Raw genomic sequence first — 72,089 nt, forward strand, 5'->3', positions numbered from 1 at the left:
ATTGTCCGCATCTGTCATATTCTTTACCATGACCTTATGATGCTTAATAAGGGCATTGTCCCAGTCACTTTTTAGGTTCACATGTAGAGCTTGGATGCTCAGAGCCAGGAGTAGCAGTGCAAGGATCTCCATCCTCAGGGTTTGGCACTTTCTTGCATCGTGAGGCGTAAATCCAGTTAGGCTTTCCTTCCACCTTTTATGGAGGTTGCAGTTTTCAACAGGACTTGGAAGGGACCATCAAATCTGGGCTCAAATGTTTTCCTCACATGCCTCTTTATCACCACCCAATCTCCAGGCTCAAGACTGTGTGTACCTTCTACTGAGTCGGGATCTGGAATGGAAGCAAATACTTGTTTATGAGTTTATCTAATCTTTCAGTGAGGGCCTTCATGTAACTGACCATACTGTCAGCCTGCAACTCCAACTGTTGAGGGAAATATAATCCTAGCCTTGGGGCACTACCAAACAATACCTCAAAGGGGGACAAGCCTGTCTTCTTGTTTGCTGTGGTTCTTATTGAGTACAAGGCTAGAGGCAAACACTCTGTCCATGGTCTACCAGTTTCCTGCATGGCTTTCTGAATTTTCAGTTTTATTGTCCCGTTCAAGCGTTCAACATGGCCGCTGCTTTGTGGGTGGTACACCGTATGGAAGGCTTGGGTCACCCCTAAAGCTTGCATAACCTCTCTCATCACTTCACCTGTAAAGTGGGAACCTCTATCTGACTCAATAACTTCAGGAACACCATACCTGCATAGCAATTCACTGACCAGTTTCTTTGCATTTGCCTTAGACATGGGATAAGCTTCTGACCACCCTTAAAAGAGATCAACACACACAAGAACAAACTCATATACTCCTACCTTAGGCAGTTGTATATAGTCTATCTGCAGTCTCTGGAACGGGTAAAATGGCCTTGGAGTGTGCTTGCTTGGAGTCTTCACCACTTTACCTGGATTATTCAAAGGACGAATCATGCAACTTTGTACAAACCTGCTTGCCATAGTGGAGAACCCTGAAGCGATCCACCTTTTGGCCACAGTGTTGATCATAGGACCTTTTGCCTGGTGGGTCACCCCATGGGCTTCTTGGGCCATCATCGGATACAGGGCTCTGGGTAGGCAGATCTTACCTTGAACTTCCCATAGTCCCTGCTCATTTAGAGTAGCGCCTCTCATAGTCCAAGATTCTTTTTCTTCTTCATCTGCTTGAGCAGTTTTACCAAAACCTCCACAGACCTCTCCTGAGGCTCAAAGGCATTCACCAGTACAGTCTCTGGGCTTGAGGGTGGCTTGTTTAGCAGCTCTGTCATTTCCTTTTGATTCATCAGTCACTTGTTTTATGTGGGCTTTTTACTTTATGACAGTCACTTCTTCAGGTAACAATAGAGAGTTCATTAGTTCTTTGTGCAAGAAAGATCAGCAATGACAGAGTGGCTTTCCTGCAGTTTTTCCAGTTTTCTGCACACAAAAGTAAATCATCAACATATTGCAATAGTATAATGTCATCAGGAATTTGCCATCCAGATAATACTGACTGTAAAGCTTGTATGTACATGGTAGGTGAATTCTGTGCTCCTTGGGGTAAAACTGTCCATGCATATTGATTACCTTTAAATGTAAATACAAACAGGTATTGACAGTCTGGGTGTAGACGAACACTGAAAAATGCATTTGTCAGGTCTATCACAGTGAAGTGTGTACCAGTTGGTGGTACCTGTGATAACAAAGTGTGTGGGTTTGGTACAATGGGAGTCTGCAGCATCGTGACCTTATTGACCTCCCTAAGATCATGAACCATCCTGTATGTTACTGGTTGTCCCTTTACTGGTTTCTTCTTAACTGGGAACAGGGGTTTATTTGCTGGTGAACTGGTCCTTACTAAGACCCTCTTTCTCTCATATTGTTTCACTTGTTAGGCTACTGATTGTTCTTGGGCATGACTTAAGGGGTACTGCTTAACACGGGGTGGTTGGCAACCTGGTTTGAGATAAACCATGGGAGACCTCCATAAGGATGGGAGACAAAGTCCACTTAGCTCTGTTGGTCCCCCTTCCTACTTACAACGCCACCTGGAGATCATCGACCATAGGGACTGACATCTGACTTTCCCATGCTAAGTCCAGTGTCATGGGAGGCTATACACTAGGCTAGGTTGTCATGGAAGCTGGCGAAGAGGATTCCAGTGTATACACGTGTGTGCAGTGACATGTAATGGAGGAGCTCCACAGTTTCTTCTCACATTACATTAGAGGCTACGTGCTCTTTATATGTCAGTCATATCCATAGGGCTCCAGTCACATGATGAGAGCGTGTCCTTCTGGCCGCCATCGGGCCGGTATAGTAGACTATACTACAGAGACGTCTTGTACAATCCGTGTTCTGCATTGTATATATATTGTAGATTATACATGGAGTTTATGGGCAATGTCCGCCCCTGTACGATTGTCTGTCATCGATGTAGAACAGACGTGTGTTATGTAAGTCGTTGGTGTCTCAATAAAATTTGAAAAAAAATTTATAAAAATTCATGTCTGGCATCGGCTTTAAATTGCTAAATGTGATCATGTTGTCCATCACTTAAGCGATTATCTGCTCATCCCCTTCAGACTGAACGTGTGACTTCTAGCAGTAATTGCATGTCCCAGAATGTTCCCGCTGCATTAGAGCGTGTTCACACAGGGCACATTTATTGTAGAAATTTCCATGTATTACAAGCCACATTCAGGGTAGCGGGACAGTCACAGAAATGTCTGCAGCTGATCTGCTATGTGTGAACTTGCTCGTAGATAACCAGTCACTGATCTGTGCTGCTCTTATAATCTGTCCAAAAAGGGGGGATTTTAAGGTTCCACATATAAGAAACAACAGGCAGGTTCTGCAGGGGCGGGGCTTACGATGCTCCATTGTGACAGAAAAGCCAACCACTAAGTGGTACAGAGGTAGACAGACTTGTGTAGCTGTGCAGCAGATCTGTCCTCCAGCCCAAGCTCCTGTGATAAATGTGGAGCATCTCTAGATTTACTCTGTACGTTTTAGACAGGATTTGTAAATCTGCCCAGTTGTTTACCCTATGGTTGCAGGGTGTCCAGACCATGAGGCAGCAAAGAAGCTCCAAACCATAATGTCCCCCTTCACCAGCTACAAACCATGATGTCCCCACACCAGCTACAAATCATGATGCCCCACTTCACCAGCTCCAACCATGATGCTCCTTGTTTTATTCAAATGATGTCTACTTGCTGTTAAAAAGGCACAATGTGTTGGCAGAGAGCAGGGCTCGTTTCCAGACATGGTCAGGCTTTTAAAATTCTTTAGTTTTGTTAAGTCATTATTTACTGTATGTAATAAAAGTCATGACCTGGTGTAAACCAGAATCCTAGACTTTGTCAGGAAGTTATAGAAGCTTTGTAAGGCTGGGATCACAAGTGCAGTGTTTTTTGGCCAAAGTCAGGAATGGATTCCAAATGAATAAACACTTCTCCTTCCTGCTGGATCAACTTCCAGCCTAATTGGATGTTATAAGTTTGTCTACTCTGGAGTTTGCAAAAAAAAAACAAATTTTTATTTTTATCTTAACAGAAAATCCCAGTAATAAATGTGAAAAGGTCATGTTACCACTAGATGAAGATATCATGCAGCGCTCTTCAGGAGAAAACCTCATTACCCTTAATGTACATCCAGGACTTCACAGAACAGATCATTCATATCATCCTCCTAATTATGAGGAACCTTCTCCTGACCAATCACAGATTGTTACCGCAAGTACAAGTCAGAAAAGGACTAAAAGGTTTCATTGTGGTAAAAAATCTACAAACAGCTCAGGACTTTCTACACACCGAAGACGTCACAAAGGAGAGAAAATGTATTCATGTTCAGAATGTGGGAAATGTTTTACACTGAAATCCAGTCTCGTTATATATGAGAGAATTCACAGAGGAGAGAAGCCGTATTCATGTTCAGAATGTGAACAATGTTTTACGCAAAAATCAGATCTTGTTAGTCATGAGAGAAATCACAGAAGAGTAAGGATACGATAACAATTCCAGAATTTAGACTTTGATTTTGATTCCAATTAAAGAATGACGTTACTGAATACCAAACTGATACTTTGCACACATAATGGGTAACAGGGATAAAAGGGTCGTTTGGGCTTTTAATATTGATGACCTATTCTAAGGATAGGACATTAATATGAAATGGACAGGGGCCCAACTCCTGGCACCCCTGGTGATCAGCTGTTTGAAGTGGAGGCAGTGCTCCATGAGGGCGCTGCTTCATTTACATTACAGCAGTAACCAATAGTTACACTAGTTCAAGTGAATGGAGTGAGTTCTCGTCATTTTCTTCTTTGCCAAGATTTCTGAGACGACGTGCAGTGTAACGAACAGGAAGTAGAGCTCGCATGGAGCACCGCCAACCTTTCAAACAGCTGATCGGCGGGGGTGCCAGGAGTCAAACCACCACTGATCTATTGATGTACTATCCTGAGCATAGGTCATCAAAATTTATTGCCGCACAAACCCTTTAACCCCTTAGTGACCAGCCTGTTTTGGGCCTTACTGACAAAACATTTTTCTTCCTTTTATCATCATTGTGTTCCAAGAGCTATAACTTTTTTATTTTTCCGTCTAAATAGCTTTATGAGGGCTTGTTTTTGTGGGACAAATTGTAGTTTTTAATGGCGCCATTTTGGGGTACACATAACTTTCTGATTAACTTTTTCTGGGAGGGAGATGGGAAAAACAGCAATACTGCCACTCAGTTTTTACGTTATAAATTTAATGTCCATTTTTCGGTATAAAAACCATAATATCTTTATTCTCTAGTTCAGTATGATTACAGTGATACCAAATACATATAGTTTTTTTTAACGTTTTATGTTTTTTGCATTGCCACTTCCCAAGACCCATATTTTTCTTTCTATGAAGTTGTTTGAGGTCTTGATTTTAGCAGGACGACTTTTATTCTTCATTGGTATCATTTTGGAGTAAATATCACTTTTTGATTGCTTGTTATTGTGTTTTTTCGGTGGCAACTAAGAATAAATTAGCAATTCTGTCTTTTTGATTTTTTTATGTAGTTCACCGTAGGGGATAATTTACATAATATTTATGTAGTCCAGGTCGTTATGGACACGGCAATACCAAACACATGGGGGGGAGATTTTTTTTTTTTTCATTTTTTTTTTCATTGAAAAGCGTATTTTCAATGGAAAAATAGCGTAATTTTCTTTAATGGGATTTTTTTTATTGAATAAATGTGTTTTCGTTTTTTTATTAACCTTTTTTTTTTACCCACAAGGGTACTATAACAGTGATTTTTTAAATTGATTTTAAAATGCAATGCATTATCCCTATAGGGCATTACATTTTAATATCAGTGCTATTCCTACATTGACCAGCAGGCTGCACCAAAAAGGTGCAGCCTGCTGGAAATTTCTGAAGGCGGGTCTGGGGCCTACATCAGAGCCCTGCCAGCCTACACACACATCAGCACCCCGCAATCGCATTTTCTGGGTGCCGATGGGAGACAGAGGGAGTCCGCTCCCTCTGTTAGCACTTTACATGCAGCGGGCGCCATTGCCCGTGGCATGTAAAGTGTTAAACAGCCCGGATCGGCACTCCTGCCGGTCCGGGCTGTTAGAGCAGGGCCGCAGCTCTCATGTGAGAGCCCGACCCCTGCTGCACGGTCGACCCCGCTCCCCGTAAAAAAGCGGCGACCCAGCCTAAGGCCCCTTAGGTGACCGCCGTATAAATGCGTATGGGTGGTCACTAAGGGGCTAATGATGGAGTTAATAATGTGAGGCGCATGGTTTTATCAATTTGGACCTCCATGTGCCTCATATTCATAGTAAATAACCTCATCATGTACCTCACATGTTGCCCATTATATGAGGAGGTAGACGATGGGGTTACTTACTAATGTGAGGCATAAGGAGGTACTAAAGTAATAACACCACGTGGTCAATGCCTCACATTAATAATAAGTTACTCTGTCATATATCTTACATAATGGCAATATTGGGGTTGATGGGTCATATTAACCCCCAGTGTTCCTCTGTGCTGCTGGCTGTATCATCAGTAGCAAGAGGAACCCTCCCCTCGGATGTGTCAGTGATTTTCCACCCTCCCTGACGCTCTCCGTCCTTCTCTATGTGCAGCTGCTGGTGAGAACATGGCGTGCTCTTCGTTGTGCATGTGCCTAATCGGAACTTCTCCTAATTTTTAAGGCTTAGTATTGAAAAGCTGAAATTATCCAACCAAACTGATTGATACTTTGATACCCAGTGCAATAAACCTACAAATAATAGAGCCACAATATATCATACAAAACAACTGTTATTAATCCATAATCATAAATAGTTAAATATCACAAATGGTGTATGGATTAATAACATTTATTTTGTACGGTACATTGTTGCTCTATGTGTAGGTTTAGTTTTTTGGAACTAACTTACCTGTTACTGTATGGTTTTGTATTACTGATACCCAGTACAAACGGTTTCAGTGGCTTTAGTGCAGATTCCTTCTGGCACCAGTGGAGGAGGTGCGGTGGCAGGCTGACTTGGTGATGAGGTTGTCCTTGGCCCGTTTTCCCTCTCTGTATATGCAGGGAGTGGGTGCTCTATGAGCTGCTTCCACACTCCTTCTGATTGGAGAGGGGCCACAGACACCCCCTCTCTTCCTCACTCTCCTCTCCACTGACTGGTCTAACTCAACCGTCAGCCTAGCCCACTTCTACCAAAGGGGGAGGAATGGAATGGTAAATTCCATTCCTATGCATAACATGGCCAGGCACTCTCCATCCACTGGTGAACCAGGTGTAATACATGTCATGTATTCACATTGTCATTTACTTTAGATGGAATACATGCACATAGAATAACATACATGCACATTCAAGCTGTTTAACCTCTTATTGCCGTTGGCAATAGCGCCTGCGGCATGTAAGCAGTTACAGAGAGAGCAGACTCCCCTTATCTCAGTGGCGTTGCAAGGGGGGTGCGCACCGCACCGGGTGACACCATTGATGGGGTGACACCAGAGCAGGGCCGGCATTTACGAGTCATTTGTATTGCCCTCAGGAAAGGGAAAGATGTGTCTGGGATTCGAACCCACGTCAGCGATGCGATGCAGCCTCTTCCTGTATGTCCATATATGGAGTCAGTGCTTGTGTATTCTAATTTAGCCTGTATTTCAGAAAAGTTTCTGCTGGGATTCGAACCCACGACCTTCTGTATCAGAGGCAAAGCACTTAACCACACAGCCATAAGATCTGCCTTGCTACTGACTGAAAAAATATGAGACTTCTACTGTTATAGCTGGCTAAGTGTACATCTATACACATGACAGCTGCCCAACACGCCCAGCACTGCTATATCTCTATATGACAGCTGTCCCAGCACACTCAGCTCTACTATATCTCTATATATGACAGCTGCCCCAGCAAACCCAGCTCTGCTACATCTATACACATGACAGCTGCCCCAACACACCCAGCACTGCTATATCTCTATATGACAGCTGTCCCAGCACACTCAGCTCTACTATATCTCTATATATGACAGCTGCCCCAGCAAACCCAGCTCTGCTACATCTATACACGACAGCTGCCCAAAAACACCCAGCTCTGCTACATCTATACACATGACAGCTGCCCCAGCACACTCAGCCTGCTATATCTCTATATATCTATTTACTGTATAGCAATACTTAGAGATATATAGATGTAGCAGAGCTGGGTGTGCTGGGGCAACTGTCATGTTTATAGATGTAGCAGAGCTGGGTGTGCTGGGGCAGCTGTCATGTGTATAGATGTAGCAGAGCTGGGTGTGTTTGGGCAGCTGTCATGTGTATAGATGTAGTAGAGCTGGGTTTTCTGGGGCAGCTGTCATATATATCTAATGAAGGTGGCCGCCTTTCTATCCTTTCTCTACTTTGTCCATGTCTGTGTAGTCCTCTGTCTATATGTATAGTCAGTGTGGTGATATGACTGCTTTGTGGCGATTCTGAGATGCGCATTAGGATACTAGGATGAGGTCATGGACCTGCGACATTCGTGTGCGTGGCTTACGTGACATCATCCGTATCACATGATCGCAGCAAGATCATGTGATCCAGTGAGGTCACATGGCCCTTCAGACGCCGGCGCCAAATGTTATGGGTCATTTTTGGCGCAGCGGCCATGACGTAATCCTAGCAATAAGCGGTACGCATTGATTGGTTGGCAGCTGTTTATAACCCATGTTCCCCAGTGATGACGCTACCCCCAGATGAAGGTACGCCGAAACACACGTTGGGGTTGGCGCCATCCTGGAGGAGACACAGTATGGGTAAATGTCCAATGTCCTCTCTAATTTATGAATTGTCTGCATTTGCACTTTATTAGATGATACAATCATGATGGACCAATATGGACTTGTATTCACTGTATGTTTCCTCCAGTGATGTCGTTTTTTTATCTCCTGCACCATTTTCTTTTAATCATGTCTGTAATGCAATTGTGATTTTTTTGTAATAAAGTATTGATCCAGTATAAGCGGTCTGGCATTCTCTATGTAGGTTATATATATTATGATGGCTGCCATAGGCTTAAGTAGTTACTTGTATAAGTAATCATCCCATGGTTGGGGTATGTATTGGATTTTATACACATGACAGCTGCCCCAACACACCCAGCACTACTATATCTCTATATGACAGCTGTCCCAGCACACTCAGCTCTACAATATCTCTATATATGACAGCTGCCCCAGCAAACCCAGCTCTGCTACATCTATACACATGACAGCTGCCCAAAAACACCCAGCTCTGCTACATCTATACACATGACAGCTGCCCCAGCACACTCAGCTCTGCTATATCTCTAAATATCTATCTACTGCATAGCAATACTTAGAGATATATAGATGTAGCAGAGCTGGGTGTGCTGGGGCAGCTGTCATGTGTATAGATGTAGCAGAGCTGGGTGTGTTTGGGCAGCTGTCATGTGTATAGATGTAGCAGAGCTGGGTTTTCTGGGGCAGCTGTCATATATATAGATATAGTAGAGATATAGCACTTTTTTTGGGGGGGGGGAGGAGAGAGGCACTTGATACTGGCACTTTTGGGGGGGGGGGGGGTGGCACTATGACTGTTGTCCCAGCACACTCAGCTCTGCTATATCTCTATATATGATAGCTGCCCCAGAACACCCAGCTCTGCTACATCTAATACACATGACAGCTGCACCAGCACACTCAGCTCTACTATATCTCTATATATGACAGCTGCCCTAGCAAACCTAGCTCTGCTACATCTATACACATGACAGCTGCCCAAACACACCCAGCCTGCTACATCTATACACATGACAGCTGCCCAAGCACACTTAGCTCTGCTATATCTCTATATATCTATTTACTGTATAGCAATACTTAGAGATATATAGATGTAGCAGAGCTGGCTGTGCTGTGGCAGCTGTCATGTGTATAGATGTAGCAGGCTGGGTGTGTTTGGGTAGCTGTCATGTGTATTAGATGTAGCAGGGCTGGGGAAGCTATCATATATAGAGATATAGCAGAGCTGAGTGTGCTGGGACAGCTGTCATATAGAGATATAGCAGAGCTTGGTGTGTTGGGGCAGCTGTCATGTGTATAGATGTACACTTAGCCAGCTATAACAGTAGAAGTCTCATATTTTTTCAGTCAGTAGCAAGGCAGATCTTAGGAAGAGGCTGCATCGCTGACATGGAGGTAAGTATAAGTGGTTTTTTTTTTTAATACCCGACTGTTACTGCCAGGAGGGGAGCGGGAGGCACTTGATACTGGCACATGGGGGGAGGGGGGTTGGCACCTGATAATGGCACATGGGGGGGAGGGGGGTTGGCACCTGATACTGGGACATGGGGGGAGGAGAGAGGCACTTGATACTGGCACATGGGGGGTTTGGCACTATGATACTGGCACATGGGGGGTGGGAAGGAGAGAGGCACTTGATACTGGCACATTGGGGGGTAGAGATGGCACTATGATTCTGGCACATGGGGGAGAGGAGAGAGGCACTTGATACTGGCACTTTTTTTGGGGGGGGGAGATGGCATGGCACTATGATACTGGCACATAGGGGGAGGAGAGAGGCACTTGATACTGGCACTTTTGGGGGGGGGGGGAGAGAGGCACTTGATACTGGCACTTTTTGGGGGGGAGGAGAGGCACTTGATACTGGCACTTTTGGGGGGGGGGGGAGATGGCATGGCACTATGATACTGGCACAAGGGGGGGAGAGAGGCACTTGATATTGGCACTTTTGGGGGGGGAGAGGCACTTGATACTGGCACTTTTGGTGGGGAGATGGCACTATGATACTGGGACATGGGGGTGGAGGAGAGAGGCACTTGATACTGGCACGTGGGGGGGGGTTGGCACTTGATACTGGCACATGGGTGGGTTTGGCACTATGATACTGGCACATGGGGGGGAGAGAGGCACTATGATACTGGGACATGTGGGGGGAGAGAGGCACTTGATACTGACACTTTTTTTTGGGGGGGGAGATGGCACTATGATACTGGGACATGGGGGGGAAGAGAGAGGCACTTGATACTGGCACATGGGGGGGTTTGGCACTATGATACTGGCACATGGGGGGTGGGAAGGAGAGAGGCACTGGATACTGGCACATTGGGGGGGGGGGTAGATGGCACTATGATACTGGGACATGTGGGGGGGAGGAGAGAGGCACTTGATACTGGCACATGATGGGGGGGGCACAATTTTCTACCACACCGTGTGACACCAGCCCTAGCAACGCCACTGCCTTATCTCATCGGCACCCCACAAATGAGATACCAATGTCAGTGCAGGTAGGCCCGGGCCTAGTGTGCCTCCCATGCTTCCCAGCATGCTGCACCTCTCTGGGGCAGCCTGCTAGTCAATGTCAGTATAACACTGACATTCAAATACATTGCACTAAAGGACTAGTGCAATGTATTTTAGAAGCAAGCAAAAAAAAATATTGGCTATTACTGTATAGTCACGAATCATGAAAAACGGAGGGAAGATGTAAGCCAGCCTAAACCTCCAGGATATTAACAGAGCATCTATCGCCAGGGGGTTGTCCTCCCTGTAAAGGGAGCAAAACCTCTCCACCTTGGAATTGAACCTTGTTGCCATGAGATCCACTTCTGGCATCCCCCACTTGAGGACTATCTGCTTGAATATCTCTGGATGTAAAGACCACTTCACTGTTGGAAGACCACGGCTCAGCCGATCCGCTATCATATTGAGGGAGCCTCGAATGTGGATCGCAGATTAGTGGGAAAGGTTTGACTATGCCCAATCCAGAATCACCCCGATCTCTGATAGGAGGGCAAGTGATCTTGTGCCTCCCTGCTTGTTGATGTAAAGTACCGCAGTCATATTGTCTGACTGGACTTTTACAGCTTTGCCTCGTATCTGAGGGGCGAAGTTAGGCAGGGCTAGCTGGATAGCTTGAATCTCGCTGGGTTAGCATGAGAGAAGCCGCTCTTGAGGAGACCAGGTTCCGTGAACTGGAGAGTCGTCTAGGTGAGCGCCCCAGCCTACTTGGGACGCATCTGTTGTCAATATGATCCAGGTTGGCTGGGTCATAGACTTACCGTCTAAAAGATGGATCCACCATCTGAGGAAATACAGAGTTCTCCAAGACAGGGAGTTTAGCCCAGCAGGGCTGCCATTCCATTTGGAGAGGACCTCCGACTGTAGGTGCCACAGGTGCCACAGAGCCCAAAGGACTGCTTCCGCAGATGCTGACATGAACCCCAACATCTTCATGAGAGTCTGAATTGGGACTCGCCGGGGAACGGATAGGAACTCTGCCATGTTCTGTATCCGGGATCTTCTTTCTTTGTAGCCTCGAACCCCTTCGCTGCGCTCCCCAGTCCTTTCAAGAGCTTGACTGCTGGCCAGCAAAAGGACTGTTGGGGAAGACTCTTCCCCTTTTTATCTGATAGGCCTTCCATAATTTTATCAAGCTCCGAGCCGAACAGAGGGTTGGGCTCAAAGGGAAGGCCACATAAATTTAATTTAGAAGAGTTGTCAGCGACCCAAGGCTTAAGCCATAAGGGCTACGGGCTGCTGACACAAGGGCCATGGATTTGGCCGTTAATTTTAACTGAAGCTGGGCAGTATCGCACAGGAAATCTGTTGCCAGGTTAATAGTCTTGAAGGCAGCTAGTATGTCTTCACGAGACACCTTCTGATCCACGTCAGTCTGAATCTGGTTCAGGCGGGTCCGGAGGAACGTAGAGACCTCGGTAGCAGCAATGGCTGTAGAAGCGGATGCTGCGGCTGTCGTGTAACCTCTTCTCAGAGTGCACTCTGCTCTCCTGTCAAGGGGATCCTGCAGACTAGACCCATCGTCTGCCGGAACCAGAGTGCGTCTGGACAATTTGGCTATTGCCATGTCCACCTTGGGAATGAACCCCCACGATTCCACCAAGGACTTAGCCATAGGGAACGAGGTTCTAAATATTTTAGTTAGAACTGGAGCTTTCTCAGGTTTCTTCCACTCTGTATGCATGACAGAGAGGAGGGTCTCATCCGCTTTAAAGACACGTGGTGCCCGAATAGCAGGATCGGAAGGCTCCCACAGGTCAACATCATGGTCCCCCGACCTGATGGACTTGAGTAGTCTGTTTTTTCTGAAGGAAAAAAGCACGAGGTAAGCTCGTCCTCTGAGGAAGAAACTAAGGAGACCACAAAGGGTCTCTCCACCGGAGCAGAGGTCTCCATAGGCGTCTGGACAGGAGCAGGATGAGCAAGAAGCCTCTCATCAATCAAGTTCATGAATCCCCTGAGGGATCCATCCACATAGCTTTTCACCCATGAATACATATCCTGCATGGTAGATTCACCAGAAGGTTAGACACTCAGACGGCAGCTGTCAAACCTAGAGTAGGGATAGCAATCCTCCAAAGGAGTGCTACAATCGTAGCAAGATAAATGCTTCCTCTTGGAAGCCGACTTTCTGCTATCAGGATCCCACGGAGAAGACTTCACTGCGGGAGGAAAAGACAATAAGATATTTGTATATTAAAACAAATGTTACTAAGCAGAAAGGTAAGAGGCACACCGGAGGTAGCAGAAAAAAAGGTTATCCGAGAACAAAGGCACCTATAAGCAGAAAAAATACCAGCTTATAAGGGACTCTGGGAGCTAGCTGTGAAGCATGTGCAGCCAGAGACCGAGCTGATTCACAATGCTTCCTTAAATAGACTAAACCCAGAAGAAAAACTCCCCCTAGGTGGGGAAAAAATTGCCAAACTTATGGAACACCTATAAATATAAGAAATGCTGCCTAGCAGGGCATAGAAGAAAGTAACAAAAATCCTCCAAACAGGAGGAAGAAGAAAATATGATCCCAGGCGACCGCGAATCACCCGGAAGTGACGTCAGACACCATTATGACCTCACGTCCGGAAGATGGCGGCGCCCATCGGCCGCGGAAAACCGGATCGAGGATGCCGCCGAGAGGAGCAAAACAAGGTGCGATAGCACGGTGCCGACAGCCGGTAAGCTGCCGGAACTGAAGACCAAAGGACCAGTGCCTGAAAAGAAAGAGAGATCCCCGAAAAAAATGGAGAGGACAGAAAAAAACACAGTGGACTGGGGGTGGTTCCCTCCTTTATAGGGGGTATTCAATTGTTTAATTGTATGATTTACTTGGGCTCATTAATAATTCCGCCAAGTCGACTGTCGACTTTATGCAGAAGGTGTTTGAGAGAGATCATGCTGAACCTGCACCCCTGCTTATACAAGGAGAAGAATGCTGGTACCTACCGTGTTTTGGTGTCTATCATCCTCGTAAGCCTGACCAGATTAGAGTGGTCTTTTACTCAAGCGCTCGCTATGAAGGCGTTTCTCTCAATGACAATCTTCTCTCTGGAACCCAGAACATGCTCGCCACTGCCAACCTCAGACTACACAAAATCATCTCCAACAGCAATAAGGTAATGGGAGCATTTCCTTCCGATGATCATGCAGTCAGTGCCAAGGAATTCCAACCAGAGTCTGACCTTTCCCTCACACAACGCAGCCTTGGATTGCTGTGGGATGTTAAGCAAGATACGTTCACATTTCAAACATCAGCTTGCGACAAGCCCTTCACAAAAAGAGGAGTACTGTCTGCAGTGAACAGTATCTACGACCCTTTGGGATTCATAGCACCCTTTACTATTCAGGGTAAGATATTACTCAGACAACTCACTACAGGGAACACTGACTGGGATACCCCTTTACCCAAGGAGAAACAACAAAGGTGGAAATCCTGGAAGCAGTCCCTCCAGGCATTGGAACAGTTCAAGATACCACGCTCTTACACTCCTGCGTCCTTGAAGAATACCACCAGACTAGAGATCCATGTCTTTTCGGATGTATCCATGGAAGCCATAGCTGCTGTAGCTTATCTCCGAGCTGTACACTCTAACGGTGGAATAGGAGTAGGATTCGTCATGGGCAAAACCAAGCTAACTCCGAAGCCTGCACATACCATCCCAAGGCTTGAACTCTGTGCAGCCATGTTAGCTGTTGAAATTGCTGAGCTTATATAGCAAGAAACAGACCTTGACATTGATTCTTTTGACTTTTACACAGATAGCAAAATCATGCTAGGATACATACATAATCAAACAAAACAATTCCATGTGTATGTCGGCAATCGAGTGGAACGCATCAGGAAATTCTCCACGCCAGAGCAATGGCACTATGTACCCACCGACCTTAACCCTGCCGACTTAGGCAGTCGTGCAGTGCCTGCTGCTACATTTCTGGATATATCATGGATATCCCACCAGTACTCCTGAATGAAGAATTCTTCTCAAGGCCTGTAGAGTCTATCTTTGAACTTGTCCATCCGGACTCTGATAAGGAAATCAAGACCATTGCAGTTACACTTAACACCTCTGTGGAAGCAAAGGTAAAACTGAAATCTCGTTGATTTGAGCGGTTTTCTAAGAGGTCTTCGGCTGTACGAGCGACTGCACGTCTTATTCACATTTCTCATCACTTCGCAAACAAGGATGGCACAAATCAAGAGTGTCGTAAGTGGCACATTTGTAAAGAACTCCTCACACCAGGTTGATACAAAGGGAGGTAAGAAGGACTGGTGCTGTTGCTGCCTTCCCCTCTGAAGACAGACCTTCAAGGCAACCTGTTAAAGGGAGGTAAGAAGGACTGGTGCTGTTGCTGCCTTCCCCTCTGAAGATGGACTTAAGGAACTATCTACTTCCTACCGTTCCACACTTCAAGAGCTTTTCTACAAGTATTGAAGTAATGTTTTCTTGTTTATGTTCCTTTGTTCTTTTTGTTGCAGGTGTTCCAGTAGAAAAACATCTATATTTCATGGACTTGAACAAGGTTATTATTGTCATAAATGTTATTAGAAATCATAGATTTTGACGGGGAGTATCATGTTACACATGCATGGTTTGCCTTTTCATTATGTGTGTCCCTTCTCTCTTCCCTTAGCTTCTGCTCTCTCTCTTGTCTCCTCCCCTCTTCTTCATTCTGGCTTCACCCCTCATCTCAGCTACTTGCTCTGTTAGCTGCTCACAGCATGATTTTTTGACCTATCCATCTGTTCATCGGTGTATGATCTGCACAGTTTGGAATAAACTTCTTCACGATCTACAAGGTGTCGTTTGGATCGAGTCACTGTCAGCCAATTCACCTAAGATTATAGTTATCGCCATCTCAGCAGAACTGTAAGTTCAGAGATCACATTGTAATGCTTAGACTGGAGAGGCAGAACAGAAGTGTTTTTTTGCGGTATTGAGCCCGTATGACGGATCTCAATAACGGAAAACTTAAACGCTAGTGTGAAAGTAGCCTAACTGTGGCCGGACATGGACATTCAGTCTGTGAATGTCAACCTTGAAGTTTTCCATTCACTGCCAGAAAGCAGAGGTGTGGGAAAGGTACCTTTAGGAGATCTCCTCTGGCAGCTGAGCTAGCCTGTGCTTAACCCCTTATAGGCTGCTTTAGTGCCATTATCCCTCTTTTTAACTTCACCACATATCTTTGGAGCAGAAAGGAGCAGCTAACCGTCTGCCCATCCCCCACGTGTCAGTGAGGAGCCGCGCACCGACATCGCCGTCCTGTTCTAGATCCTGCGCAGTATAGGCCGGGGGAAGGGTGCATAGCATTATAGTGATTTATGATGCTATGTAACCCTTAGGCCTCTTTCACAACGGCGTGTCCGGATAAGGTCCGGATGCGTCCCGGTGCATTGCGGCAAACCCGTGCGAGTAGGAACGCAATTGTAGTCATTTTTGACTGCGATTGCGTTCCGATGTTCACTTTTTATTGCGCGGGTGCAGTGTGTTTTGCACGAAACCGACTGTGGTACCCAGACCCGAACTTCTTCACAGAAGTTCAGGTTTGCGTTAGTTGTTCTGTAGATTGTATTATTTCCCCTTATAACATGGTTATAAGGGAAAATAATAGCATTCTGAATACAGAATGCACAGTACAATAGCGCTGGAGGGGTTAAAAAAAAATAATAATAATTTAGCTCACCGTAATCCACTTGTTCGCGCAGCCGGCATCTCTTCTGTCTTCATCTGTGAGCAATAGGACCTTTGATGACGTCACTACGCTCATCACATAGTCCATCACATGATATTTTACCATGGTGATGGACCATGTGATGAGCGTAGTGATGTCATCAAAGGTCCTATTGCTCACAGATGAAGACAGAAGAGATGCCGGGCCGCGAACAAGTGGATTAGGGTGAGTTAAATTATTATTTATTTATTTTTAACCCCTCCAGCGCTATTTTACTATGCATTCTGTATTCAGAATGCTATTATTTTCCCTTATAACCATGTTATAAGGGAAAATAATAATGATCGGGTCCCCATCCCGATCATCTCCTAGCAACCGTGCATGAAAATTGAACCGCATCCGCACTTGCTTGCGATTTTCACGCAACCCCATTCATTTCTATGGGGCCTGCGTTACGTGAAAAAAGCACAAAGAGGAGCATGCTGCGATTTTCACGCAACGCACAAGTGATGCGTGAAAATCACCGCTCGTGTGCACAGCCCCATAGAAATGAATGGGTCGGGATTCAGTGCGGGTGCAATGCGTTCAACTCACGCATCGCATCTGCGCGGAATACTCGCCCGTGTGAAAGGGGCCTTACAGTTCTGGAATGTATTGGATACCACTGACAGCATTATGTCAGTGTTATCCAGTACACTCCAGACCTCTAAGGGTTACATAGCATCATAAATCACTATAATGCTATGAGACGTGATTAGTACTACACAGGCGAGGACGGGGGATCCCACCGACATACTGTGGTGTGAAACCAGCACAGCCGATGCTTCTAGATGTTCTAACAGGGTTTACCCGTCTCTCCTTGTGACCTCATGGGGCCCAGTCCTAGAAAACACACTAATAAATCTGCGCGCCTCGTGTCATCAGCCGTGGGCTGTGCGGGAGCTCTGTGCATCCCTAGCTGACATCTCTCCAGCAGCTCACTTCCACCGGCAGCTCACTTCCACCGGCAGCTCACTTCCACCAGCAGCTCACTTCCACCAGCTGCTCACTTCCACCGGCTGCTCACTTCCATCAGCTGCTCACTTCCACCGGCTGCTCACTTCCACCAGCTGCTCACTTCCACCGGCTGCTCACTTCCATCAGCTGCTCACTTCCACCGGCTGCTCACTTCCACCAGCAGCTCAAATTCAAACTTGCCGGACTGCTGGAGACGAGAGCCCAAGCCACGCCCCCCTCTATGCCGGGTAGTGTGAGGGGCAGATCTTCGCCCAGCAAACGTCTGCAGCGTGTCTCTGCTGGATGAAAGCCTGTTTTTCTTATAGCGGCAGAGCAGAGGACGGGTCTAGGCGCAAATGGGGACAAGAGTACAAAGTCTTGTCGCCGTTTTACAATTCTAAGTCACATTGGCGACCTAACACCGTTTGATGTTCTGCAGTCTGCAAATTGAGGATCCGAAAAACCGGGTGTGTGCATTCCACATTATGCAGAACAGGCGGGCTCCATTAGAACAGTCCTATCCTTGTCTGTAATGTGGACAATAATAGGACAAGTTCTATCATTTTGCAGAACGGCCATGCCGACATACAGACACGGAACGCACATGGAGTCATTTTTCTTTATTTCTTTTTTTTGCAGCCCCATTGAAGTCAACGGTAAAGACTTGGAAAAAAAATAAGTTAGTGTGCAGGTGCCCTAAGGTGGGCCCCCAGAATCAGTTACACTGGAGGGTCCTAAGTACTCCAGTCCGACACCAAGTCTGTACAGAGCTGTGGTCACCTCTCTAGAGTCTCCTATGGACGACATAAAAGACTGAGATGTAATTGTTCCCGGAATGCAGGTCTGAAGAGGAAGCCCCTGATGGAGAATTAAGGATAAACTGTTTTCCTCCTCTGAGGAGGAGAAGAATAAAGAGGGGAATATTCATTCTAAGGGAAGAAAGTAACAAAGAGATTGTTCATGTCCGACCGGTTGGGGGACCAGGATGAGGACCAGGGGGTCTCCACCTGTAGGGTTCTAGGGCCTTCAAAGGGGTTGAAGCTTTGAAAAAAGCTATGATGGCCGAATGCAAACATCCTGGAAATGATCCAGTTCAGTCCGGATTCACTATAGACCGCCTCTCCTTACTGAACAGGTCTTCTCCTGCCTAATGTGGGAAGCTGGTCTGGTCTGGGTTGGGGACCTACACCTCTACTCAGGAGCTGCTGTACCTGAGAGAATAAGGCCAAACAGTCATCTGCTCAGTTTTCTTCTGTGGAAGTGTAGACGTCATCAGATCTTTCTTCTGCATAAAGTGAATCATCTACTGAGGTGAATGTGTCTGCCCTCATCGGAGTGCAAAGTACACAGCTTCAGGCCTGTAAAGTACAACTTAGTGGGTTCCTCCTCCTAAAGGTAATAACTCTATAACCAGATTATCTTGGAATTTTGTTGTACCTACAGAGACAGAACTATGAGCTTGACGCCCGTCTGTGGTCGCTCCTCCAAGCTGAGAGAACCCTACCCTCAGGTTGCTGTGGCTGCTTATATTGTCTCCAAAGTCCAAGGAAATGTATCCTTCAGGTCTAGAGTTCCAGCTATGATACGTTTGCTGTGATGCCAACTCCTAACACATGAGTTGTCAAAAAAATCTATGGCCTAGAATACGACGGGTAAGTTGCTCTCTGGTATGAGTCAAGTAGACTCATGGGTTCAGAGCTGGATAGAGTAATGGAGACCTTATCATATATGAAATGATCATTACCGAAGTTCTTCAGGGTAAACATATATCCTCCATAGGTAGAACATCTCCTCTGACGTTCCTGAAGCCAATACTGAGACAAGATATAAAGCCTTGACAGAGTCAGTCCGGATGGCTGCATATTTTACAATCTCAGCTAAGGTGGTCGTAACTCCTGAGTGAGGAGCAAGGTGTTATGCTCCTGCAATTCACAGCCCATCTGTTCAGCATCTCCTCATCTTTTCACACGTTTATGTATTGGTGTCCTCTATAGCTGCCTCCTTAAAGGCTTTCTGTCACCTGAAAAATGGGTATTAGGCTGGCTGACATCAGCGAAGTGCTAATGTCAGCTGAACATAACTATATTAGTGCCATCTCACTGCCTAAAGCCTTTATTGAGAAAAACAAACTATTATAATATGCTAATTAACCTGTTCCTAGAGGCTCCGTTTGCCCACCTCTTTTCACACCTTTCTTCTCTTGATTGACAGGGCCAGGGCAGCGCTGCTCTCCTCCAGCCGGCTGTGTCTGCAGTGTAAAACTCGCGCCGTTCAGTATTCGGCGCAGGCGCAGTCAGGGAAGGACGCTCGGCGGCTGCCAGCTTCCTCACTGCACCGAATACTGAACGGCGCAAGATTTACACTGCAGACACGGCTGTCGGGAGGAGAGCAGCATAAAGGCTTTAGGCAGTGAGATGGCACTAATATAGTTAAGTTCAGCTGACATTAGCACTTGTCCGATCAAAAAATAAACGCTCATACAGCTATGTAAACGGAAAAATAAAAAAGTCCTGGAAAGGCAGGGAGTAAAAAACGAAAATGCAAAAAACCCTCCAGGGCTAAATGGGTTAACTGTAAGGCCTCTTTCACACGAGCGTGTCCGGATGTGTTGCGGCGTACCCGCGCGAGTAGTCAGTTTTGACTGCGATTGCGTTCCGTTGTTCGGTTTTTATAGCGCAGGTGCAATGCGTTTTGCACGCGCGTGATAAAAAACTGAATGTGGTACCCAGACCCGAACTTCTTCACAGAAGTTCAGGTTTGGGTTCAAGGTTGTGTAGATTGTATTATTTCCCCTTATAACATGGTTATAAGGGAAAATAATAGCATTCTGAATACAGAATGTATAGTACAATAGCGCTGGAGGGGTAAAAAAAAATTATAAATAATTTAACTCACCTTAATCCACTTGTTCGCGCAGCCCGCATCTCTTCTGTCTTCATCTGTGAGCAATAGGACCTTTGATGATGTCACTGCGTTCATCACATGGTCCATCACATGAACTTTTACCATGGTGATGGATCATGTGACGGACCATGTGATGAGCGTAGTGACATCATCAAAGGTCCTATTCCTCAAAGAAGAAGACCGAAGAGATGCCGGCTGAGTGAACAAGTGGATTAAGGTGAGGTAAATTTTTTTTTTTTTTTTTTTTAACCCCTCTAGCCCTATTGTACTATGCATTCTGTATTCAGAATGATATTATTTTCCCTTATAACCATGTTATAAGGGAAAATAATAAAGATCGGGTCCCCATCGCGATCGTCTCCTAGCAACCATGCGTGAAAATCGCACCGCATTCGCACTTGCTTGCGGATCCTTGCGATTTTCACGCAGCCCCATTATAGGGCCTGCGTTGCGTGAAAAACGCACAATATAGAACATGCTGCAATTTTCACGTAACGCAAAAGTGATGCGTGAAAATCACTGCTCATGTGCACAGCCCCATAGAAATGAATGGGTCCGGATTCAGTGTGGGTGCAAAGCGTTCACCTCACGCATTGCACCCGCGCAGAAATCTCGCCCGTGTGAAAGAGGCCTAAGGTTTAAAATATAAGTCATGAACAGAATATATGTCTTCCTAAACAGGATTTATCAGATGTTTTATAGAAGCCGTTATGTGACATCAATTAAGCTTTTATATCCAAATATACAACCTGAAATGAAAACAATGTCTATGACCCAGTGATACAGTCCTGATCAAAAGTTTAAGACCACTTGAAAAATGGCAAAAAATCATATTTTACATTGTTGGATCTTAACAAGGTTCCAAGTAGAGCTTCAACATGCAGCAAGAAGAAATGATAGTGAGACAAAACATTTTTTGAGCATTAAATTAATTGAAAATAACGATTAAACTGAAACAGGCTGTTTTTCAGCTCATCCAAATTTTAGGACAACATGCCTTTAAAAGGCCAAATCTGTGCAAAGATGTGGATTCATTGTCATTTTCTGTCAGGTAGTCACACGTTGTGATGGCAAAGGCAAAAAAACTCTCCTTTTTTGAACATGGTCGGGTTGTTGAACTGCATAGGCAGGGTCTCTCCCAGCGCACCATCGCTGCTGAGGTGGGACGCAGTAAGACAGTCATTTGGAATTTCTTAAATGATCCTGAGGGTTATGGAACAAAAGAGTCAAGTGGAAGACCCAACAAAAATTTCATCAGCACTGAGCCGGAGGATCCAATTGGCTGTCCATCAAGACACTGGACGATCCTCGACCCAAATTAAGGCCCTTACTGGTGCTGACTGCAGCCCCATAACCATCAGACGTCATCTGAGACTGAAGGGCTTCAAAAACAAAAAACGTCTTCAAAGACCTCGTCTCCTTGAACGCCACAGAACTGCTCGTTTGAACTTTGCAAGAGAGCACCGTTACTGGCATGACAAGCAGATCCCACCTGAGATGTTTTCTACGCGCCACAGTGGAGGGGGCGCCATAATGGTCTGGGGTGCTTTTTCCTTCAGTGGAACAATGGAGCTTCAGGAAGTGCAGGGGCGTCAAACGGCCGCTAGCTATGTCCAGATGTTGCAGAGAGCATTCCTCATGACTGAGGGCCCTCGTCTGTGTGGTAACGACTGGGTTTTTCAACAGGACAACGCTATAGTACACAATGCCTGCAGGACAAGGGACTTCTTCCAGGAGAATAACATCACTCTTTTGGCCCATCCTGCGTGTTCCCCTGATCTAAATCCAATTGAGAACCTTTGGGGATGGATGGCAAGGGAAGTTTACAAAAATGTTCCAGACAGTAGATGGCCTTTGTGCGGCCGTCTTTACCACTTGGAGAAATGTTCCCACTCACCTCATGGAAACGCTTGCATCAAGCATGCCGAAACAAATTTTTGAAGTGATAAACAATAACGGCGGAGCTACTTATTCTGTCCCCACATGAAGGCGAATGAAGGTGTAACTGATAATGACTTTGTGACTGTCCTACCTTCGTATCCAAGCAGTGGAGTAGACCGGACCGGCAGATGCTCAGGTTAGATGGATCCAGACATAGACATGAGGATGCAATCAAACGTGGGTTTATTTGATCCAGAGCAGTGACAAGGTGTGTGTCTCCAGTCACAAAGGAATGCAGCACTGAAAATGGCTACAGGAAGTGACAAGGACCAAGGCTGCTAAAACCACGCCCAGAGAGAAAAACTTTATTTAACAAGAACAAGGCGTGTGGCATACGAATTCCGGCCAGCAGATGGCAGCAGAGAACAATACATTGAAACAACATGGTAAAAGGAGATAATAATACAGTGCAGGAATTAAATTTTAAAAGAACAGCACACTCCCCGTCTGAAATTCACTTTGGGGATTTCACTATGACGAATGTCCATAAAATATAAACAACCTGTAAAAAGAACATGTTAGAATGCAAAACATAGATTAGTCCTGTTTTCCAACTTGGAATGGAGAAGATCTGCGAAGCTAGATACAGTCCTGTTCACCCAGCAGGAACGTTCTCGATGGGTAATATTAAAATGAGTTTGTTAATTGGTCTTGAGAACGTTTTAAGCTCGCCCTTCCCGAAGATCTTCAACTCCACCTTCCGGACCTTGCCATCCTTGCTAGGGAAAACCTTTGAAATTTGTCCGATAGGCCAGTCAATCCTTTCGGTTTGTTGCTCTTTCATCAATACAAGGTCTCCTTCCTTCAAGTTTGGTTTGTGGTGTTGCCATTTTCTTCTTCCTTGAAGAACACTGAGGTACTCCTTTCGCCACCTGTTCCAGAAGTAATCTGCTAGGTATTGTACACGTTTCCAGTGTTTTTGGTAGATGTTAGCATGAGTAAATTCTCCACTAGGTATTAGCGTATTCTCCGTTTTTTGGGTAAGTAGAATAGCTGGAGTCAGTATGGCTGGTGTTTCAGGATCCATAGACACTGGCACAAGGATTCTTGAATTGATAATGGCCGAAACTTCAGCGAGAAGGGTGACTAGAGTCTCATGTGTGAGTCTTAACGAGTTTACATCCATCAGCATAGAATTTAAGATGTTACGTGAGATGCCGATCATTCTCTCCCGGGAGCCCCCCATGTGGGAACTATGAGGAGGATTGAAAATCCAGGTGCAACCCTTTTCCGCCAACTGATCTTAAATGGACTTGGCTGCACAACTTATCTGAAAACCGAAGGAGTCAGCCGAGAGATCCCATCTGAGGCCCAAGCTCCTCTGCACAGGTGGACTGTCCAGTCCCAAGTTAATTTCCTTGAATCCTGGTGCATGATAGCCTGATTCGAAAGCCCTCATAACGGCCAGGCTGTTTGAAGCAATTTTGTGTAGTCTAAGTTTAGCTTGGTACAACATACTTTGAGTCCTTTTGAGCAGATCTATAGCCGCTTCTTCAGTCGGTAGTGATTTGAGTCCATCGTCTACGTAGAAGTCCTTTTCTACAAAGTCTCTGGCGTCTTTACCATACTTGGATTCTCCCTCTAATGCAGTGCGCCAAAGGCCGTAAGTTGCCACGGCAGGTGAAGGGCTGATTCCAAATACGTGTACCCTCATTCGATATTCTGCCATCTCTGCGTTGGTGTCATTATTCTTGTACCACAGAAACCTGAGGGAATTCCGGTGGTCCTTATCTGTTCAATGTCAGCGGTGATAGCAACGAGCTCTTTTCTGAACCTCATCAGCACTCTAACTAGGTTATTCGTCAGATTAGGACCTGTTAGAAGGACATCATTAAGAGATACACCTTGATGTTTGGCGCTTGAGTCGAAAACAACCCTAATTTGATTAGGTTTCCGTGGGTGCTACACTCCAAATGAAGGCAAGTACCAGCACTCATCGTTCTTTCCTAAGGATGGAGCTGGTTCTGCATGGTTGTTGCGGAATATTTTGTCGATAAAGGCAACAATGTGTTCTGTCATCTCAGGCTTACTGTTCATGGTACGCTGAAGAGAGTTAAATCTAGACAGAGCTTGTTCCCTATTGTTCGGGAGTCTCACCCTGGTAGCTCGGAAGGGTAATGGAGAAACCTAGTGATTGGTTTCGTCTTTAAGGAACTCATTGTCCATTATCTTGATAAATTCTCTGTCCTCTACTGACAAAGCTACTTTATCATCGTCCTTGCTTATGTGAAAGACTAATCTTCCCAAGTTGTCGGCAAAGAAGGGAGGAATGTCGTCAGGTGGTTGTATGAGGTCTGGAGGCTTCTCTTTCACCTCATAGTGATGAGGGCAAGGCTTAATGCAAGTTGTGCGTCCATCTCCACGCATGTACGTTTTGAAAGAGCGGATTCTTGGTTGATCCAAGCATACATTTCCTATGACCACCCATCCCAAGTCCAGTCTCTGGGCGTATGGTGCATAGTCGGGACCATTACACTGTTGACGCACCTTGTGTACCCTTAGATTGTCTCTGCCTAGCAGGAGTAGAATCTCGGCATTGTAGTCCATAGGTGGGATAACGTTGGCTAGGTGCCTTAGGTGTGGATTGTGAAATGCAGCTTCCGGGGTAGGAATTTCATCCCTATGGTTGGGTATTTGATCGCATTCGATCAGCGTCGGTAGAGGTATTTCCGTATTCCCACTGACGGAACAAGCGATGAATCCTTGTGCCCTCCTGCCGCTAGTCTCTATGCGACCCGAGCAGGTGTTTAAGATGTAGGGTTCTGACGGTCCCTTTATTCCAAAGGCTTCAAAGAATTTAGGTCCTGCTAGGGTGCGGTTGCTTTGGTCGTCAATGATGGCATACATTTTTACTGCCTTTTCTGGTAGCCCCTCCGGGTAGACCTTGATTAGGCATATACGGGCACAACATTTCTCACTCTGGCCCTCCCCACATACGTCCAAGCATGAGCAGGAAACAGCAGTGGCTGTGTTAGCGCGGTTCTGGGGCTCCCTGCCATGACTTTGAGCAGATAATTATATATAGTGGGCACTCAATATCTGCAGCTGCATTCAGGGTACAACACGTTTATTATATGATATTAAATAAAATTCAATAAAACATTCAAAAACACATAGTAACACATAAGAATCAATGGCAATTGATATAGCAATCTGATAAAAATTATTAATTCATTAAGACCATCCTAAAAGTTCCTAAAAATCTTTCACACTGATTATGTGGTTATTGCAAGTCCCGATATTTCAAGCACTTGTTGGTGCTATATCCGTGCTGTTCATGGGTTAAAATAGTCTCAAGTATAGATGATCAGGGTGGTAATAAGGGGTTAGTTTTATGCAGTGTATAATTTGTACTCACTGTCTATAGTCCGGTCTTTTTCTATCACTGACTGTAGTGGCGTCCCACTACAAGTCAGCGCACTCACCCATCTTCTTCTATCCGGCAGCGTGTGTGGATCCGCGGTTTGTCCTAGTCACGGATACCGCGTCTGTTTGGTAAGGTAGTTCCGGTTTCTTCTCAGCGTCACACGTGTTGAAGATGTCTCACGTGATCGGAGCTTGAGGAAATTCCACGTGATCTGTGTTCTGTTCCGGAGGCGGTACCAACCCCCGTATTGAAATATGTTAGCACAGATGTTTCCTGGAATTTTTCGCAATAATGCCGGTAATTAAGATGCTGTACAGTGTCTTCTTAGTATGGGGATCTCATCCGCTATCGCTATACGCGTTTCGGGGTCACCTACCCCTTCATCAGTAGCTAATTTCTGAGATCCATCTTACTTCCTTATATAGTCATATAGGTTACACCCTTTGATTTAATTGGAGTTCTTTATAAAATCTGGTTCGGATCTTATAGGATTTTGGAGTTAGTTACATTCTTCATATCAGAATATATTCATGCAGTGTATTATTTGTAGTATATTCATACGATTCTTTTTCTTTCTTTAATATTCTATATAGCTATAGGGCTATAAATTTCATAAAACCATAGATTTCATAAAACCATAATCTCCATCCACAATCTATTATCAAGACAGTGGGTATTCTCTACTCCATATGTATTTGCTATCTAATATTATCGATATTTTTCTACCACAATTCATAAAATTACTAATAGTTAATAATTAATACACAATAAATACAATACATTTTTTTATATATAAAAATTTTAAAATTTCCTAAAAATTTCATAAAATTTCATCATGTAACTTCATTTTTCGGCTATATATTTTCAGCTGTATATTCTCTGAGGGAGTAAAGGTGAGGGGCCCCTCATCAAGAGGAAATCGGATGTCCACGATATATTAAGGACACCGATATCCCATCAACGAGGGGCACCACACCTATTTATAGGAATCCAAATATCTCGAAGTCCGCATTTAAACCTTCAGGTTGCAAGGTATTAAAATCATATATACGCCTTGCTTCCTGTCGCGACATATTCGAGATATGGTCCCCTCCTCTCCAATGTATATCAATTTTTTCAAATGCCATGAATTTTAACAAGGTAGGATCTTGATTATGAAAAATTTTAAAATGTTTGGACAGTGAGTGTTTCTCATATCCTGACCTGATTTTCGTCATATGTTCTCCTATTCTGGTTTTCAATAATCTTTTTGTACGTCCTATATATTGTTTCCTACAAGGACATTCAATTAAATATAGGACGTTAGATGTATTGCAGGATAAAAATGTATCGATTTCATATGAAAATGTACTTGTATTAGAGGAGGCTTTACTTGTTTTTTTGGGAAATTTCGTATTCTTACAATTATTGCACTTATTACATCTATAAAATCCCTTTAAACCAAATATATTGTGTTTAGTGTTCTTCCTATTTTTTATTGTTGGTGCTACCTTTAAAGATAGGTTTGGGGCCTTCGTGTATACCATTCGCGGACCACTAGTTAAATATGGTCCTATTAATTTATCCTTCACAATATGGTGCCAATGATTTTTTATGATGGTCTCAATTTTCTTATATTGTGCGCTATAGGGTAGAATGATCCTCACTAGATCATCTGTTTTCTTATCCATTTCTTTATCTATCCCTAGGCTTTCTTTTTCTTCAAAGAATATTCCTCTGTTCATATTACATACTTCTTTCAGGGATTTATCCACCTGTTTGATGGGATACTTCTTTATAAGAAATTGTTCCTTCATATCTGCCGCCTCCCTAATGTAGTCCTCGTTCTTTGTGCAGTTTCGCCTTAACCTTCTAAATTGCCCCTTAGGAATATTTAGCAGCCACCTTGGTAGGTGGCAGCTGGTGTATAGAATATAGCTGTTTCTAGCCACCTCTTTCTGGTATGTGTGGCATATTAATCTTTCATTTTCCACTTTGATAGTCAAGTCTAAAAACTCTATCTGTTTCTTGCTCATACTTAGCTTGAATCTTATATTATTTTCATTCATATTTATTTCATTGAAGAACATTAATAGTTCACCTTTACTCCCTCAGAGAATATACAGCTGAAAATATATAGCCGAAAAATGAAGTTACATGATGAAATTTTATGAAATTTTTAGGAAATTTTAAAATTTTTATATATAAAAAAATGTATTGTATTTATTGTGTATTAATTATTAACTATTAGTAATTTTATGAATTGTGGTAGAAAAATATCGATAATATTAGATAGCAAATACATATGGAGTAGAGAATACCCACTGTCTTGATAATAGATTGTGGATGGAGATTATGGTTTTATGAAATCTATGGTTTTATGAAATTTATAGCCCTATAGCTATATAGAATATTAAAGAAAGAAAAAGAATCGTATGAATATACTACAAATAATACACTGCATGAATATATTCTGATATGAAGAATGTAACTAACTCCAAAATCCTATAAGATCCGAACCAGATTTTATAAAGAACTCCAATTAAATCAAAGGGTGTAACCTATATGACTATATAAGGAAGTAAGATGGATCTCAGAAATTAGCTACTGATGAAGGGGTAGGTGACCCCGAAACGCGTATAGCGATAGCGGATGAGATCCCCATACTAAGAAGACACTGTACAGCATCTTAATTACCGGCATTATTGCGAAAAATTCCAGGAAACATCTGTGCTAACATATTTCAATACGGGGGTTGGTACCGCCTCCGGAACAGAACACAGATCACGTGGAATTTCCTCAAGCTCCGATCACGTGAGACATCTTCAACACGTGTGACGCTGAGAAGAAACCGGAACTACCTTACCAAACAGACGCGGTATCCGTGACTAGGACAAACCGCGGATCCACACACGCTGCCGGATAGAAGAAGATGGGTGAGTGCGCTGACTTGTAGTGGGACGCCACTACAGTCAGTGATAGAAAAAGACCGGACTATAGACAGTGAGTACAAATTATACACTGCATAAAACTAACCCCTTATTACCACCCTGATCATCTATACTTGAGACTATTTTAACCCATGAACAGCACGGATATAGCACCAACAAGTGCTTGAAATATCGGGACTTGCAATAACCACATAATCAGTGTGAAAGATTTTTAGGAACTTTTAGGATGGTCTTAATGAATTAATAATTTTTATCAGATTGCTATATCAATTGCCATTGATTCTTATGTGTTACTATGTGTTTTTGAATGTTTTATTGAATTTTATTTAATATCATATAATAAACGTGTTGTACCCTGAATGCAGCTGCAGATATTGAGTGCCCACTATATATAATTATCCTCTTTATACTACATTGTGGTTGGGGTGAACCACACCTTAGTGTGAGCACCGGCTCATGATATCAGGAGGGGTGAGCTACTATACCCAAAATTCTTTTATGACTTTGAGCAGGACTGGTGGTGACAGCAGCAGGTGAATCCCTTGTGAGTGGAGTTGGGTGCATAGCTAAGGCATGTCTTTCACTATGACACTCCTCACACTTGATAATGGATTTACAGTCCTTAGCCATGTGCTCCAATGAAGCGCAGCACCTGAAGCATACCCCAAGATCGGTGAGGACTTTCTTGCGCTCCTGTATGGTTTTGGATCTAAATCCTCTGCATTTGTTCAGTGAGTGTGTTTTTTTATGAATGGGACATTCACGATTGAAAGCCTTGTCTCCTGATGAGGTAGTGTACTGTTTACCAGTGGGTACTGCAGATGATGGTAGGTTAGTCTTTCTAACATTCACACTGCTCTTAAAGTCTCTGTGTTTATGCACAATTCTTTCATACCTTGATGATTGTGTCACTGAAGCTGTAGTATTGAACTCCAGGAAGTCGAGGCTGGGGTCATTCCTCATCTGGGACTGTTCATCGATGAACCTACAGAAATGAATTAGGCCTCTTTCACACTTGCGTTGTTGGGATCCGGCGTGCACTTCCGTTGCCGGAGGTGCCCGCCGGATCCGGAAAAACGCAAGTGTACTGAAAGCATTTGAAGACGGAGCCATCTTCAAAATGCTTTCAGTGTTACTATGGCATCCAGGACGCTATTAAAGTCCTGGTTGCCATAGTAGGAGCGGGGAGCGGGGGAGCGGTATACTTACAGTCCGTGCGGCTCCCGGGGCGCTCCAGAATGACGTCAGAGCGCCCCATGCGCATGGATGACGTGATCCATGCACTTGGGGCACCCTGACGTCACTCTGGAGCGCCCGGGGAGCCGCACGGACGGTAAGTATACTGCTCCCCCGCTCCCCGCTACACTTTACCATGGCTGCCGGGACTTTAGCGTCCTGGCAGCCATGGTAACCACTCTGAAAAAGCTAAATGTCGGGTCCGGCAATGCACCGAAACGACGTTTAGCTTAAGGCCGGATCCGGATCAATGCCTTTCAATGGGCATTAATTCCGGATCCGGCCTTGCGGCAAGTGTTCCGGATTTTTGGCCGGAGCAAAAAGCGCAGCATGCTGCGGTATTTTCTCTGGCCAAAAAACTTTCCGTTCCGGAACTGAAGACATCCTGATGCTTCCTGAACGGATTTCTCTCCATTCAGAATTCATTAGGATAATCCTGATCAGGATTCTTCCGGCATAGAGCCCTGACGACGGAACTCTATGCCGGAAGAAAAGAACGCAGGTGTGAAAGAGCCCTAAATGGGGGAAAAGTGACGTCATGCACTCTTTTGTACCTTGAGACTGATGCCGCCCACTTCTCTTGCAGGCTGTATGGTAACTTCACGACAATTGGGTTCACCCCATGGGCTGTATCCAGGTAGCACAGCCCGGACAGATGAGGCTCTCTTTTGGCGAGCTCCAGTTCCATGAGCAAATCACTTAAATCCTGAAACTTATGGACATCCTTGAGACTGATCTTGGGGACGTTCTGCAGTCTCCTGAATAGTGCCTTCTCTATTGCTTCTGCACTGCCAAAGGTGCGTTCGAGTCTCTGCCAGGCTGCAGCGAGACCTGCCTCTGCTTGTCCCACATAGACAGTTCTAAGGCTCTTGATGCGATTTGTGGAGCTTGGGCCCAGCCAGTTGATCAAGAGGTCGAGCTCCTGCTCTGCGGTTAGGTTGAGGTTGGCGATGGCGGCTTTGAAGGTTGCCTTCCAGGCTCTGTAGCTCTCCGCACGGTCATCAAATTTTGAGAGACTGGTGTTAATTAGCTCTCTGCTCACCATAAACCTGGCAAACTCAGACATATCTGATTTCTCACTGCTTGTTGCCATGACAACTTGTGATGCCCCTGGGGCTTTTGGCTGCGTGGCGTGAAAGGGTGAGATGCTTACGGGTAGAATGATGTTGCTGCAGGGTTGAGCTGTGATCTAGCCTCTGTAGATTTTGATGACTGCTGCTTGAGCTGTGGAGGTAGGCCAGGAAACACCTGGTAGCCATCTTGCTGTAATAACTTCCCTTGAGAGGGCGCGTCTGGGCGACTGTTATTGGATTGCTCGGGTGCTGTGGGTAGAGCTGACTTGGAGGTTTCAGTGTTGTTGGCTTGGACAGTACTGCACACTGGGGGTGGTGCAGATAACTGTTTCAGTACATAGTCGCTGGTGCGATCAACTGGATCGTCTATCTCTGGTGGCAAGCAGACTGACTCAAGGCCTTGAAGGAAAAGAAAATCCAGCACCTGATATCTTGCTTGACGGTGTTTATTCCACAAACCAAAGTGTATAGCGGTAACGGAACCCTCAAAGTATAAGCCCCAATGCGGTCTACATGTTTCGAACCAGATGGTTCTTAATCATGACCTCCACAATAAATTTCAAACACAGTATATATATATATAGAGACGTGAACATAACAAATCCCTCCCCTATTAAACTAGCAGGGCGGTGCTGGTCATCACAGGTGTTGTAATTAAAAGTGCTCACAGAAATTTAAGTGCACAGAAACACATTTAAAGTTAAAATCCAAAATAAGCCATTATGAACAGACATTCCATAGTATAAAGTCCAGCAGGTAGAGAGGAGAAGTAAAGAGAAAAACAGTTAAGGGACATGAATAAATAAATAAATAAATAACTCAATATAAATACATTGAGATATCCCAAAGAAGAAAAAACCGCTCTGTCTGAATACTCCTCTATATCTGCTGGCTACAATCCATCCCAGTTCAATTAGGCTATATTATTTTTCTTCAAAGTTGCAACATGGTATGATTAAATGCTATTAGTAGATGTACATGAGTTCTTTTCTCCGATTTAATCCTGCAGGGGATCTGGAATTCAGTTTAAGAATCCAGAAAGCTTCTCTCTGATATACAAGCCTTTTGAAGTCTCCACCTCTTGTGGGCAAAAACACTCTTTCAATGGCATAAGCTGTAAATGAAGATAAACTTCTATTGTGTGCCATGATAAAGTGCTTTGCCGCACTTGAGATGTTGACATATGCAGGGTTTAATATATAGTTAATATGCTCCAACAACCTCACTTAAAATTTTCTGGTTGAACAACCAACATATATTAACCGGCATTCCTCACATTCGATAATATATATAATTCCTGATGTGTTGCAATTAATGTAGGTTTTAATATAATATTTGTTAGTTCCATCTGAATCTTGGAATTGTTTTTTTGGAGTGACATAATTGCAAGCTCTGCATGGTGAGCTGCCACATCGTGTGAAGCCTGTATACCGCAACCAGCATGTCCGTGATTTTCTCACTGAATTTGAACTGAAAAAAGAAGGAGACAGAAAAGCAGCCAAAGACGCAGGTCTCTTGGATACCACTCTGTGTCCTCCTCTTAATATTTTATATAATTGTGGGTCTTCATACAAGATAGGAATGCACCTGGATACCGCTTTTTCTATTGTGGAAAATTGATTACTGAAGGTTAGTACGAGTGTTGGGATATTGGTAGATTTATCATCATGATCTGATTTAATTCTGTTTCCCCTCACCTGTCTGTTTTCAGCAGTTTTTTCTTTCCTATTTTCATTTCTATTAGGTTTTTTATAATTCAAGGGGCTTCCAAACAATAAATCTTGCCTCAATTTATTTTTGGCTATATTGATTGCCCTTTCTCCATGCAGAGCTTGCAATTATGTTACCCCAAAAAAACAATTCCAAGATTCAGACGGAACTAATAAATACCATATTAAAACTTACATTAATTGCAACACCTCAGGAATTATATACATTATTGAATGTGAGGAATTCCGGTTAATGTATGTTGGTTGTTCAACCAGAAAATTTTAAGTGAGGTTGTTGGAGCATATTAACTATATATTAAATCCTGCATATGTCAACATCTCAAGTGCGGCAAAGCACTTTATCATGGCTCATAACAGAAGTTTATCTTCATTTACAGCTTATGCCATAGAACGAGTGTTTTTGCCCACAAGAGGTGGAGACTTCAAAAGGCTTGTATACCAGAGAGAAGCTTTCTGGATTCTCAAACTGAATTCCAGATCCCCTGCAGGATTAAATCAGAGAAAAGAACTCATGTACATTTACTAACAGCATTAAATCATACCATGTTGCAACTTTGAAGAAATAATATAGCCTAATTGAACTGTGATGTATTGTATCCAGCAGATATAGAGGAGTATTCAGACAGAGCGGTTTTTTCTTCTTTGGGATATCTCAATGTATTTATATTGAGTTATTTATTTATTTATTCATGTCCCTTAACTGTTTTTCTCTTTACTTCTCCTCTCTACCTGCTGGACTTTATACTATGGAATGTCTGTTTATAATGGCTTATTTTGGATTTTAACTTTAAATGTGTTTTTGTACACTTAAATTTCTGTGAGCACTTTTAATTACAACACCTGTGATGACCAGCACCGCCCTGCTAGTTTAATAGGGGAGGGATTTGTTATGTTCACGTCTCTATATATATATACTGTGTTTGAAATTTATTGTGGAGGTCATGATTAAGAACCATCTGGTTCGAAACATGTAGACCGCATTGGGGCTTATACTTTGAGGGTTCCGTTACCGCTATACACTTTGGTTTGTGGGATAAACACCGTCAAGCAAGATATCAGGTGCTGGATTTTCTTTTCCTTCAAGTTCGTTTGTTTGGGTCTCATCCCATCCGTGCACCTCCGAAACTGCTGATGCAGGTGAGCTGGACTTTTACCATTATTTGTTGAATCAAGGCCTTGGCTGAATGCTTGCTCAAGTAGTCTTACTTTAGCTAATGCAATTTCCTCTTCCCTCTCTGATTCAAGGATATTTATTCGGGCTTCTGGCCTCTTGTCTTCTGCCTCCGCTTCAGCCCTCTTGGCTTCTGCCTCTGCCCTCTTGGCTTCTGCCTCCGCTTCTGCCCTCTTGGCCGCCGCTGTCTGTGCTTCTGTTCTCGCAAGGACTTCTTTTTCGGTGAAGGAACGCCTCACTTTGGATAGCTCTGCATTTATGCGGGCCTCTAGTAATCTGTCGCTCAGGGCGAAGCTTCTAGAGCATGATGATCTATAGGACCGCAAGGAATGTTTGGATGAATCTGTTTGATCTAGTTTCTTACAAATGAGATGCGGAGTTCCACTTTATCTTTAGCATCCAGCACCATGGCATCTCTTTGTCTGTCTATTGATTCTGCCTTGCACAATTCTGACGGGGCTTCTTCAATATTAGAGTCTTTTAGAAAGGTTATATACCTTGTGGACAGTATCTTGTATCTTTCATGGGCTGCGTTCAGCCGTCCGACGGCAACTTGTAAGCTGGTGGCATCGCCTGAGGGGGACTTAAGTCCTGATATGAGGGAGGAAACTCGTTCCCATAGCTCTTCCAGGATGTCACATAGCTCATCTTTCCTGGTGTGATAATTTTCCGTGATCTTTATAGTTGGTTTGAGAGAGGGCCTTGGTCCACTGGAAGTGTGGGTTCTACCTCCTGTTCTTCGTAATGATCAGTATCAGGTTGCATTTGCTTTGTTTCATCACTGGGGAACTGTACCTGATTTAAGGTGCGCTGTCTTTAAGAAAATGAACTTTTGAATTGGGGGCTGAAAATTGCTGTGCGGCTCAGATGAGGCACCCCGATGAGGTTCCTAAAGTGTTTTGAGTGAATTTCGGGGTTTTGGTTTGAGGGAGGCCCCGCATGTGTGAACAGTTCTTATATCATGCGAGCAAGGGTTAATATAGGATGTAGAAAGTGGCTTGGCGAGTAGTGGAGGACTTCCAGGCGAGAGTATATCTACTGCGGACATGCCGTGCTTCCCCTTAGGCTTATGGGACATGCACTGTTGCTGGGCAGATTTGCTGGGAGTGGGCCTGTTGCAGGGGAGGTTCCTGAATGTGGCACTGGGCTCTGAGGGAACCTGTAGCCGGGCATTGGACATTGAGACAGATATTGACTGGGGTATAAGGCTTTAAGGCAGTTTTTGACTGTTCTGTCCCCACATGAAGGCGAATGAAGGTGTAACTGATAATGACTTTGTGACTGTCCTACCTTCGTATCCAAGCAGTGGAGCAGACCGGACCGGCAGATGCTCAGGTTAGATGGATCCAGACATAGACATGAGGATGCAATCAAACGTGGGTTTATTTGATCCAGAGCAGTGACATACGGTGATGCAATACAGGAATGCAGTAGCAGAGCAGATGCTGTGATGTGGATGTTTTTCCTGAGGCTAACTGCTGGTCAAAAACTGATGCCTTCACAAGCCGAGGTGTGTGTCTCCAGTCACAAAGGAATGCAGCACTGAAAATGGCTACAGGAAGTGACAAGGACCAAGGCTGCTAAAACCACGCCCAGAGAGAAAAACTTTATTTAACAAGAACAAGGCGTGCAGCATACGAATTCCGGCCAGCAGATGGCAGCAGAGAACAATACATTGAAACAACATAGTAAAGGGAGATAATAATGCAATGCAGGAATTAAATTTGAAAAGAACAGCACACTACTCGATACTGAGTTCTTATTTGGAAGTTGGATTTCTGTTTTGGGGGGTTTAGTTTTTTTTTGGAGGTATGGTCCTAAACTTTTGATCAGCTGAAAAACAGCCTGTCAGTTTTTTTCGTTGTTTTCATTAAATTGAATGCTCAAAAAATGTTTTGTCTCACTCCCATTTCTTAGTGTTACATGTTGAAGCTCTACTTGGAACCTTGTTAAGATCCAGCCATGATACATATGATTTTTTGCCATTTTTCAAGTGGTCTTAAACTTTTGATCAGGACTGTATATTGTTTCATTATATTGCAGCCATATAACTTCTCTCTATATTGTTTCATTATATTGCAGCCATATAACTTCTCTCTTGTGTGACTTCACTAATGACCCCTAATTATGGCTTTAGAAACATTTTTCTCATTCTGAATGCAGCTTCATACATATGTGATTCCTCTTATGTTTTAGAAGACCTGATTTATCTGAAAAACATTTCCCACATTCTGAACATGAATACGGCTTTTCCCCAGTGTGAACTCTCTCATGTGAATCAAGATTGTATTTATATGAAAAACATTTCCCACATTCTGAACATGAATATGGTTTCTCTCCTGTGTGACATCTCTCATGTTTAACAAGATTGGATTTCTGTGTAAAAGATTTCCCACATTCTGAACATGAATATGGTTTCTCTCCAGTGTGACTTCTCTCATGTCTACCAAGATCATATTTTTGCGCAAAACATTTCCCACATTCTAAACACGAATACATGTTCTCTCCTTTGTGACGTCTTCGGTGTGTAGAAAGTCCTGAGCTGTTTGTGGATTCCTTACCACATTGAAACCTTTTAACCCTTTTCCGACTTGTACTTGGGGTAACAATCTGTGATTGGTCAGGAGAAGGTTCCTCAGAATTAGGAGGATTATATGACAGATCTGTACTGTGAAGACCTGGATGTACATTAAGGGTGATGAGGTTTTCTCCTGAAGAGCGCTGCATGATATCGTCATCTAGTGGTAACATGACCTTTTCACATTTCTTACTGGGATTTTCTGTTAAGATAAAAATGAAAATGTATTTTAAAGTTTTACCTTAAAACATTCCAATTAGGCTGGAAGTTGATCCAGCAGGAAGGAGAAGTGTTCATTCATTTGGAATCCATTCCTCACTTTGGCCAAAAACACTGCACTTGTGATCCCAGCCTTACAAAGCTTCTATAACGTCCTGACAAAGTCCAGGATTCTGGTTTACACCCGGTCATGACTTTTATTACATACAGTAAATAATGACTTAACAAAACTAAAGAATTTGAAAAGCCCGACCATGTCTGGAAACAAGCCCTGCTCTCTGCCAACACATTTTGCCTTTCAACGGCAACTAGACATCATTTGAATTAAAGAAGGAGCATCATGGTTGGAGCTGGAGAAGTGGGGCCTAATGGTTTGGGGCTGATCAAGGGGGACATCATGATTTGGAGCTTCTTTGCTGCCTCATGGTCTGGACACCCTGCAACCATCGGGTAAACAACTGGGCAGATTTACTAATCCTGTTTAAAACGTACAGAGTAAATCTAGAGATGCTCCAAATTTATCACAGGAGCTTGGGCTGGAGGACAGATCTGCTGCACAGCTACACAAGTCTGTCTACCTCTATACCACTTAGTGGTTGGCTTTTCTGTCACAATGGAGCATCGTAAGCCCCGCCCCTGCAGAACCTGCCTGTTGTTTCTATATGTGGAAGCTTAAAATCCCCCTTTTTTAGACAGATTATAAGAGCAGCACAGATCAGTCACTGGTTATCTACCAGCAAGTTCACACAGAGCAGATCAGCTGCAGACATTTCTGTGACTGTCCCGCTACCCTGAATGTGGCTTGTAATAATCCATGCACCTGCTGCAGAAACACCCAATACATGGAAATGTCTACAATAAATGTGCCCTGTGTGAACACGCTCTAATGCAGCTGGAACATTCTGGGACATGCAATTACTGCTAGAAGTCACACGTTCAGTCTGAAGGGGATGAGCAGATAATCGCTGAAGTGATGGACAACAGGATCACATTCAGCAATTTAAAGCCAATGTCAGACAAGAATTTAAATACAAATTTTTTCACATTTTATTGAGACACCAACGACTTACATAACACACGCCTGTTCTACATCGATGACAAACAGTCGTACAGGGGCTGACATTGCCCATAATCTCCATGTATAATCTACAATATATATACAATGCAGAACACGGATTGTACAAGACGTCTCTGTAGTATAGTCTACTATACCGGCCCGATGGAGGCCAGAAGGACACGCTCTCATCATGTGACTGGAGCCCTATGGATATGACTGACATATAAAGAACACGTAGCCTCTAATGTAATGTGAGAAGAAACTGTGGAGCTCCTCCATTACATGTCACTGCACACACGTGTATACACTGCACATGACTGCTCTTACCTTGTGATATAAGAGGCTGGTGCTCCTCCATTACATGTCACTGCACACACGTGTATACACTGCACATGACGGCTCTTACCTTGTGATATAAGAGGCTGGTGCTCCTCCATTACATGTCACTGCACACACGTGTATACACTGCACATGACGGCTCTTACCTTGTGATATAAGAGGCTGGTGCTCCTCCATTACATGTCACTGCACACACGTGTATACACTGCACATGACGGCTCTTACCCTGTGATATAAGAGGCTGGTGCTCCTCCATTACATGTCACTGCACACACGTGTATACACTGCACATGACGGCTCTTACCCTGTGATATAAGAGGCTGGTGCTCCTCCATTACATGTCACTGCACACACATGTATACACTGCACATGACGGCTCTTACCTTGTGATATAAGAGGCTGGTGCTCCTCCATTACATGTCACTGCACACACGTGTATACACTGCACATGACGGCTCTTACCCTGTGATATAAGAGGCTGGTGCTCCTCCATTACATGTCACTGCACACACATGTATACACTGCACATGACGGCTCTTACCTTGTGATATAAGAGGCTGGTGCTCCTCCATTACATGTCACTGCACACACGTGTATACACTGCACATGACGGCTCTTACCTTGTGATATAAGAGGCTGGTGCTCCTCCATTACATGTCACTGCACACACGTGTATACACTGCACATGACGGATCTTACCCTGTGATATAAGAGGCTGGTGCTCCCCCATTACATGTCACTGCACACACGTGTATACACTGCACATGACGGCTCTTACCTTGTGATATAAGAGGCTGGTGCTCCTCCATTACATGTCACTGCACACACGTGTATACACTGCACATGACGGCTCTTACCCTGTGATATAAGAGGCTGGTGCTCCTCCATCATGGCCTCCTTGTACAGGTCCTTGTGTCCTTCTATATACTCCCACTCCTCCATGGAGAAATAGACAGTGACGTCCTGACACCTTATAGGAACCTGACAACACAATGACACCGTCATCACCCAGACCCCTCCAGTGCTGTTACTGGAGAATTTCCCAGCATTCCCAGCAGTGTCACCTCTCCAGTCAGCAGCTCCATCATCTTGTGGGTGAGCTCTAGGATCTTCTGCTCATGTATCAGGGGGTGAGGGGGAGGCTCTGTGATGGGGGGAGGGGTCCTGCTCCGCCCTCCTGACTCCTGGAGATGGATGATGGGAGTCACACAGTCCCCCGATGTCTTCTTCACTATTGTGTACTCCTGTGGATGGAGAGAGACACTTAGGGAATAAACCCTTCAGGGGCCATGTGCTCCCCTCCGGCCCTCTCCTCCTGGTACAACGTGCCTACTTACCTTCTCATGGCTCCTACAACATGACTATTGGTCACTGGTCACATGACACATCACTCACCATACTGGGGGCTGATCTTCAGGTTCTCCATCACTTGGAAGGTCTGGAGGCCGTTCTCCAGGACCCTGGACTCTTCCTGTCACTTCCTATGATGGATTCTCCTTCCCGATGTCTGACTTGTTATAGAATACAATAAAGAGGAGAGAAATCTAGAAAAGTTTACCTCTCCGCTCAGCAGGGAGATGATCTCCAAGGTGAGGTCTAATATTCTTCTGCGGATCTCCTTCTTGTCCATCCTTGGTGGTCGTTCAGGAGAAGAGGAGAGAACTGGAGGAGCTGGAGGCTTCTAGTACTGCAGGCGCCTTTATGAGAAGAGGAGAGGAAATCATCCAGGGGACAAGACCAGATGTCACCTCCAGAACCGCACTTCCTGAGCCTGGAGGGGCCCCGCTTCTCAGAGCCCCCACCACATGGATTCCAGGGGCCCCAACATGGAGATCTCTGGTGGCTCCACAGGAGATAAATGTCTGGTAGATGCAGGTCCCACCTCTGGGCTGTGCTCAGCTGTGTCCAGAACTCCTAGAGAAGAGACTGGAGAGAGCTGAGCTCAGGCCGGGCCCCCGCTCCATTCATTCTCCTCCTGGAGGCAGGGGCCCCTCACCAGGACAGTCGGGGGCCCCTCACCAGGACAGTCAGGGGCCAGCGAAGGATGACAACCCCCACTATCCCCACTACTCCTCCCCCATCATACTAAGCTGAGGAGCGGAGAAGGATTCCTTGTGTGTAATGGAGGAGAATCTCCAGAGGTGACATGTCTGAGCTCTCCACCACACTGTCTCCTCACAGCTCATCTTACCTGCAGGCTGGAGGAATGGCTGATACCAGAGAGAACAAGAGCCCTGACTACCGACCAGGACCTGCCCAGTATCTGCTGCACTGCCGGAGCTGAAGGACCTGCGGTGACGTCACTGTCATGTGATCAGTGCAGAGGGCGGGGCTCAGCAGTGGAGATTATAAGAGGTGGTGAAGGACCTGGGGGTGACCTCACTGTCATGTGATCAGTGCAGGGGGTGGGGCTCAGTAGTAGAAAGGATAAGAGGTGGGGAAGGACCTGCGGTTACATCGCTGTCATGTGATTAATGCTGGGGGCGGGGCACAGCAGTAGAGCGGTGAAGAGGTGGGAAAGAACCTCGGATGATGTCACCATCATGTGATCAGTGCAGGGGGCGGGGCTCTGTATTGACATGGATGAGAGGACTGTAATGATGATCATGTGACATTAGGGGGCGGAGCTTTGCATAGAGAAGCGATGAGTCTAGTGGCTTTTCTCTTAGAGCTAAAACAATGCTGGGAGTTGTAGTTCTCTCCTCTGATATCCTATAATAACACCCTGGATATGCTGGGACTTGTAGTTCTCTCCTCTAATGCTGTAGCTGTGGTAAATTCAGCCGACTTCTGGGACATGTAGTTCAGTTTCGGGAGGAGAATGTTGTCCTTCCTGGTGCTGACCTCAAACCCGAGACACAAGTCTTCTGCAGACATCTGAGTTCAGGGCGGCAGGATGGTTGGAAGCTTCCATCCCCTGATGACAGAGGTTGCCCGCTCCTCTTATGTAGACGACCTCCCACCCCGAGATCAGACCTTGTGCCGTCAGATGACAATGCTATGTGGGGGTTTCTGGCCTTTTCAGTAGAAGACATTGAGGAGACCACGATGGTGTGTAACGTCAGGTCTCATCTAGTCTGCAGCGGCATCAGATGCCCCAAAGAGGCGCTGACTAGGAACGGGCGGAGATTCCCCCAGAAGACTAGGGTAAGTAACGGGGATAGTGGCGGGATGTTTGGTCCACGCCGCTCTCACGGGTCCAGCCACTCTGAGGAGGATGCAGAGCCAATGCACAGACAGGAGCAGAAGAACCATTTCTGGACTGATATTAGAAGCTGAAGACACCTTGGGAATAAAGCCAGGTAAAGGGCTAAGAAGCAGATGGGGCAGCAGATCTGGGAGGGTCCTGACAGGACAGAGCTTGGAGATCACTCGCTCTTCTTGCTGAAGTTATGGCAACAAGGAAAAGATTCTTTAAAGGTAAGTATTAATATTGCTGTGTCACCGTGGTCCATAGGGTGTGGTGTTACACTGTCAGCATTATGTCTGTGCACTGCAGGAGATTACAGGGAATTATACATCATTATAATGCTGTGTGATGCTGCTGTGCTGCCCTGAGCGGAGGCCAGAACGGGACTTCTCACTGACACTGCGAGATCCTCACATTCACCTCAGTCCGGTGTGTCCGGCCTCACAGGAGGCAATAGGCAGATCCCACTAATACTCCACAGGCAGTTTATAAAGAGGGATTTTATACAAAATGTTTTTCTTGGAATCTCATCTTACAAATCAGGAGTCAATTTACTTAAAGGGATTTTGTCATGAGATTTTAGCCCTATAAGCAGGGAGGGCGGCGATTAAGACTGAGAAGGAGGCGCTGGGCACCAGGCGGCCCGGGCACCCTGTATTAAGGGACGTCCCCTTGGGCACCTTAGGTAGGTGAGTGACAGGCTATAAAAACCTGTTTTTTGGGCTAATAGAGCCACGAGCAGGTTTAATAAGGGCAGTTTAGGATTCATGTTATTAGTACGGACCTGGGCATATGTTTAGCTTATAGGGCTAAGATCTCATGACAGAATCCCTTTAACCGAATGTGCAGAGCTCTAGCACCGGCCTGGTGGGAGAGGAGGAGAGTCTAATAGCACGGCAGACTCCTCATAAGGAGAAATAGACTTTTTGGATAATCTTGCAGTCAGAAAACCCTCTCATACATTGCCTGAATTAATAGCGCTGCGGGTCCCAAATTTGACGTGGGTAAAGTTCACAAACTCAATCTATGCATTTTATGTAGGACCGCGCTGCTTTAATTTCTCCGGAAACCTTCCTTCTAGGACACGGTCATCCACATCTCTGGACATAGGATAAAACACAGGTCTCCACGTGTGTACTCCTCTCTTCCAACAAACACTTCTGTGGGGTATCAAGAGGTCGCGACTATAGTGCAGCGCTGATTTCACTGGTCAGATTAAAATCATTTATTATACTCGCAAACAGGTTCTTGTTAAAGGCTTATCAAAAAAGTAGGACAATGTGCATGTCAGTATTGGGTCCGTGTACCCACTGCAGGATGGCAGATCCCTGTCTGCACATCACAGCGCCATGGGTCCCAGTGCTGGCTTACCTTGCAGGAGACGCAGGCGTCCACCAGCATACCGCCGCATCCGTCCTCACTGCCAGGTGCCATCTGATGCGCTATAGCGCACGCGCGCGCACGTCTCTCTGTCTTATGGGAGTAGGCAGCTGGGTCTTGATGGCCGTCCCCACCCTGAGGCGGTGCTTGGAATATTTAAGGCAGCTTCACTTAGCATTAAGCGCCCAAGCGTGGTTGTTTTACCTGTTTACTCCCGCTGAAGCGTCCTGCCGTGTTCTGGACTATCTGTTATTTGGATTTCCTAGATTTTGACCTCTGCTTTGTTTGACCCCGAATCTGCCTACTGTCTGCTTGTCGGATTGCCTGGACTATTGATCTCTGCTCTGATTGACTACGAATCTGCCTGCTGCCTGCTTATTGGATCACCTGGATTATCGACCTCTGCACCGCCTGACTAGGCATCTGCCCATTGCCTCCTGTAAGTCTGCCTGGATTCTTAACCCTGCACTGCCTGACAACGAGACCACCTGATTCTGCACACTGCATTAATCTGAACTGTGTGTAGCCTTTATTGCAAGTTCCTGTTGGTTTCCGTTTACCAGTAAAGTTCTTCTGTTCCGTTAACCTGCCTGTATTGGACTCTATTCACACTGCTGCGGTTAGCAGCGTTCTGGGTGACTGGTGCAAACACCAGTATCCTGACTCTGAGAGTCAGCAGTCATCAATATAGGGCTAAGTTCCAGTCCTCTATCCGCTGACCCAGAGGATCCACATCCTCTGTTCGTAACAGCGCAGTCTGCACAGGTTCCTACTGTGTCTGCTGCTCCTGTTGTGGCAAATTTTTCTGGACCATGTTTATCTGTTCCGCCCCGTTACAGCGGCAGCCCAAAAACCTATCACGAGTTTCTCAACCAGTGCATAATTCACTTTGAACTGCTTCCTCATCACTTTCAATCAGACCGAGCTAAAGTGGCGAATCCAATATGGGACAGATCTGGTCCCATCACCAGTAATGTGGCTCTGTTTATGGACTCCTTTAGCAGGGTGTTTGAAGAGCCAGGTCGAGCTTCTTCTGCAGCCTTCTTGCTGCTGTACGTCCGTAAAGGAAGCCAGTCGGTGGGTCAGTATGCAATTCAGTTCCACTACTTGGCATCTGAAGTGTCGTGGAATGAGGAGACTTTGGTGGCGGCCTTTTGGGAGGGTCTGTCCGGACGTATTATGGACGAACTCGCAGGTCGTGATGTGCCTACTTCTCTTGAGGCTTTTATCTCTCTGGCTAAAAAAATCTATATACGGTTTTCTGAGCGGGTTCGGTAGGTCAGTCGGGGAAAAAAGACTTCCACAACGAATGTCTAGGTCAAATACATCTCAGCCTCCATTACACTCCTCCTTTTCGGATCCTGATTCAATACAGGTGAATTCCACTTTGCTCTCGGATGAGGAACATCGTCTTCGTATGTCTTCCGGGCTCTGTCTCTACTGCGGTGGTCTGAGTCACCATGTCTGCAGCTGTCCCCAGAAGTCGGAACTCCAGCGCTTAGGATCTTTTGGAGAGGCGGCGCTAGGCGAAAACTCTCCAGATTCCTGTGACTCTGTATCTTGAAGGCATCAAGGTCTCCATACCCGCTTCCTTGGATTCCGGATCTGCAGGGAACTTTATACACCAAGCTATGGTAAATCAATACCACATTCCTGTACGCCTGCTAAAGAATCCCCTGCTGTTGACAGCCATCAGCGGAAAAGTGCTGACGGATCCAGTGTGGTTCGTCACTGAGCCGTTGGAACTACAGGTAGGAGTGTTACATGTTGAAAGGATTTCTCTATATGTGCTCTCCGAACTGTCCCATTCTCTTTTGCTGGGGTTACCCTGGCTTAGAATGCACAATCCAGTAATCAAGTGGAGTTCTGGAGAGATTCTTCGATGGGGAAAGCTGTGCCAAAGCAAGTGCCTACATTCTATTCGACAAAGGGTTTCTCTACCTCTTCCTAAAAGTCTGGAGGCTTTGCCGGTGGCCTATCATTCCTTTGCTGACGTGTTTGATAAAAAAGAGGCTGAGATTCTACCACCCCATCGTCCCTATGACTGCCTATTTGATCTGCTACCAGGGACATCTCCTCCTCAGGGTCGTGTTTATCCTCTGTCTCCCACTGAATCGCAGGCCACAGCGGATTACATCAAGGAGAATTTTGAGAGGGGTTTTATCAGGAAGTCTTTGTCACCCGCAGGGGCAGAATTTTTTTTCGTGAAAAAGAAAAATGGGTCCCTTTGCCCCTCTATAGATTACCATGGTCTAAATAAGATCACCATCAAGAATAAATACCTGTTACCATTAATCTCCGAGTTATTTGATAGACTCCGTGGGGCTCAGATCTTCTCTAAGCTGGACTTGCGGGGGCATACAATTTAATACGTATTTGTGAGGGTGATGAATAGAAGATGGCCTTTAACACCAGGGATGGCCAGTATGAATACCTTGTTATGCCATTTGGGCTCAGTAATGCCCCTGCTATCTTCCAGGAGTTTGTTAATGATATTTTTCGAGATCTGCTCTATTCTTGTGTTGTTTTCTATTTGGATCATATTATTTTTTTTTCCAGAGACATCAGAACTCATCGCAGGCATGTGCAGGTAGTCTTACAACATTTACGAGAAAATCTACACACTGGAAAAGTGTGTCTTCGAAAAGTCATCCCTGCCCTTCCTGGGATATATAATTTCGGATCAGGGTCTCATAATTGATCCTAGAAAGGTGGCTGCAGTGCTCGACTTGCCCCGTACATCCAGCCTGAAGCAATACAGAGGTTCTTGGGCTTTGCTAATTATTATCGTCAATTCATTTGCAATTTTTCTACTTTGACAGCTCCTATTTCCAGTCTGACCAGGAAGGATGCCAATCCCAAACAATGGTCCCCTGAAGGGGAGATGGCATTTTCTTCCCTCAAGCAAGCTTTTTCTTCAGCTCCAGTCCTTAGACGGCTGGAACCTCACAAACAGTTCTTCTTGGAGGTGGACGCATCCTCCGTAGGAGCCAAGGTGGTCCTGTTATAGAAGAATGCCTCAAGTCGTATGACTCCTTGTGGTTTCTTTTCTAAGTTATTTTCCACTGTCGAAAAAAAATATTCTATTGGAGACATGGAACTCCTAGCTATCAAGATGGCTCTAGAGGAATGGAGATACCTTCTGGAGGGTGCTAGTCTACCACTCATAATTTACACTGATCACAAAAACCTGACCTACTTGCAGACAGCTCAGTGGCTTATGATTTATGATTATTATTCTGTCCCATTACTTTTGGTTCCCTAACAAGTGGGATTTTTAGAACTGACCCATCACAACGTGTTGAGACACAGTACTCTAAACATATTTACAAATGGTCACATGGACCAATAGTTATGTGTGTAACAGACTAATAGGTCCTACAGGAGGTGGCCACGCTATTACAGTATATAGCAGAATTTTTCAAGGGTCATGCGACCAAAGCGTGGCTTGAATCACCTACTGACTAATTTTTTATTTTGTATACATAAAACTTGTATCTTTATTATTTCAATTTAAAAGTTAAACTCTAAATTAATAATTGAAAATCCTCAGAATGAGCGGTGAGACTGTTGTATATATTTGTATACCTCTACTCAGTATATACCACTGGATGGAATAGCTGCCTGATATCATTCTCAGGGCTTGCCCAAATCCCTAAATCTTCACAGCAACTTTATATTTAGTTGCATGTGTATCTCTGCTATGAGGGCTCACTAAGCTCTATCTGATTCTAAAATGCTCCCGCTTCCCTACATGTTTCGCCAAACACTTGGCGTCCTCAGGGGTTCGGGCAGTTTGCTAGTGAAGGGGGCGTGACCGGACCTTTTAAAAGCTCCCTCTGATGACATCACAGTTCGACTTGCCACTTGATATCCATTAAATCGTTATATTTGCTATTGGCCTATCGGAGAGGGGCTTGTAACCATGCTGTACCTCCAATTGGACACTCCTCCAATGAATGCTCGCGTACTTCCCTGCGCAGGCGCTGGGACTTACACTTTATTCCTGTTGTATATTCTCTATTGCGCATATCACAGGACTAACATACTGTGTGGACCTCAGGTATTCGATCTTAGTTTATTCTTTGATTCGTACTGATTCTCCTTTGCGCCTGCGCTCCCACTTAGAAGTTTCTATAGCAGTGTGTGACTCTTGCGCTTACGCTACGTCCGCTCATCTTCTGCGCATGTCAGGGCACTTAGATGCTGCTAGACTCCACATTTGGTCTCCGTGTATCTGCGCTTGCGTTCCAACTTAGGCATCGCGTTCTTCTTGCAGGCTCTAGGGCGCATGTCTTTGGACTTATTGTCAGTTAATATTGCGCATATCATCAGACTTTACTTACAGTTCCTAATTCCATCACCATAGCCTTACAGCCTGCGACTGATCTCGATGAGTGCCAAAAAACTGGGTCGGAATATTGCTAGCATCTATAGCTTTAGGTAATCCAGCTATTTATATGTGTACTGATTCTCATTGTTGATATTATTTGCATTGTAGGTTATGAGCGCACATACATAAAGATGCGCGACACCCGACCCCCATCACCTCTCAAAGTGAGCATTCATTGGACGTAAGTATCCCTGTGTAGGCATACAATGTACTCTTATTGTAATTTATTACTAGAGAACTAGTCTCCGTATTTCTTCCTTTATATCTTTTTCCGGTATCCCTCCTTAATGTTATATATTATTATTCTTATGAGGTATATATACTGCCTTTATTGTCATAATTATTGTCTCTTTTGATATTATCTCTCCGTTGGATCCCTTAGTTGGAGACATTTTGCTCCGTTTTCTTGGACTTGTTCCTTTTCACTACAGTTCAGTTTTTTTCTGCAATAAGTAATTATCTGTCAGACCAGAACGCTGCTGACAACAGCATCAGAATGACAGAAATGAGGGACAAGACGTAATCATATGTACAGGCAAATGCCTTTTTAGAAATCTGCCTCCCTTATAAGTGCACGGCTGCACTTCTCATCTGTACGCGCCACAAAGAGAAGAATATATCTAAAAATATTTTCTCTCCAATTTCCTGTGAAAATGTTATTAACAATTTGAATTAAACCATATATACTCATTATTTCATCCTATAATAATTTAGCGCTCAACTGCTCACTACACCACTAGATGCTGCTTTAAGGGATCTAGTTTTTAAAATGGGGTCATTTATGGTGGTTTTCTGTCATTTTGGAGCTCAACGCCATTAAAAGTGTGCATTCCATTCCTCCCCCTTTGGTAGAAATTGGCTAGGCCAACTTCCTGCCAAGGGTGGGGGTTGAGCTAGTCCAGTCAGTGGAGAGGAGAGTGAGGAAGAGAGGGGTGTCTGTAGAATAAATGGTATTTCTGCGAAGTCTACTCTAATTGACCATATTCTACTATAATCCCGTGAACAGGGTTATGTTCAACCTGTGAGACTGTGGCCCCTCTTTAGTCAGAAGGAGTGTGGAAGCAGCTCGTAGAGCACCCACTCCCTGCATATACAGAGAGGGAAAACGGGCCAAGGACACCCTCATCATCATCAAGCCGCTATTAGGCCAGTGTTAGCTAAGTGCAGAGATCATCATCTAGTCAGCCTGCCACCGCACCTCCTCCACTGGTGCCAGAAGGAATCTGCTGAAAACCAGTAATACAAAACCATACAGTAACAGGTAAGTTAGTTCCTAAACCTAAAACTCCCTATAAAGCAGCAATGTACCGTACAAAATAAATGCTATTAATCCATACACCATTTGTGATATTTAACTATTTATGATTATGGATTAATAAAAGTTGTTTTGTATGATATATTGTGGCTCTATTATTTGTAGGTTTATTGCACTGGGTATCAAAGTATCAATCAGTTTGGTTGGATAATGTCAGTTTTTCAATACTAAGCTGCACAAATTAGGAGAAGTTCCGATTAGGCACATGTACAACACAGCGCACGCCATGTTCTCACCAGCAGCTGCACATAGAGAAGGACGGAGAGCGTCAGGGAGGGTGGAAAATCACTGACACATCTGAGGGGAGGGTTCCTCTTGCTACTGATGATTCAGCCAGCAGCACAGAGGAACACTGGGGGTTAATATTACCCATCAACCCCAATATTGCCATTATGTGAGATATATGACAGAGTAACTTATTATTAATGTGAGGCATTGACCACGTGGTGTTATTACTTTAGTACCTCCTTATGCCTCACATTAGTAAGTAACCCCATTGTCTACCTCCTCATATAATGGGCAACATGTGAGGTACATGATGAGGTTATTTACTATGAATATGAGGCACATGGAGGTCCAAATTGATAAAACCATGCACCTCACATTAATAAGAACTACATCATTAACCCCTTAGTGACCACCCATACGCCTTTTTGACGGCGGTCACTAGGGGGCATTAGGCTGGGCCGGCGCTATTTAACGGCGGCCCAGTCTAAGCACTGCACGGGTTTTGCGGGGAGCGGGGGCCTGGCTCTAACAGCCTGGACTGGCAGGAGTGCCGATCCGGGCTGTTTAACACTTTACATGCCTCGGGCAATGGAGCGGACTCCCTCTGTCTCCTATCGGCACCCCGCAAATGCGATTGCGGGGTGCCGATGTGTGTGAAGGCTGGCAGGGATCTGATGTAGGCCCCAGACCAGCCTTCAGTAATTTCCAGCAGGCTGCCCATTACCCCTGATGAAGCCAGTTTAGCTGGTGAAACATGTGGGGGGGACAGTTGTTAGATTTTAGCTTTCGGTTCTCGGTCAATGTGTATGAATTCACTAGTGATTTATACCACAAGTCAGGAGTGTCATAATGGATCAGTAACTCATTAGTGATTTAGTGAGGCAGTTGCTCATGTGATTCAGTGAATGTGTATCTATCTACCAATGAGTTATACCACTAGTCATGAGGGTATAATGGATCAGTGACTCAGCACTGTTCTAGTGAGGCAGTTTCTTATGTAATTTAGCGAGTGTGTATCAACCACCTGTGAGTTATACCACCAGTCAGTAGTGTTATAATGGATCAGTGACTCATCGGTGTTTCAGTGAGGCGGTTGCTCATGTGAATCAGTGAGATTGCAAGCATAGCAGGGAGACTGCACATCCTGGCTAGCGGCAAGCAAATAAACAGACATATACATTAGGCATTATTGACAGGGAGCAGTATATTTTTAACCAATTGTTTTGGCTCACATAGCAGTTTTAAACGACAAATAAAAGCTATGTTTTAAAACTACTAAATAATCTGGGTCAAGTTAGGTAATTAGCCACTCAGGCTCCTATTTGTTTTGTGTAAGAACTATACCTATACCCAGATGGGGTCTGTGATTAATTATATACGTGTACCCCAAAATGGCTTCATTAAAAACTACAATTTGTCCCACAAGAAACAAGCCCTCATAAAGCTATATAGACAGGAAAATAAAAAAGTTATAGTTTTTGGAATGCGTCATCAATAGGTCATCAATATTAAAAGCCCGGACAACCCTTTTAACCCTGTTACCCATTTTGTGTGCAAAGTATCAGTTTGGTATTTAGTAACGTCACTCATTAATTGGAATCAAAATCAAAGTCTAAATTCTGGAATTGTGATCGTATCCTTACTCTTCTTTGACTTCTCTCATGACTAACAAGATCAGATTTTTGTGTAAAACATTGCTCACATTCTGAACATGAATATGGTTTCTCTACTGTGTGACTTCTCTGATGTCTAACAAGCTCTGATTTATATGCAAAACATTTCCCACATTCTGAACATGAATATGGCTTTTCCCCATTGTGACCTCTCTCATGTGTAACAAGATTGGATTTCTGTCTAAAACATTTCCCACATTCTGAACATGAATATGGCTTTTCCCCAGTGTGAATTCTCTCATGTGTAACAAGATCTGATTTTCGTGTAAAACATTTCCCACATTCTGAACACGAATATGGCTTCTCTCCTGTGTGAATTCTCTCATGTATAACAAGATGTGATTTCACTGTAAAACATTTCCTACATTCTGAACACGAATATGGCTTCTCTCCTGTGTGAATTCTCTCATGTATAACAAGATATGATTTTTCTCTAAAGCATTTCCCACATTCTGAACACGAATATGGCTTCTCTCCAGTGTGACATCTCTGATGTTTAACAAGACATACTTTCTGGGTAAAACATTTCCCACATTCTGAACACGAATATGGTTTCTCTCCTGTGTGACATCTCTGATGTTTAACAAGAATTGATTTCCATGTGAAACATTTTCCACATTCTGAACATGAATTCATTTTCTCTCCTTTGTGACGTCTTCGGTGTGTAGAAAGTCCTGAGCTGTTTGTGTATTCTTTATCACAATGAAACATTTTAATCTTATTCTGACTTGTACTTGCGGTAACAATCTGTGATTGGTCCAGAGAAGGTTCCTCATAATTAGGAGAATTATATGATAGATCTGTACTGTGAAGTCCTGGATGTATATTAAGGGTAATGAGGTTTTCGCCAGAAGAGCGCTGCAGGATATCTTTATCTAGTGGTAACAGGACATTTTCACATTTCTTACTGGGATTTTCTGTTAAGATAAAGATAAAAATTAAAATTTGTTTTAAAGTTGTTTTTTTTTTTGCAATCTCCAGAGTAGACAAACTTATAAGATTCCAATTAGACTGGAAGTTGATCCAGCAGGAAGGAGAAGTGTTCATTCATTTGGAATCCTTTCCTGACTTTGGCCAAAAAAACTGCACTTGTGATCCCAGCCTTACAAAGCTTCTATAACTTCCTGACAAAGTCCAGTATTCTGGTTTACACCAGGTCATGACTTTTATTACATACAGTAAATAATGACTTAACAAAACTAAAAAAATTGAAAAGGCTGATCAATGTCTGGAAAGGAGCCCTGCTCTCTGCCAACACATTTTGCATTTCAACAGCAGCTAGACATCATTTGAATAAAACAAGGAGCTTAATGGTTGGAGTTGGTGAAGTGGGGCCATCATGATTTTGTACTGGTGGAGGGAACATCATGGTTTGGAACTGGTGAAGTGGGGCCATCATGAGTTGGGGCTGGTGGAGGGAACATCATGGTTTGGAGCTGGGGAAGGGGGGCATCATGATTTGTAGCTGGTAGGGGCACATTATGGTTTGGAGCTGCTTTGCTACTTCATGGTCTGGACAGCCTGCAATCATTGGGTAAACAACTGGGCAGATTTACTAATCCTGTTTAAAACGTACAGAGTAAATCTAGAGATGCTCCACATTTATCACAGGAGCTTGGGCTGGAGGACAGATCTGCTGCACAACTACACAAGTCTGTCTACCTCTATACCACTTAGTGGTTGGCTTTTCTGTCACAATGGAGCATCATAAGCCCCGCCCCTGCAGAACTTGCCTGTTGTTTCTATATGTGGAACCTTAAATTCCCCCCTTTTTGGACAGATTATAAGAGCAGCACAGATCAGTCACTGGTTATCTACGAGCAAGTTCACACATAGCAGATCAGCTGCAGACATTTCTGTGACTGTCCCGCTACCCTGAATGTGGCTTGTAATAATCCATGCACCTGCTGCAGAAACAACCCAATATATGGAAATTTCTACAATAAATGTAATGCAGCGAGAACATTCTGGGACATGCAATTATTGCTAGAAGTCACACGTTCAGTTTGAAGGGGATGAGCAGATAATCGCTTAAGTGATGGACAACATGATCACATTTAGCAATTTTTCACATTTTATTGAGACACCAGCGACTTACATAACACACGCCTGTTTTACATCGATGACAAACAGTCGTACAGGGGCGGACATTGCCCATAAACTCCATGTATGATCTACAATATATATACGGATACGGATTTTACAAGATGTCTCTGTAGTATACAGGGAGTGCAGAATTATTAGGCAAGTTGTATTTTTGAGGATTAATTTTATTATTGAACAACAACCATGTTCTCAATGAACCCAAAAAACTCATTAATATCAAAGCTGAATATTTTTGGAAGTAGTTTTTAGTTTGTTTTTAGTTTTAGCTATTTTAGGGGGATATCTGTGTGTGCAGGTGACTATTACTGTGCATAATTATTAGGCAACTTAACAAAAAACAAATATATACCCATTTCAATTATTTATTTTTACCAGTGAAACCAATATAACATCTCAACATTCACAAATATACATTTCTGACATTCAAAAACAAAACAAAAACAAATCAGTGACCAATATAGCCACCTTTCTTTGCAAGGACACTCAAAAGCCTGCCATCCATGGATTCTGTCAGTGTTTTGATCTGTTCACCATCAACATTGCGTGCAGCAGCAACCACAGCCTCCCAGACACTGTTCAGAGAGGTGTACTGTTTTCCCTCCTTGTAAATCTCACATTTGATGATGGACCACAGGTTCTCAATGGGGTTCAGATCAGGTGAACAAGGAGGCCATGTCATTAGATTTTCTTATTTTATACCCTTTCTTGCCAGCCACGCTGTGGAGTACTTGGACGCGTGTGATGGAGCATTGTCCTGCATGAAAATCATGTTTTTCTTGAAGGATGCAGACTTCTTCCTGTACCACTGCTTGAAGAAGGTGTCTTCCAGAAACTGGCAGTAGGACTGGGAGTTGAGCTTGACTCCATCCTCAACCCGAAAAGGCCCCACAAGCTCATCTTTGATGATACCAGCCCAAACCAGTACTCCACCTCAACCTTGCTGGCGTCTGAGTCGGACTGGAGCTCTCTGCCCTTTACCAATCCAGCCACGGGCCCATCCATCTGGCCCATCAAGACTCACTCTCATTTCATCAGTCCATAAAACCTTAGAAAAATCAGTCTTGAGATATTTCTTGGCCCAGTCTTGACGTTTCAGCTTGTGTGTCTTGTTCAGTGGTGGTCGTCTTTCAGCCTTTCTTACCTTGGCCATGTCTCTGAGTATTGCACACCTTGTGCTTTTGGGCACTCCAGTGATGTTGCAGCTCTGAAATATGGCCAAACTGGTGGCAAGTGGCATCTTGGCAGCTGCACGCTTGACTTTTCTCAGTTCATGGGCAGTTATTTTGCGCCTTGGTTTTTCCACACGCTTCTTGCGACCCTGTTGACTATTTTGAATGAAACGCTTGATTGTTCGATGATCACTCTTCAGAAGCTTTGCAATTTTAAGAGTGCTGCATCCCTCTGCAAGATATCTCACTATTTTTGACTTTTCTGAGCCTGTCAAGTCCTTCTTTTGACCCATTTTGCCAAAGGAAAGGAAGTTGCCTAATAATTATGCACACCTGATATAGGGTGTTGATGTCATTAGACCACACCCCTTCTCATTACAGAGATGCACATCACCTAATATGCTTAATTGGTAGTAGGCTTTCGAGCCTATACAGCTTGGAGTAAGACAACATGCATAAAGAGGATGATGTGGTCAAAATACTAATTTGCCTAATAATTCTGCACTCCCTGTAGTCTACTATACCGGCCCGATGGAGGCCAGAAGGACACGCTCCCATCATGTTAATGGAGCCCTATGGATATGACTGACATATAAAGAACACGTAGCCTGTAATGTAATGTGAGAAGAAACTGTGGAGCTCCTTCATTACATGTCACTGCACACACGTGTATACACTGCACATGACGGCTCTTACCTTGTAATATAAGAGGCTAATGCTCCTCCATTACATGTCACTGCACACACGTGTACACACTGCACATGACGGCTCTTACCTTGTGATATAAGAGGCTGGTGCTCCTCCATTACATGTCACTGCACACACGTGTATACACTGCACATGACGGCTCTTACCTTGTGATATAAGAGGCTGGTGCTCCTCCATCATGGCCTCCTTGTACAGATCCTTGTGTCCTTCTATATACTCCCACTCCTCCATGGAGAAATAGACAGTGACATCCTGACACCTTACAGGAACCTGACAACACAATGACACCGTCATCACCCAGACCCCTCCAGTGCTGTTACTGGAGAATTTCCCAGCATTCCCAGCAGTGTCACCTCTCCAGTCAGCAGCTCCATCATCTTGTGGGTGAGTTCTAGGATCTTCTGCTCATGTATCAGGGGGTGAGGAGGAGGCTCTGTGATGAGGTGAGGGGTCCTGATCCGCCCTCTTGACTCCTGGAGATGGATGATGGGAGTCACACAGTCCCCAGATGTCTTATTCACTATTGTGTACTCCTGTGGATGGAGAGAGACACTTAGGGAATAAACCCTTCAGGGGCCATGTGCTCTCCTCCGGCCCTCTCCTCCTGGTACAATGTGCCTACTTACCGTCTCATGGATCCTCCAACATGACTATTGGTCACAGGTCACATTATATATCACTCACCATATTGGGGGCTGATCTTCAGGTTCTCCGTCACTTAGAAGGTCTGGAGGCCGTTCTCCAGGACCCTGGACTCTTCCTATCACTTCCTATGATGGATTCTCCTTCCCGATGTCTGACTTGTTACAGAATACAATAAAGAGGAGAGAAATCTAGAAAAGTTTACCTCTCCGCTCAGCAGGATGATGATCTCCAAGGTGAGGTCTAATATTCTTCTGCTGTTCTCCTTCCTGTCCATCCTTGGTGGCTCATTCAGGAGAAGGCTCGTATTGCTGTTTTTTTTTCATAACGCCTCCAAAACAAAAGAATTGAGGTTCAAATTCTGAGCTCCGTGTGTATCTAAGCTCCTGGCAGTGCAGTGTGTGGAGGCAGGAGACTCTGATCTCTGTATGTATCTAAGCTTCTGGCAGTGCAGTGTGTATCTATGCTCCTGGCAGTGAAGTGTGTGGAGGCAGGAGACTCTAGGATCCGTGTGTATCTAAGCTCCTGGCAGTGCAGTGTGTGGAGGCAGGAGATGATGAGCTCTCTGTGTATCTAAGCTCCTGGCAGTGCAGTGTGTGGAGGCAGGAGATGATGAGCTCTCTGTGTATCTAAGCTCCTGGCAGTGCAGTGTGTGGAGGCAGGAGATGATGAGCTCTGTATGTATCTAAGCTCCTGGCAGTGCAGTGTGTGGAGGCAGGAGGCTCTGAGCTCTGTGTGTATCTAAGCTTCTGGTAGAGCAGTGTGTGGAGGCAGGAGACTCTGAGCTCCGTGTGTATCTAAGCTCCTGGCAGTGCAGTGTGTGGAGGCAGGAGGCTCTGAGCTCTGTATGTATTTAAGCTCCAGGCAGTGCAGTGTGTGGAGGCAGGAGACTCTGAGCTCTGTGTGTATCTAAGCTCCTGGCAGTGCAGTGTGTGGAGGCAGGAGACTCTGAGCTCCGTGTGTATCTAAGCTCCTGGCAGTGCAGTGTGTGGAGGCAGGAGACTCTGAGCTCTGTGTGTATCTAAGCTCCTGGCAGTGCAGTGTGTGGAGGCAGGAGACTCTGAGCTCCGTGAGTATCTAAGCTCCTGGCAGTGCAGTGTGTGGAGGTAGGAGGCTCTGAGCTCCGTGTGTATCTAAGCTCCTGGCAGTGCAGTGTGTGGAGGCAGGAGGCTCTGAGCTCCATGTGTCTAAGCTCCTGGCAGTGCAGTGTGAGGAGGCAGGAGGCTCTGAGCTCCGTGTGTATCTAAGCTCCTGGCAGTGCAGTGTGTGGAGGCAGGAGGCTCTGAGCTCCATGTGTCTAAGCTCCTGGCAGTGCAGTGTGTGGAGGCAGGAGGCTCTGAGCTCCGTGTGTATCTAAGCTCCTGGTAGAGCATTGTGTGGAGGCAGGAGGCTCTGAGCTCTGTGTGTATCTAAGTTCCGTGCAGTGTGTGGAGGCAGGAGACTCTGAGCTCTGTATGTATCTAAGCTCCTGGTAGAGCAGTGTGTGGAGGCAGGAGGCTCTGAGCTCCGTATGTATCTAAGCTCCTGGTAGAGCAGTGTGTGGAGGCAGGAGGATCTGAGCTCCGTGTGTATCTAAGCTCCTGGCAGTGTAGTGTGTGGAGGAAGGAGACTCTGAGCTCCGTGTGTATCTAAGCTCCTGGTAGAGCAGTGTGTGGAGGCAGGAGACTCTGAGCTCCGTGTGTATCTAAGCTCCTGGCAGTGCAGTGTGTGGAGGCAGGAGGCTCTGAGCTCCGTGTGTATCTAAGCTCCTGGCAGTGCAGTGTGTGGAGGCAGGAGGCTCTGAGCTCCGTGTGCAGGGCCGGCTTTTGGGGTGTGCGGGCTGTGCGGCCGCACAGGGCGCCATAGCAACATGGGCGCCGGGCGGCCGACAGCCCGCCGCAAACTAAGTATACTTATTACTATTTTGTTGCGGCCGCCGGCTAACTAACAGCGCTGAAAGCGCACGGACTATTGGAAATAGTGAGAAGGGGGCGGGGCCCGCGGCCGCTCTGAGCTCCGCTCTGCTGCCTGGCCTGCCTGTCTCTTTAAGAGAGCGGACCAGTGGCTGCTGGAGCGAGTCTTCCTTCGCTTTTGACGTTGCCACTGAGCTCCGCCCCCAGGGCCCAAAAGAGAAGAAGGAGAGAGCCCGCGAGCGCCAGCCAGCAGCCACAGCAGACTCAGTCTCTGCCAGGGAAGGCCCACGACACAGCCTGAGGCTGAGCCAAGTTCCAACAGAAGTTACAGCCTTACAGGTATTTGGTAGTACAAAGATAACAACTCATCTGCCACTGGCCTATGATGGAGTGGGAGAAATGGGGGGGGGGCGACAGAAGGAGAGATGTGCTGCTGCTGCTGCCACTGGCCCATGGAGGGGAGAAATGGGGGGGGGCGACAGAAGGAGAGATGTGCTGCTGCTGCTGCCACTGGCCCATGGAGGGGAGAAATGTGCCATTGGGGGGAGGGGCTCATAGAGGACAGGGGGACAGTGTGTGCTTTCCTGCTACTACATCACCCCCCCCCCCCCCCCCAGGGATTTTGGGGGCCATTAAGGGTTGGACTTTAACTCCTCTCTGCTGATGTTGAGTGTGCCAGTGCCGCCAATCATATTCCCCTCCCCCCAGCACATCAGTTACCTTTAGGAGGGGGGGATATGATTGGTGGCTATGTGCACACTCCGCATCATCCAACCCCTAATGCCCCCCAAAATGCCCGGTGGGGGGGTGGTATGACAGGCAGAAGGGGCGATGGGTATGCGCAGGGCCGCTGATAGAAATCATGGGGCCCCGTACAGCATACATGACGGGGCCCCCTTCAGCTCCACCCCCTGATCCCTCCTTCAGCCACACCCCTGGCCCCGCCCTTGGCCCCTCCCCAGACGCCGCCTTGAAACAACATGCAGATTTGTCTACAAGTGATATTTATTTTTCTCCAGCCAGTTATAAGTTTTATTATCCAAAATAAATACTGTTTTCAGATGAGAACAGACCTCTTTAATATCAATATGTAATAAAAAAACATTAATGAATAAATGAAGTGGTATTTTGAAAAAATTAGGAAGATTAAACAAATGATAAAGGTGGAAAAAAAACAACAAGCCAGGTCTCGTTAAAGATAGTTTACTGTAGACAACTGGGTAAACATAAGTGCGCCAACAGGCACAAAAACAACAGGAGTCAAACAACCCAAGTTCAGAGTGCAATTGAACATTCACAGTCTGCATATGTGCATATATTTATGGCTTCACCCAAAAACAATGTGAAACACTGACCAGTTTCACTAGTCCTTTCCCATTTTGACGCTGACCCCCACCTGACACAGACGCTGACCCCCACCTGACACAGACGCTGACCCCCACCTGACACAGACGCTGACCCCCACCTGACACAGACGCTGACCCCCCTGACTCCTACAGTAAACGTCCTACTTCCTGCACTACTCACACACCCCCTCCCCAAACCAATTAATGTTTTAAAAAAAAAAAAACTCCACAGCCCTGACCGCTAGTCAAACGCCGTCGTACCCCAAACCCCCCCCCCCCCGCTTTCTACGTTTTTGTTTTTTTTTAAATCGCCGCTCAGTACCTGCCTGCTTGCTCCGTTTGTATGCGGCAGGCTTGAAAGTACTGAGTAGTGGTAGCATTTAAAGTGGAGGTTCACCCAAAAAATACATTTTTAACATTACATTCAGCCGAGTTGTCCTAATGACAATCGGCTGTTTTTTTTCTCGTACATACCGTATTTTACCGCCGCTTCCGGGTAGGTCTTCTGCGGGACTGGGCGTTCCTATTTGATTGACAGGCTTCCGACCGTCGCATACTGCGCGTCACGAGTTGCCAAAAGAAGCCGAACGTCGGTGCGCAGGCGCCGTATAGAGCCGCACCGATGTTCGGCTTCTTTCGGCAACTCATGATGCACTGTATGCGACGGTCGGAAGCCTGTCAATCAGATAGGAACGCCCAGTCCCGCAGAAGACATACCCGGAAGCGGCGGTGAAATACGGTATGTACAAAAAAAAACAAAAAACAGACGATTGTCATTAGGACAACTCGGCTGAATGTAATGTTAAAAATTTAAGGCGGGGAGTCGGGACAGAGGTAAGGAGGACGGGTTTGAACCGAGCGGTTATGTCGAGGCTGCCCGGGCCCCCCTGCCAGCCGGGCCCGGTACAACTGGGCCAGCTGTACTGGCCTATCAGCGGCCCTGGGTATGCGGCTCCTTGCCCTGCACTCGCTCAGCTGTGCTCGCATACATATCGTGCCCTGTGTCCACTGTTCTGTGACCACTCTGCTAAAGCCTGGCATAGCCCAGCTATGCCCTACTTTACCAAAGCAGACAGGCAGGAGCCGTGTGGTGATCATATTTATTGTATGTATGTGTGTGTGTCCGTCCCTGTGTGTGTGTGTGTGTGTGACTGTCCGTCCCTGTGTGTAAGTGACTGTCCGTCCCTGTGTGTGTGTGACTGTCCGTCCCTGTGTGTGTGACTGTCCGTCCCTGTGTGTGTGACTGTCCGTCCCTGTGTGTGTGTGACTGTCCGTCCCTGTGTGTGTGACTGTCCGTCCCTGTGTGTGTGTGACTGTCCGTCCCTGTGTGTGTGTGACTGTCCGTCCCTGTGTGTGTGTGACTGTCCGTCCCTGTGTGTGTGTGACTGTCCGTCCCTGTGTGTGTGACTGTCCGTCCCTGTGTGTGTGTGTCCGTCCCTGTGTGTGTGTGTGTGTGTGTCCGTCCCTGTGTGTGTGTGTGTGACTGTCCGTCCCTGTGTGTGTGTGTGTGACTGTCCGTCCCTGTGTGTGTGACTGTCCGTCCCTGTGTGTGTGACTGTCCGTCCCTGTGTGTGTGTGTCTCTCCCTGTGTGTATCACCATGCCCACAGTGTTCCTATGTCTTGACGCAGCTGCATCAGAAGTTCAGAATGTTCTGTGCGGGGCAAGAAGAAGATGGAAGAGGAGGCAGCGCCAGCATGGAGTCCGTGTGATAGACACAGGGAGGCACACTAAGGACGAAGGTAACACTTCCACATGATCTACACTAGTGTTATCTGTGGTTTTACATAGGACTGCAGGTAACACTACCACATTATCAGCACTAGTGTTATCTGTGGTTTTACATAGGACTGCAGGTAACACTACCACATTATCAGCACTAGTGTTATCTGTGGTTTTACATAGGACTGCAGGTAACACTACCACATTATCAGCACTAGTGTTATCTGTGGTTTTACATAGGACTGCAGTTAACACTACCACATTAGCAGCACTAGTGTTATCTGTGGTTTTACATAGGACCGGAGGTAACACTACTACATTTACGGAAATCAGAGAGCCATCACTGTGTTATCTGTATTTAGAGAGCTATGTGGTGTTATTTGTGGTGTTACATAGGACTGCAGATAAAACTTTTATGGTATATCCACAGGAGTCCCATAGATTCAGAAACCGTATCGTGTAGCAGCATTATGGGTCCCAAAAAAACAGGGGTAAGGGGGGGGCGCCACAAGGTTAGCTCGCACACTGCGCCTGAACACCTAAGGCCGGCCCTGTCCGTGTGTATCTAAGCTCCTGGCAGTGCAGTGTGTGGAGGCAGGAGGCTCTGAGCTCCGTGTGTATTTAAGCTCCTGGCAGTGCAGTGTGTGGAGGCAGGAGGCTCTGAGCTCTGTGTGTATCTAAGCTCCTGGCAGTGTAGTGTGTGGAGGCAGGAGGCTCTGAGCTCCGTGTTTATCTAAGCTCCTGGCAGTGCAGTGTGTGGAGGCAGGAGGCTCTGAGCTCCGTGTTTATCTAAGCTCCTGGCAGTGCAGTGTGTGGAGGCAGGAGACTCTGAGCTCCGTGTGTATCTAAGCTCCTGGCAGTGCAGTGTGTGGAGGCAGGAGACTCTAATCTCCGTGTGTATCTAAGCTCCTGGCAGTGCAGTGTGTGGAGGCAGGAGACTCTGAGCTCCGTGTGTATCTAAGCTCCTGGCAGTGCAGTGTGTGGAGGCAGGAGGCTGTGAGCTCCGTGTGTATCTAAGCTCCTGGAAGTGCAGTGTGTGGAGGCAGGAGACTCTGAGCTCCGTGTGTATCTAAGCTCCTGGTAGAGCAGTGTGTGGAGGCAGGAGACTGAGCTCCGTGTGTATCTAAGCTCCTGGTAGTGCAGTGTGTGGAGGCAGGAGGCTCTGAACCCCGTGTGTATCTAAGCTCCTGGTAGTGCAGTGTGTGGAGGCAGGAGACTCTGAGCTCCGTGTGTATCTAAGCTCCTGGCAGTGCAGTGTGTGGAGGCAGGAGGCTCTGAACTCCGTGTGTATCTAAGCTCCTGGCAGTGCAGTGTGTGGAGGCAGGAGGCTCTGAGCTCCATGTGTATGTGCTGTTCCAGCATTTATTTCTTCCAAGATTAATTGCTGTAATTGTGTTATCATATCATTACTATGTAATGCTTCTCGTTATAGGTTTCCTGAATGTACTATGTAATTCCATTGCCTTGCTCTCTGTCTCCTCCTCCCTTTTGGTGACATCACATCCTGTTCTCTCTGTTCCTGGGTGTTTTCTTCTGCAGCAGACTCAGAGCTGGTGAGAGCATTCGTTTTGACCTCTAATGTCCTCTATATGTCTTTGCTCAAGGTAAACTCAGTAAATTACCAAAGCATCTCCATTGTATCCTCCTCACTGGATTATGACATGCAACTGGTGCCACCACCTAGGGATATTAGTGAGTTCAGCCGTCTACCATTGCTTGTACAGAGATTACCACTCACAACTAGTCAGAGACTTCTCTAACGTACATCTGTGGCAGAATAGTCAAAATGAAGCCTAAATCCACAGTCTTTGCATATCTGCAAGCAAGCTTAGAGCTGTCCGCCATCTTACATACATGTGGCTTCATAAGCACCGTGAGTAAGCTGAAATACTTTCTTAAAGAGACAGTACTACTTAACCCCTTCCCGACTTTTGACGTACTGTTACGTCATGGGAACCACTGAGTTCCCGCAATTTGATGTAATAGTACGTCATAGTGATCGCACGGGCACTGGAGAGGTATCGCTGTAAAAGCCGATGCCAGCGGATTAACCCCTTCTATGGTGCGTTCCGCGCTGACCACGACATAGAAGAGGTTTGTGTCAGGTGAACGATCGCATCGAGTCCCCGCGCTGCTGTGGCAGGGAACCGATGCGACACAAGGCAGCCCGATGCCGTGCAGAGGCTGCCCAATGCCTTGCATGGCATCGGGAACTGCCTTCTACGGGAGCCGAGGAGATCCAGCCTCAGGCCCGTCTCCTAGGCAACCTGTTAGTGTATGACTCAGTGTCATACACTAACAGGCAATGCATTACAATACAGATGTATTGTAATGCATTGCAGAGGGAATCAGACCCCCAAAAGTGAATGTCATAAATAAAGTAAAGCAAAAAAAGTTAAAAAAAAAGGGGTTTTAATAAAATTTATAAAGTAATAAAATTAATAAAGTAAAAAAGAAAAAAAAATGCCCCTTTCCCCTTATTTTATAAAAAAAAACAGAAAAAAAACCAAAACCCACACATATTTGGTATCGCCGCGTCCGTAATGACCGGCTCTATAAATATATCACATGATCCACCCTGTCCGATAAACACCATAAAAAATAAAAACAGTGTAAAAAAAATGCCATTTTTGTCACCTGACATCACAAAAAGTGCAACACCAAGCGATCAAAAAGGCGTATGCCCCCCAAAATTGTATAAAAAAAAGTCACCTCATCCTGCAAGACATGAGCCCCTACCTAAGACAATCGCCCAAAGAATAAAAAAACTATAGCCCTCGGAACATCGAGACACTAAAACATCTTTTTTTTTTGTTTCAAAACTGCTATTATTGTGCTAAAGTGAAAAAAATAAAAAAAAAGTATACATATTAGGTATCGCCATGTCCGTAACAAACAGCTCTATAAAAATATCACATGACCTAACCACTCAGATGAACACCGTAAAAAAACAAAACGGTGTAAAAAAAAGCCATTTTTGTCACATTACATCATAAAAATTGCAACAGCAAGTGATCAAAAAGGCATATTCCCTCCAAAATAGTACAAATCAGACCGTCACCTCATCCCGCAAAAAATGAGACCCTACCGGAGAGAATCGGTCCAAAAATAAAAAAATAAATATCATTATTTCGGTTTCAAAAATGCTATTATTGTGTAAAACTTAAATAAATAAGAAAAAGTAGACATATTAGGTATTGCCACGTGCGTAACGATCTGCTCTATAAAAAAGTCACTTGACCTAATCTCTCAGGTAAACGCTGTAAAAATAAATAAAAACGGTGCCAAAACATCCATTTTTTTGTTACCTTGCCTAACAAAAAACGTAATATAGAGCAATAAAAAATCATATGTACCCCAAAATAGTACAAAACTGGCACCTTATCCCATAGTTTCCAAAATGTGGTCACTTTTTTGAGTTTCTACTGTAGGGGTGCATCAGGGGGGCTTCAAATGGGACATGGTGTCAAAAAACCAGTCCAGCAAAATTTGCCTTCCAAAAATCATATGGCGTTCCTTTCCTTCTGCGCCCTGTCGTGTGCCCATACAGCGGTTTACGACCACATATGGGGTGTTTCTGTAAACTACAGAATCAGAGCCATAAATATTGAGTTTTGTTTGGCTGTTAACCCTTGCTTTGTAACTGGAAAAAAATTATTAATATGGAAAATCTGCCAAAAAAGTGAAATTTTGAAATTGTATCTCTATTTTCCATTAATTCTTGTGGAACACCTAAAGGGTTAACGACGTTTCTAAAATCAGTTTTGAATACCTTGAGGGGTGTAGTTTCATTTTTGGGTGGTTTCTATCATGTAAGCCTTACAAAGTGACTTCAGACCTGAACTGGTCCTTTAAAAGTGGGTTTTTGAAAATTTCTGAAAAACTTCAAGATTTGCTTCTAAACTTCTAAGCCTTGTAACATCCCCAAAAAATAAAATGTCATTCCAAAAATGATCCAAACATGAAGTAGACATATGGGAAATGTAAAGTAATAACTATTTTTGTAGGTATTACTATGTATTATAGAAGTAGAGAAATTGAAACTTGGAAATTTGCTAATTTTTCTAAATTTTTGGCAAATTTGGTATTTTTCAATGAATCAAAATTATTTTTTTTTACTCCGTTTTACCAGTGTCATGAAGTACAATGTGTGATAAAAAAAAAAAACAATCTGGATAAGTCAAAGAGTTTTAAAGTTATCACCACATAAAGTGACACAAGTCAGATTTGTCACCAGGAAGGTGAAAACTGGCCCGGGGTTGAAGGGGTTAAACAGGAATAACATGTTTACAAGAGGCTCCATGGATTTCATGGGTCACTGAACATATGGAAACTCACCCTGGTCCCAAAAACTCAGATATACAGGAATTAGAGTCCATGTTAATTGAAGAGCAAACTGTACGATCTAAACGTGTTATCAAGCCAACACAAAAGATTAGAGAGAACTTTGAGGCAACCAAAGAAGAGTTCAGTGACAATTTAAATGATTTATGGCAAAGAACTGAACACTATATAGCAGCTCTTTCACACTATAACAATGACACACCAAATTTTACCACATCGTTGAATCGTTTAACGCCTATGTTCACTATCAGCGACTGTCTGCAAAGTACATCTCCTTTCTGAACGATTCCGGTTTTGATGATTCTTCAGAAGAGTTGAGAGAGAAAAAGAATCTACTCCAAGAGAAGGATGTCTTAGTACAAGACACTAAGAGCAAGGCAGAACTCCGCATCGCACACTTGCAGGAGGTGAGATCCCATCGATCAACTTCAACCAAATATACACTTTCATCTTCCAAAACCTCTCGTTCCGGAAGGATCGGCGTTACATGACAAGCTTATAGAGATCCGGGCAGAATCAGAGGAAGCTAGTGTAAGAAGTAAAACCAAAAAGAAATTGGACACCTCCACACATAGATATATTACAAAATTAGTAATTTATTGAAAATGATATCATAAAAAATATCTGCAACAGTAGACTGTGGTACACAGGGCAAATATCTAAGCAAAATGTTTTATTAGAGAATGATATCATACATATAGAGCAGCATAATTAAATACTAAAGTAAGCAGCAAATAAGAACAGACAGTAAAAGGTCTGATGGACCCAGGGGAGGGCCGAAAATAGCAAAAATTCTGGCTGAAAATAGAGTGAAATAATAATGATAGTAATAAACAAGACCGAGTTTAAGTAAACCTGTTTAAGTAAACCTGTTTCAAAGAAACTAGGTACAAGGATTCACAAGCTGGCAGTCAAAAGCAAACTAACAAAAGAGAATAAAAGTGTATTAACAGATGCTGCGTGTCGGCCCCTTGGTCAAACTCTGCCCAACGCCGTTTCGCCTGTGAAGGCATCTTCCGGGGATGCCGCAATGACCATGAGCCACCTCTTAAATAGGTCCCTCATTAGGTTAAAATAGCGTCCGGTGTGTGGCATTAGTCTGCCGGAGGGAAAGGACCTTCCTAATGGTAAACTCCGCCACTGATGACCAATGGGTTTGCGTATTGACGCTGCATAATCAGGTCATGTGTCAGGCATCGCAGCATCGTAGCGATGTCACAGACACCTGACCTCCCATGTGATGATCACATGACCGCAACATAGTGGCCATGTGATCACAATTCTCCACAAGATCTTTCTATCAGAGACACCGCCTGTATTATATATCAGATACTTCCCAAAATGGTATGTCAACAGGGGGGATACGGTATACACTCAAACTGTGCATATGAGACAGAATATAAAAATATAAAAAACATTAAAACCAGTGTGTAGCCAAATACAGTTGCAAGAAAAAGTATGTGAACCCTTTGGAATGATATGGATTTCTGCACAAATTGGTTATAAAATGTGATCTGATCTTTATCTAATTCACAATAGACAATCACAGTCTGCTTAAACTAATAACACACAAAGAGTTAAATGTTACCATGTTTTTATTGAACACACCATGTAAACATTCACAGTGCAGGTGGAAAAAGTATGTGAACCCTTGGATTTAATAACTGGTTGAACCTCCTTTAGCAGCAATAACTTCAACCAAACGTTTCCTGTAGTTTCAGATCAGATGTGCACAACGGTCAGGAGTAATTCTTGACCATTCCTCTTTACAGAACAGTTTCAGTTCAGCAATATTCTTGGGATGTCTGGTGTGAATCGCTTTCTTGAGGTCATGCAACAGCATCTCAATCGGGTTGAGGTCAGGACTCTGACTGGGCCACTCCAGAAGGCGTATTTTCTTCTGTTTAAGCCATTCTGTTGTTGATTTACTTCTATGCTTTGGGTCGTTGTCCTGTTGCAACACCCATCTTCTGTTGAGCTTCAGCTGGTGGACAGATGGCCTTAAGTTCTCCTGCAAAATGTCTTGATAAACTTGGGAATTAATTTTTCCTTCGATGATAGCAATCCGTCCAGGCCCTGACGCAGCAAAGCAGCCCCAAACCATGATGCCCCCACCACCATACTTCACAGTTGGGATGAGGTTTTGATGTTGGTGTGCTGTGCCTCTTTTTCTCCACACATAGTGTTGTGTGTTTCTTCCAAACAACTCAACTTTGGTTTCATCTGTCCACAGAATATTTTGCCAGTATCGCTGTGGAACATCCAGGTGCTCTTGTGCAAACTGTAAACGTGCAGCAATGTTTTTTTTGGACAGCAGTGGCTTCTTCTGTGGTATCCTCCCATGAAATCCATTCTTGTTTAGTGTTTTACGTGAGTTGTCTGAAGTCAATGTAGGATGCATTGCTGTAACATGTTTGTCACTGCTGCATTCTGCACACCTGATGATAGCTTTACAGTCTGAGATTATGAGATTGAGAAAGGAGCCAGTTGCCATTACTGCAGACATTGAACAAATGTTTCATTGCTTTATCGTATGACAGAAATTACCTCAAGTTTTTTTGGCACAGAAGCAATAACACCATCAAGGAAATGGTTGAATACCGTATGAAGGTGCACGTGTTTGGTAACAGTCTTTCACCTGCTGTTGATACAGATGGCCTAAGTAGGACTGCCTCTGATGGTGAGTCTGAGTTTGGAGAAGATCCCCGAAACTTTGTTAAAAGAGACTTGTACATGGACGACGCACTCAAATCCTTGCCCACAGAAGAAGAAGTCATAGATCTGCTCAAAAGGACAAAAGGTATGCTTTTAAAATCTTGTCTGAGGTTACATAAAATCACCTCTAACTGTGCTGCTGTAATGAAAGCCTTCCAGCTCAGAATTCAGAGACTTGAATCTAGGTATAGACAATCCACCAGTACAGAGAAGTCTGGGTTTGAGGTGGGACTTATCAAATGACTCCCTTGGATTTCAAGTTAACTGTGCAGATAAACCATTTACTAAACGGGGAGTTCTCTCAGTGGTGAACAGCCTATACGAGCCCCTGGGATTTGTAGCACCTTTGACTGTACAAGGCAAATTCCTGTTAAGACAGCTCTCAGAGTCTATTTCGGACTGGGATGCTCCACTTCCCTCTGACAAACAACAAAAGTGGGAGTTGTGGAAGGAATGCCTGCATTAGACAGGATTCGCATACCACGATGCTACACTCCAACATCCCTTGCAACAACTCGGAAGAAGGAAATCCACACATTCTCAGATGCGTCTACTGAAGCTATCGCAGCTGTTGCTTATTTAAAGGTAATAGACTATTGCAATGACGCTCGTGTTGGATTTCTGTTTGAAAAGGCAAAATTAGCTCAAACTTGAGCACACCATTCCTAGGCTCGAACTTTGTGGGACTGTACTAGCTGTAGAGATTGCAGACTTTATACAGCATGAGTTAGATATTCATGTGGATGACATAAAATTTTACACAGACAGTAAGGTTGTTCTGGGTTTTATATACAACCAGTCAAAACGTTTCTATGTATATGTCAGTAACCGCATTGAAAGGATTAGAAGGTCCTCTAAACCTGAACAGTGGCACTATGTTCCATCTCATCTCAATCCCGCAGATTGCGCCACCAGACCAGCATCTGGTAGTGTCTCTGCAACTTCTTCTTGGTTAACAAGTCCACAGTTTTTGCTGAACCAGAGTAAAGAAACTCCTACTTAAGACGTCTTCAGTCTCCGAGACCCTCATGAAGATCCAGAGATTCGCCCTGAAGTTAGTACCCTTGTCACCAAGTCTGAAAGGAGGGCTGGCTTGGGCTGTCATCGCTTTGAACGCTTCTCCAGATAGTCAAGGCTCGTTTACACCATTGCAAGGTTAGTCCACATTGTACAGTGATTTTGCGCTGAGAAGCATGACACTGAATGTTGCAGTTGGCACGTGTGCTGTAAACCTCTCACTGCAGAAGATATTGTCCTAAGTGAGTTGCTTGTGATATGTAACATACAGCAGAGTGCCTTTCAAATGAAACTGAAATGTATACATGACAACTAGCAAAATATTCCAAAAAAAGCAGCCCCATTGTCAACTTGAAACCAGTAATTGACGATCATGTGAGAGTTGGTGGTCGCCTAAACAAGGTTAAGTTAGAGATTTCAGAAAGGAATCCCCTCATTATTCCTGACAATCACCATGTTACTACACTGCTGATACGGCATTATCATGAAAGAATCAAGCACCAAGGCAGACATTTCACTGAGGGTGCTTTAAGAGCCGCAGGTCTTTGGATAGTGGGAGGAAAAAGACAGATTGCTCATATAATTCACCACTGCATTAAATGTCGCAAGGCAAGGGGAAAACTGCAACATCAACAAATGTCTGATTTGCCAGTCGATAGGACAAGCACCGAACCACCATTTACTTATGTTGGTCTGGATGTCTTCAGGCCATGGACAGTCACTGCACGTAGGACCAGAGGTGGTCATGCAGACAGCAAGCGATGGGCAGTGTTGTTTACATGCTTAAGTGTATGTGCTATACCAGGCATGCTCAACCTGCGGCCCTCCAGCTGTTGTAAAACTACAACTCCGACAATGCCCTGCTGTAGGCTGATAGCTGCAGGCTGTTCGGGCATGCTGGGAGTTGTAGTTTTGCAACAGCTGGAGGGCCGCAGTTTGAGCATGCCTGTGCTATATACATTGAAGAAATAGAATTCATGAATGCTTCTAGTTTCATCAATGCTTTAAGACAATTTCTAGCCATCAGAGGACCAGTAAAGCAAATGAGATCTGACTGTGGAACCAACTTCATAGATGCCTGCCGAGAATTGCAAATCGACTCTAAGCCAGTTCATGACTACTTAGCCAACAATGGTTGTACATGGATCTTTAACCCCCCTGTGAGGGACAAGAATCCATTTTGTATGAACATGTTCTCCATCTTGTACATATGTGGAAAAATTTATGAACCAGCTGGCAGGACGTAGGGAGTCTCTGTGTATATACAGTCATGTGAAAAAATTCGGACACCCTTTGAAAGCATGTGGTTTTTTGTAACATTTTTAATAAAAGGTTATTTCATCTCCGTTTCAACAATACAGAGAGATTAAAGTAATCCAACTAAACAAAGAAAACTGAAGAAAAGTCTTTTCAAGATCTTCTGTAAATGTCATTCTACAAAAATGCCTATTCTAACTGAGGAAAAAGATAGGACACCCTCACATGTATTCCCTCTTAAATTGGCTCAGATCTCACACAGGTATATCACACCAGGTGCACATAATTAGTAGATCGTTACTCTGCATGTTGAATGAGGCTTGCCCTATTTAAACCTCAGACATTTAGTTTGGTGTGCTCCTGACTGTTGAAGTGAGAGTGAGCACCATGGTGAGAGCAAAAGAGCTGTCAGAGGACTTCAGAAAAAAGATTGTAGCAGCCTATGAGTCTGGGAAGGGATTTAAAAAGATCTCAAAAGATTTTGAAATCAGCCATTCCACTGTCCGGAAGATAGTCTACAAGTGGAGGGCTTTCAAAACAACTGCCAACATGCCCAGGACTGGTCGCCCCAGCAAGTTCACCCCAAGAGCAGACCGCAAGATGCTAAAAGAGGTATCCAAAAACCCTAAAGTGTCATCTCGAGAACTACAGCAGGCTCTGGCTACTGTTGATGTAGAAGTACATGCCTCTACAATCAGAAAGAGACTGTACAAGTTTAACTTGCATGGGAGGTGTGCAAGGAGGAAACCTTTGCTTTCCAAGAGAAACATCGAGGCCAGACTGACATTTGCCAGAGATAAAGTTGACAAAGACCAGGACTTCTGGAATAATGTTCTTTGGACAGATGAGTCCAAAATTGAATTATTTGGACACAACAGCAGAGGACATGTTTGGCGTAAACCAAACACAGCATTCCAAGAAAAGAACCTCATACCAACTGTGAAGCATGGAGGTGGAAGTGTCATGGTTTGGGGCTGCTTTGCTGCAGCAGGACCTGGTCAGCTCACCATCATAGAATCCACGATGAATTCTACTGTGTATCAGAAGGTGCTTGAAGAACATGTGAGACCATCAGTTAGAAAATTAAAGCTGAAGCGGAACTGGACCATGCAACATGACAATGACCCAAAACATACTAGTAAATCAACCAAAGATTGGCTGAAAAAGAAGAAATGGAGAGTCCTGGAATGGCCAAGTCAAAGTCCAGATTTGAATCCCATTGAGATGCTGTGGGGTGACTTGAAAAGGGCTGTACGTGCAAGAAACCCCTCAAACATCTCACAGCTGAAAAAGTTCTGCATTGAGGAGTGGGGTAAAATTTCCTCAGACCGATGTCGAAGACTGGTAGATGGCTACAAGAACCGTCTCACTGCAGTTATTTCAGCCAAAGGAGGTAACACTCGCTATTAGGGGCAAGGGTGTCCTATCTTTTTCCTCAGTTAGAATAGGCATTTTTGTAGAATGACATTTACAGAAGATCTTGAAAAGACTTTTCTTCAGTTTTCTTTGTTTAGTCGGATTACTTTAATCTCTCTGTATTGTTGAAACGGAGATGAAATAACCATTTATTAAAAATGTTACAAAAAACCACATGCTTTCAAAGGGTGTCCTAATTTTTTCACATGACTGTAAATCAAATGCTCCTAATTGCAAGGCCAAGGTAGTAGCCCCCTCGCTTCCTTATCAGAATCTGACATACAAGAGAGAGTTATACTCCTTGTTAGTTTGGAATGCGCTGCTAATGAATACTAACTTTGAGATAAGATTCAGCAGAATCTTTTTAATTAGTAGAATTTTATTAGTATGATGTGGAAGTATTACCTTTTATGAGTAACCAATCAAATCATTAGTTTCACTTTCCACCCAGTTTGGTGGTGTGCCAGATTTGTCTGTTATCTATGCTGTTATAAAATGTATGCTTTCATGGAATAAAGTACAGTAGTTGATTCAGCAAGTGTGTCTGTGTCAGCTCCCTCCGAGTGCTCATAAACAAAACTTCAATTTGGAATCCCAACAATCATAGAGAAGGGGGTTTTGTCCTATCAAAACTTGGCGCTTCAACTAGGGGCTCGACTAAGGGACACTTCGTTGATCTCCCGGCAACTTGGATAACCTAGACTGGAATGGACAGATAAAAAGACAGCGCTGCAAGGATAGAGACTTTACCTTACATTGTATCTGTGCCTCCCTGACCAGTTGTATGGCTCGAGGGATTGTTGAAGGAACGTACGCATAAAGTCCTTTTACAGTCTAGTTCATAGTGATAAAGAACCTTGAAAGTTGAAAATACCTATGATTATTGGGTTTAGTTTCTGATCATGAGTAACTTTGATTGGGATGTTTTTGGTCTGGCTTTAGGAGTCACGGTATATGTTTTGTTTGTTCTTTGCTGTGTTTGGAAAATTGCAGAACATTATAGAAAGGGAAATCAAAGTCCTTGGACTCCGATGTCCGGTTTGGTAAATCTCAGTAACAGAGTACACTAGGTGACATAGTTGGGAAGCTTTGTGGAAACTGAGGCTCAGTAACAGAGTACACTAGGTAAATATAGCGAGGAAGCTCTGGGGAATTTTGTTACTTTCTATAGTTGCTCTGGTACAGTTGAAGAGCAATGAAGAATAATTTTAGTATACCCAAAAGTATAAGACAGCCAAAACATTGGTGAAGGAAAGTGGAGGTAAGGAGGGTCTGAAGAATGTGGACAGTGTGGTAAAAAAGGCAGGGATGAAGTATGGGAATCTTTACCTAGAGGTCTGGGAAAGATTCAGTAGGACACATTGTGGTTGGATAAAGGATCATGGATATGAAAAAGTGGTTGACATATGGATAAAAGTAGCTCATGAGGTTGAAACTCAGGGATGGAGAGGAGAAGTTGTGCGAGGTAGATTGTTGTATACTCAGCAACAAAAATGTGTTACAACTGGAAATA

The 72,089-nt window shown here is 44.7% G+C and overlaps 1 protein-coding gene and 1 long non-coding RNA gene across 2 annotated transcripts; both read right to left on the reverse strand.

The window, feature by feature from the left end:
* Positions 1-21,064: 21,064 nt before the first annotated feature.
* LOC120992069 lies at positions 21,065-35,925 on the reverse strand. The gene is made up of 3 exons (XR_005776913.1): positions 35,890-35,925; positions 23,908-23,912; positions 21,065-21,190 (listed from the first exon to the last, which is right to left on the reverse strand). It is a non-coding gene; the product is annotated as an uncharacterized LOC120992069 (long non-coding RNA).
* A 44-nt stretch (positions 35,926-35,969) lies between these two features.
* On the reverse strand, positions 35,970-51,670 carry LOC120990620 (gastrula zinc finger protein XlCGF17.1-like). Its single transcript, XM_040419539.1, has 3 exons — positions 51,595-51,670; positions 50,393-51,160; positions 35,970-36,135 (listed from the first exon to the last, which is right to left on the reverse strand). The coding sequence occupies exons 1-3, from the start codon at positions 51,668-51,670 to the stop codon at positions 36,020-36,022; spliced, it is 960 nt and encodes a 319-aa protein (XP_040275473.1). The 3' UTR covers positions 35,970-36,019.
* Between the last annotated feature and the right edge of the window lie 20,419 nt (positions 51,671-72,089).

Source organism: Bufo bufo, chromosome 2 (assembly GCF_905171765.1).
Source record: "Bufo bufo chromosome 2, aBufBuf1.1, whole genome shotgun sequence".
NCBI lineage: Eukaryota > Metazoa > Chordata > Amphibia > Anura > Bufonidae > Bufo > Bufo bufo.

Coding starts and splice junctions, on each gene's coding strand:
- LOC120990620 (XM_040419539.1), bottom strand. CDS start 51,670: ATGATGTTCCCTCCACCAGCCCCAACTCATGATGGCCCCACTTCACCA. Junction 51,161..51,594: donor CCATGATGTTCCCTCCACCA/GTACAAAATCAT, acceptor TTATCTTAACAG/AAAATCCCAGTAAGAAATGT. Junction 36,136..50,392: donor TCTTGTTACACATGAGAGAG/GTCACAATGGGG, acceptor CACATGAGAGAG/TTCACACTGGGGAAAAGCCG.